Source organism: Anastrepha obliqua, chromosome 3 (assembly GCF_027943255.1).
Source record: "Anastrepha obliqua isolate idAnaObli1 chromosome 3, idAnaObli1_1.0, whole genome shotgun sequence".
Taxonomy (NCBI): Eukaryota; Metazoa; Arthropoda; class Insecta; order Diptera; family Tephritidae; genus Anastrepha; species Anastrepha obliqua.
In genome coordinates this window covers 3747190-3808137 of record NC_072894.1, presented here as the reverse complement: position 1 = coordinate 3808137, position 60948 = coordinate 3747190, and the positions used below count along the sequence as shown (strand labels likewise).

Below are 60948 nucleotides of genomic sequence, written 5' to 3'. Positions count from 1 at the left end.
GCCTGGCTAGTGCTGCGTCGTGCAAGTTAACTACCGCCTCATTGTTCATATGCAGCAGTTGCTGCATGAATAATTGGCGTAATCATAGTTATTGTAGCCAGTATATCTCACGAACTGTATGTATGTCTGTATGTATGTTTTCTTTCTTACTACGGTGTATAAATAATTACAATATTCTCATTTCATTTACGCTTTGCTTATACGCTTATACGCTTGCATGTATGCAGTATTTGTTGTTTTTTTTTTTTTTGCCTGATCATGTATACATGATGTATATAGAGTATAATATATATGTATGGTATAATTGTAGTTATTATATATACGATTTTAATTATATTGTAGTATTTACTTGACGTTGCATTACACATTGCCCTGCTTTGCTATGCTTTGCCTACTGCCATATGTTTTGCTAGCTAGCATCGTTTAGTTAGTTCTAGCTTAATAGTTTTCTCTCTCATTTTACTATGAACGTACGTCTGTCTGCATGCCTGCTCTGCTGGTGTATAATTCATTTAATTGTGACTAACTACAAAATATTCACATTTGTTTACAATTAGAATTACATTAATTTAAATTATGCTCCACTTCGTATATACTTTTGCATGTGTGTTTGCTAAATATGTATGTATGTTGGCATATACAAATGTATGTGTATATGCTTGCTCAAAATGCTGACCACATATGTATGTACATATATGTTTGCATGCATTAACTGTATTGCATTAGTATTGTTTTAGTTGTTGTAAAGATAGCATATTCGTAAATATTATGTTTATCTGTTTCTGGTTGAATATATACTATACACTACGTCATTCGATTTACAACTCTTCAACTCCCCCGCTGCATTGCATATACATACATATGTACATTACGTCACGCCTTCACATGTGCACCTCAACTTCTCGCATACTTTTTTACCCATTCACTGCTATGCTTCCTCCTGTTTTCGCATTTGCAACTACATATTTTGGATTTGCACACTTAAACGCTAAATATTGTTTACTAATTTTGCTATACGCATTTTTGCTATGACCTTAATTCTGCCTACTTCTGCGCTATTCTTTCTGCTCTTCTTGTTTTCATGTTTTCATGCTACAATTATGCTTTGCTATTCTGCTATTCGCTACACTTCTGCAGTTGTATACTATACATTAATTTAATTGATATTTTTAGTAATTAATAATTATTTTATGTATTTGATGATTTGAACTAAATTTGTTCTAAACATTTTTTAGATGTGAACACAGCAACTCGCCCGCCACTTGCTGAGTCTGCTCTCTTGTTATTTATCTTATTCCATATTCTTCGGCGCTTATTTGTCCAACAGCTACTGTAGTTGCTGCCTTCGCCTTTCGCTTCGCCCGCTATAGGCATTTGAACGACGTTTTTGGGGTTTTGTAAGATTTTAGTTGCGCCTTCAGTAGATATATGAATTCCGGCTGGCGCTTCATTCAGTTTGACGCCGTTTTCATCGTCCGGCCAGTTGCAGCGGCGATAGCTGCCGTCAACATGTTGCCACTGCTACTGCTGCCACCGGAGGTGCTGCCGTTGGCCAGCGCCGTTGGTGAATTTGTTCGATGGGACGATTTCGGCGAAGTGCCCGTCGCTGTTGACGCAACTGCCACTGTCTCACTGTCTGGGTAGACGAGTTTTCGCATTCTTTCGATGGAATCGACCCATTCGAGCGAATATCCATCAGGATCGTCCAGATAGTATGTTCGGTTGGGCTAAAAAAAGAAAAAGATAAAATTAGTTGCAACGAAACGATGTACCAAACTACACAACAGATGTAATAACTAAAAGTTCACCTAATTACAAATAAGAGAAACAAAAATAAATAAGTAAAAAAAAAAACAATCCATACACGTGCCTTGCAAAAGCTTTCTACATACACACAGATTTCCAACACTCGTAACTTAGTGAACTTTATTGCTCATATACCGCAGATGCAGGCGCTATCCCCACTAGCCCCTCCACCAGCAAGTGGGCGCACGTGTCAACGCCAGCAAAGTTTACGACTGGACAATAGCGCAGCAGCGCTCGTAAAATTGGTGGATGCAGTAAAATTTGCTAAAAACAATTCAGCAGTGCATGCATATGCTTGTATGTGTGCCTATAAAACTGATACACCCATGCCAGAGCACCGAATGTTAACATGCGCATACACATGGATATGCGGGTAATAAACTACAAGCAGCAATGTGTGGCACACACACATCTCCAACCACCCACCCACCTGTGTTGGTCTGTTGGTCGCTGCTTGCATGTAAATAAATTCACGCCCACTTTTAGCGCTATTACTGCACATTCACGTCATCGCTACGTACGAGTACATACCTACATACATTTTCACCGATCGCAATACTTACAAGCAAAGCCCAAACACAATAGTATATACGACTATAAATGAGTGGTGGCTAGGAGGTGGTGCAGGACGCGAGGATCGGTTGAAATTTAATATACTCAAAGCCGCACGCGCTAGCAATCGACCTCATCCTGCCGCAATAGCTTCGCCCATTTGCTGCGTACACGCGCGCCGGCTCTTTATGGCTTAACTGTCAGCGTCGCTGCATCCATTCGGCCAGTGCAGGCACCAAGGCATATGTTGCCCATGAAAAATGCGTCATTGCCACCTTCGGCGAGCGAAGGAGAAATATTTGCGGAAAGCGAAATATTTGTTTGTTTAATTTTTGGCAAATTTTCAAAATGTTTGCAAATTATGTACATGCACGAAAACGAAATTTGAACAATCGCGCGTGAGTGTGCATGAGAACATGCACACATACATTGAAGCGTGTATGAGCGCATCTATACATTCACACATCTCCAAATATGTGCATAGACACAGATAAGTGCTTTCTGGCTGGCAAATGCCCCGCGAAAATGTGGCATATTCTATAAAAAATTCAATCCTTCCGCAAATTATATATGAAATATAGTAAAATTTAAAGATTTCCTGTAAAAATTTTGTAAAAATTGCAGTTTTCGTACAACTATTTTGACAAACTCGTGTACACTGATAAATTACAATCAGCCGGGCAACGCTCACCCTCACTTTTTGTAAACTGTTGCACTTTTGCCCAGTTAAAGCAAAACATTTCGAGAAAATAATACGCTAGCCTATGGCGAGAATTTTACAGTCTCAGGGCCAAATAAATTCAACATAATTACGAAAAACATAAACGCCGTAAGTGGATTTCACTGTCTCATGTTTACTTGTATGCCAGCTGAAGGCATTGACATGCGCCGATATCCAAAAATCATTGTGTAATTTGTAGTTGAGTGAAAGGCAAACCTAAACCAACACAGAAATGAAGAACGCGCAAGTGGAAGGAATTAAGAAACCTGACATTTATTTAGCGCCAATAATTTTCAATTTGCGGCGTCTGCATGAAAGACGATAACTTTATTTTTCCACTCAACACACAAATCTGTTGAAGATAAATATTAATTTTAATTGTGTACGATACTTATTTTTATTGTTATTGTTATTGTTATCGCAAGTATCACCTTCACATTGCTGCGCATTCTCTTATTATGCAACACTCAATGCACTTCCACAAGTAATCCGAGTGGCCCAAATAATCAAATTGATAAACAGCAAGCAAACAAAAAAGCAAAGAAACACTCAGACAAAATATTAAAATAATACGAAAATAAACAAGAATTTCTCGTGGTATTAGTGTTGGCAGACACGCCAGTCGAAAAAAAGAGTTGTGTTTCAATGTCAAACGATCGGACTGAATGCAGAAAAGTGCGCACGAAAGCCATCTTTTGAGGTCTTTCCTAGTGCGGCATGCAGAATATTGAAGGTGTGGCAAATATCGGGCCGTTAACCGGCTCTCAGCGAATTTGACAGAATTAGCTGATAGGCTGACGAAACAGGGGAAGTGCTTATAAAAAAACTGAGATTGTGTGTGTGTGATTGAAAAATAAATAAATCAGCACAGCCAATGCATTTTCATGTTACTTCGTTGCCATCTGAACAACGACTGATTGGAAGAGCGTAAGAATACGTGGAAATGAGCGGGTACAATTCTGCCGACAAAACTCCTGTGACGTAACAGCCATTTTTGCAATTTCACTTGGAACGGTCAATCTTGTATTCTATCCTCCTTGATTTCGCTGTGTGCTCTAGTCTATAGGCTAAATTCCACTTGTTTGCTGGCTAGTGAGATCAACCATAGAACAAAGCAAAGGGAAATGTATGGAGAAATAAAAGAACAGAACACCGGCAACCAATCAGCCAAACCAAAGCATCTAAATATGAAAAATTAGCTGTAAAGTGTAGAAAATCTGCGGCCAAAAATAGTTAGAAACGTTGCGCTGAAGTTGGCTGTATAGGCGCGCAAAAATTTCACTCATTACAACATTACGTTTGCGCACTCTGTGTACAATTGCATAAGCTATTTTTCAATTACTCTGTTTACAGCCATTGCTGTGAGTAATTTCGTCATCTAATGACGTCATACGTGTGTGAGACATACAAATATGTTTGTGGTGTACAAATGGAAATGTTCAGTAGGAGCTTCGGCGAGCAAGCACACCAATGCGATGTGATAAATTGGATTGAACTGCAAAACTATTGAACGGTTGATTGAACGTTTTTTCACTAATCTTTTGAGGGCTTGAGCCGATATTTCCGAAGCTCACAGCCGAGACGAACACAGAGAACAAATATAAGCGAAATAGCTAATAGGCGTACATATAAGGGATGAGTAAAAAAGAAGCATGACAAATTTGAGCGGCCAGCAAATGGTAGCGATGCGTATACAACCGAAGCTCCTTATAGTTGCTTAGTCTAGTAATCGGCCGAATTTACACACACGCAGGCAAATGTCATGCCATGCCATGCCAAAAATACTGAGTACCAAAGTAACAAGTTCAATAAACCGGGTGGAGCGTGCAAAAACTAACTATTTCCGTGTATTCAAGGCCGTTTTCTGAACTCTTACTATTTCTGCTATTCATTTGAGCTTTACGCTCATTACGTTCGCTAAATTTATGGCATTCGTTTATATACATAAATGTGTGTGCATTCACCCAAGTAATGAGTTGATTTGTTGCAAAATTGTAGCAGAACGCTGAAGGTATTTACATATTCTATTTCGTATATGCTTCATATCATTGTGCTGAGTCTCGGTTTGTACTTTTTAACGCAAAAATACAACAGGTGTGCTGTCCGCCCTACCGCCGGTGATGTAATGCCTCTTTAAATGTGGGAATTGAAAAATGTGCAATTGTAGCGGTGCCTAATGTGGCACCATTTTTGGGACCATTTCACAATAATTAGACAGCCATGGCGCCAGTCTCATGTGTATACACCTGCAACCCGGGTAGACTTCAGTTGTGTTCACATACAAATGCGGCCAGACAAAGTGGGGCATATACGCCGGCTATATTTAGTGCACTGAATGCGCGCCAAGTATGCAAAAGCTGGGGAATTTTTTCATAATTCATCGCAAAACGATGCCATTTTACAGCATATAAATAAAGAAAGAAAATGGTTTATATTTGGTATGGAACGCAATGATTTCACATTTTTTACACTTTTGACTTTGTGCTGAACACTTCGCGCTTATAAGTTGCAGTCAATCAGAGGTTAACAAAATGGTCTACAAGCACCCAATACTTGCTGATATGGTTTTGCATCTAAATGCGATTGAGGCAAACATAAAACTGATGCCGTTAAATTTATTACACTCACCGTATGCACAAAGAATATTTTGAAGTTTTTAGGCTCAACACGCAGTTCGGCGCTCCATGGTATTTCACCTTTCTTCACCATCTGTACGGGGTCGATGTAGATCAGGCGCGGGCCCGTCGTGAGCAGCAACATGCGCTTGCGTGCGAACAGGCCTTTGCGTTTATTGATATAGCCCTTCTTCAATATGACCTCGTTGTCAGCAAAGATGTGCCACTTATCAGACTTTTGTTGCTCTAAACGTTTCTGTTTCTCAGCATCCGAAATGTCGTAAATATCTGAATAGAAATAAAAGAATTTCATTATTGAAAAGTTGCATTACAGTAGTTAAGTTTTACTCACTTTTTATTACAGTCTTTTTCTCAATCTCTCTGCCATTCTGTTTGCAATCGCCGCCACCAAGCGATGTGCCTAATTCAATGCCGAGCAAACGGGTAAGTTGCTTGTCGTCCAAGCCCGGTTCGAGATTTTCGGGCATACAGTATTGTGAGCGAAAGTCTTCGTCTTTCGAAACGCCCGGCAAGTATGGGTATATTGGGGGCGGAGTTTGTTGTCGCACAGTGCCAAAGTCAATACCGTTAAAGAACGGATGTGAACGTATGCTCACATAGGAACCACCTCCGTCTTGTGCACCCAAGCGCTCTTCAGGCTTTACCTTCAATAGTTTTCTGACTAGATCCTCAGCATCTTTGTCGAAGCCTTGTGGAAAGTCGAGGTCGCAAGCCAAAATTTCCTTGAATATGACATAGTCATTGCTGCCGCGGAAAGGCGGTAAGCCAGATATCATCTGGTAGACTATACAGCCGAGAGCCCATAGATCAGCAGCGGGTGAAATGGGTCCATTTTGCAAAACCTCTGGCGAAACGTATTGTGCCGTACCTACAAAGCTGCCCTTGCGTCTGCGATTGTAATAACGTCCTGGTCGCCCACTATGTGTGCGATCCTCATCGCTGCCAGTATCATTGGTGTCCTCGGCGTCCTCGTCCTCATCCTCATCACTGCGATTCGGAAAACGGCTACTACGCGTCAACGTAGACGGCACATTTACACAAGTGCTGGCCACAGAGGAACGCTCATCGGGTTTGAAGATTTTCGCCGAACCGAAATCGGCTATCAGTGTGTGCATGTCTTCATCCAATAGGATATTCTCAGGTTTCAGGTCACGATGCACCACATTGCGACGGTGCATTTGCTCGCAAGCTAATACTAATTCGGCCACATAGTGGCGTGTGCAGTCCACATCGAAGGATCCCACCTTATTGATGTACGGCAGCAAATCGCCATTCTTGGCATAGGTCATCACAAAGTACAGAGAACGTCTGTCCTGGAACGTACACGACAGATTCACAAAGCCGGGCACATTGGTCATCATGTGCATGGCTTCGCGCTCACGCCGCACATACTCCTGCTTATCCTCACGCAGAATGTGGCGTTTCTCGCACACCTTAACTGAAATGACAGGAAGTAACAAAGAAAAAAGATGTTAGCTGAGCAAATTTTAAGCAAAAAACAAAAGAGATTTCGATAAAAGTTTCTAAAGCGTGAAAGTCAGCTCCAGCAATGCTTGTACACCTACATATACATACATATGCATATGTATGTGTATGCACGCGCATATGTACATATGTGCATTAATTGCCCACGTTTATGACTATTTTAATTTCGCGCCACTACCGCAAAAGTTGCACTACATAACTGCCAGATGGGATACACATACATATATGTATATGGATATATGCATATCGACGCGTGCATGTATGCATGTATGTATGTGTGTAAGTGCATATGTATGCGCGCATACCTAATTATAATCGCGCGGACTGCAACGTGTTTCAAAATGCTGTTTGGAGAGAACAATAAAAACCCACACAAACACCAACAGGTATTAACTGTAAATTCTTCAAACGTGCTGCTGAAAAAATGGACTTCGAAACGAAATCTGGTGCTGCAGGAATCCCGATTCAGCCACGCGTGCGACAATAAAATTCATGCAAATACGAGATGTCGCTGAGCAAAGCCACACAGGCATGCATATTTAATTATGGTTTTACAAATGTATTGTATGTACATTTATAATATTTTAAAAGCAACAATAATGCTGAACAAATGTTTTCGAGTCGGTCAGCCAGCAGCAGAAAGCAGTTTTTTATTTTTGTATTTCATCGAAGTTATCAATAAAAAATGCTATGCTAATTTCGGTGACAATTCACAAACACAACTTGCGAATTTAAAAAAAGCATGCAAACACTGCCGCAGCAGTTTTAATACAATTACCAATTAATTATTCGACAGTATGCGAGATAACTTGATTTTGCATACGAATTGTACAAATGTACTGCTGCGCGACCTGCTCACCTCCTCCCTCCTTGTCCTCTGCTACAAGTGCATATGCATATGTGTGTAAGTATGCACTCAGCTTTTGGGCAAGCTTTCGTTTCTGAGCCATTTCGGAGCTCTGCGCAAACAAAAATCAGGTGACGTGATTGACAGAGCCGACGATCTGATCTATCGCCCACAACGCGCACAAATAACGGTTGTGACTTTTATTGGTTGTGCCCAGCGAATTCTTGGTCCCCTGTTCAGCTGAGCTACACAGCACCCACCCACTTCTTTGTGATGCATTCAAGTCATTGTCATGTTCGGTTAGCGATAAGGTTTGCTTATAAAATATTGCTTTTATTTATTTATTTTTATATTTACAATTCCTTCCAACATTTCACTTGACAACGCGAACTATTTATACAGCATATTGCGGTTATTTTGCTGTTTGCTGTTTTGCTGTTCTGTTCTGCTGTTGGGAGTTATTTGCCTTTTTTCTTGCCATTTTTAATTGATAACTTAATTATTGTTCGCACCTGTTCACTAAAAATGAAAGCAATTGTGCATATGCCCGAGTATATTATAACAAAGCGAGTAAATGGATATACATACACATATTCATACATACCATATATATATATATGTATTTGTGGTTTCGAACTTACATAGATAAGGATGTTTTTGAAAAGATAATTTGCCGAGAAACCTAAAAAAACACAAAGCAGCAAGCTGTTCTCAACCGCAGCTTTGCGGATGCTAGGCGATAAAAATGTTCATATGTATGTGTGTGAAGCTTAAGGGACTATTTTTGGGTCTGGCGGTTCATTAGAACCAGCCCACTGTGCGCCCATTTGTGTTCCTCAATAACATTATTTTTTTGTTGCGATTTTGCTTAATCACAATAAACAACTTTGAGCAAATCCTCAATTGGCGGCGCTCACAGAAACACATAACCACATAATAAAAATAAAATAAAATCAGAATATTGAATTGAAGCTCACCAATCGCGACGCCATCGTGGCGACAGATAAATACAAATTCTGTTTATTTTTAAACATTCCGAATGTTAGTTTATTTTGGTTTGTTTGTTGTGTCTAGGCCAAGTAGTTGTAGCTGCTGACCGTTTGGCAGGCGAGCGGATGGACTCTCGTTGATTGTGGGTTGGTGGCACGTTGAGGCTGTACAAACAACCGAAGCGCCCGCAACCTGTTCACCTATTTCAGCGAAGCCTTAGAGGTTTTTCAATTTTCATACAGTCACTTAAAAATGTAAAAAATCAGTTTATCATCCATTTATAAACGCAAATTTGCTATATACATCTTCATGTCGTCCCACAAATAAATAAGGAGCTTCCGAACGGCAGACAGTTTTTATGGCAAACAGCCATTCGAAGGTTTACCATTGACTGCCGAAGGGGCGAGCGCAGGAAACGAAGCCATACGTCTGCAGAGGTCTCCGTATCAAATCTGATGAATCTGGCAAAACCCTCTGCCATTTCTGGGTGTAGAAATAAGAATCAACACGCCATCCGTCTAAAATTTTCTAATACATTGTTTGACTTTGCGGAGCGATTAACGGAACATGATACAACAATGAGCACCAAAAATATCAACAAATTCCACCATTCGCTATAATATATCTAGAATGCCACCCATAAAACACATACCGATGTATATATGTTGAAAAAAATACAAAACAAAAATTCCGATTGTTAATTTTTCTGCGAAATTGTTATTAGTTTTAGTTTGATTGTTGGTGCTTTTCTTGTTATACTCGTATCATTGCTCATTGCTGTTCGGTATGAACACATCGTTGTTGCTGCTGTGAAACATCTCATCGCTCAAGAATGCGTTCAGCGGAAATGTCACTCAATTGTTGGGGAGCAGCAGCAGCAGTAGCAGCAGCACTAACAGTCGCCGTCATAAACGCAATGTAAGAATAACAAATAACGAATGACATAGACACAAGGAAGTGGGGTAGGTGGTGATCACTGCGTTTTCATGGCTAAAATCAGTTGTGAATTATCAGGTCACCGGTCACCAGGTCTGCGAATATGCGACAGTAAAATACAAGAAGATGAGAGCAAAGCGCTTGTCCCATAAACAGTACAACATACAAAATGTCACTAACGGAACAAACTAGTCACACAAATTTTTATTCCTGATTAAGCACCACACTCACAGATATTGTATTAAAATCTGACAAAAAATATTGGATTTTATTTTATATTTCTTTGTATAGAATCAATATCGCAATGCAGCTCCGCAAAGAAGTGAAACTTCAAAAAACTTTGAAGCAAGCTTCAATATCAGTCAATAAAAAAAATATATTTTTTAACTAAAAAAAATTTCAAATTAAATATGTAGTTCAATACAATTTCATATTTAATTGCACTAGTGACGAAAACCATCAAAACGACCTGTGAAATCAGCACTTGCATGAATTTACAGCTGATGCGTATTGCTAAAATCATGACTGAGCGCCTCATTACCAAAATAAGGCGTGTGGTAAGTATTGGTGCTGAACGAGAAACCAATGATTTCATCTGTACTCAAAGGTATGTATGTATGGATTCGCAAAAAAAATATTATAAATGCCTAGCATCGACAAAGTACACTAACACAACTGACAAAGAACAGGAGCGAAAGGGCACAGATCAATCTAAAATATTCATTCATTATTTCAGCAAAAGCTTCCAACATTTTTCTTATCAGTGCAAGCATGAGATGGCGTGTTCTTGTTGTTAACATCAATGACCTTTGTTGGCCACTCACGGCTTATTACTAAAATTAATCGCACCATTCAAATGTACATATGTTTAATAATTTTTCATTTTTTTTGGACGACAATATTTTGCTGTTTTAAAAATCGATTGTTTGAATAACTAAACTTAGCAGATAACCATTGGATTCTTTCTTTAATTAACATCAAACTCTAATGCTACTCCTCCAAAATAATTCATTCCACACGATTCAAGATATTTCATTTCGGCCCTTTTTATGTGCCAGCACTGCATTCTCCCTATAAGTGCAACTTTTGTTACTTTGTTACGAAACTGGATCCAAAAAGTCAACAACATCGTCAGCAAGACCTCTTGAAAAACACACCGACCGTTTAGCACGCAAAGGCAAAGCTCACCAACAACATTGTCGTTCGTTACCCCCTTGTGCCGAGATGTGCCGGTGCTGACTGACTGCCCCACAGTTTGGTTGTATGGAAAGGTTCAAACTCTTCGTCATTTCGCTCTTATGGAATTTTATTTTGCTGTTTACTTTACGGGAGCATCAGACAGTTGTTTTATTATTGCCGCTTTGTTGTTGTTGTGTTTATTTTTATATGTCTTTTAGGGGTCTATTTTTATTTTTATTTCGTTTATTGTTTTCCTCCCTCCCCACAAATTTCATGTATGAAACTTTTTTTACTCTGCTTTTGTTTTCAAAAAAGGTAGCAGCGGCTTTACTGGCTAATTCCGCCGAACTACGAATATCGTCTGCCCATGGTTTTTTCTGTGTGATCGCAATGTTTTAATATTCTCAATGTATACTAGGCGAGACGGTCGCCGCGGCGCGACGGTTTATTCTTTTAAGGCCGGCCAACCTGCCAGCTACTTTATGTTCTGCTCTCGCTCGCAATCGCTCGTACATACATAAGTCGCAACGATAACTTGCAGAAGCGAGCAGTCAACAAACAGTCAGGCTGTCATGCGGTTAATGAACGACCAACCAGATTATACTAAGTAACCTTGAACTCCTATGTTGGCTGGTTCTGTGCTGTTTTAAGAACACAAAAAGTGCGCACGAATGCGACAAAACACCAATTAGAAGGCGGGGAGTGAAGAAGGTTGTAAGCAAATATACTCCATGTTAGGCAGTTAGGCAGCTGAGCGAACGGGCAATTGAGGTATTGTCAAATTGTATATTGCAAGGAATTCTCCAGTGCATGGCTCTCTTACCTTGCAAATTACCAGCGACCTCAGCAGCGCAGCGTCGCCCACGTGTTGGAATGTAGGCCTCGCTGGCGCGTGGAATGCCAATTCAGCAACATTCTCCGGCAATTTTTGGGTAATGTTTTATATTATTACAACAAAAACAATCATTTTTGCATTTCAGCATATCACTTGACACGTCAAGTCATCAGATATCAGTGTTAAAAATAACTTGTTGAGTGTAAATATCAGATTGCGCTCCCAAACGAAACAAACTAAGGCGTAGGAAAGTAATAAAAAACATGCTTACCGCCGGGCAGTAGAATAGTGAGAAACCAATAATGCAGCAGCTTTCGCATACAAAACAAAATCAGTAAATATTGGAGGGGCACTACCGTTCGCCAAACAGACAGGAAAAAAAAAATAAAATAGAACAAAAGCAGAAATGCAGAGTCGACCGTCCTAGTGGATCACCGCCTACCTGTGCATTGCAGTTGCCTTGCGCCCTGCGATACCAGTCAAGCAAACAACTGCTGGCGGTCGATCACTCACTTGTTTTTTGTCATTTATTGTTGCATTGACAGCTGTTTTCGGCTGCTCTCAGCTGTTACAATAAAAGCAAAGAGAACGTCATTATTGAGGTCATTTGCATTTGGCGATTGGCATACGTGAAAAAAAAATGCTACAAACTACAAAAACCAAGAGTGAGCTTGTTTAGCAAGCAAAAAAAAAAAAATATGCACTTGTTCGGGTCAAAAATCGTTTAAAAATATTTTGCAAAAGCGATTTATTATCCACGCTGATCAGGCATTATGGAACCATTTCTCACACGACCTGTCTTGGGCAAATCTAATTAAACAAACGAAAAATTTAAAATTATTGCTGAGCGCCATTTCGGTGCAGCCACAAGCAGTGCCATCAGTAATCTGTAAAGAGGGGAGAATGCCCTCAATAGAATTCGCGCCAAGCGAATTGCATCTTTGGCTTGCATATCGATACACACAAATATAAAATATATGTATATGCATGAACATATATGTATACTTACATATGTATGTGTATACAAAACGATGAGAGGTATGGAAAAACGAGAATGAGAAGTAAACAAATCAAACAAAAAAACGGCTAACCAGGTGAGGTTGCAAGTAATCAACGGGCGTGCAAGAGACGTACGCTCTGTCCAAGTTCCAAGCTCCAACAGCAGCATCCCGCTGCCACAACATCGGCATCAGCATCAGCAGCAAGCAAGAGCAAGAACAGCGAAGCGACAAAAACAACGAGAACGGCAAGCGCAAGAGCAATAAAAACCGAGTTGCTGTCATTCGCAATGGAATGCAATCCGACAACTTTTGGTTGCGCACGCGCGTCGCTTTTTGTGGAGACGTTAAGTAAGCAGCTACTTCTGCTAGAAATAATGCCATTAAACTTGCAACAGCCACCAAGCCAGTAAACATAAGCAACACTCGAGCGTAGCTCTGCGCCATATAAATCGCAAACTGTTCACCGGTAATGCCAGCTACAGGCCTGTGTGTGTGTATGCATCCGCCGCCATTACACTCAATAAATAATCACCAACACAATGCAAGGAACAGCATGGATGGCATGGATGATGATCGTATGCGCACGGTGAAAATGCATATAAGACTCAATCGGTTCCAAGAGCCAAAAGACATATCAAGACTAAGACGGGCAGGTTATTAGAAAATACTCGTACAAGAATGCGGAAATTGTTTTAAAAGCTCTCATAAAATTGCAGAAAAATTTAAAATGTTGCTATTTTTACAGAATTTTACAACAAATACAACCAACCAACTTTTTCAAATAATTCAACATCAACCAAATAATTCATCACCCCCAGCTAAGGGGAAAAAAGCGATTTATTAATGGCGTTTTATTCAAATTCGGCGCATTTGGGCCACACACATACATATGCATTCTACCAAGAGTTACAGGAAAAAATGTTTTTTTTTTTGTTGTTGTTTGAAACTCTGCGGGGAGTCGTAAGCTTCCGCTAATTAACAATAGGAACTGGAGCAGGTAATCACCGAGGAATATGCAAGTGGGTGGTCCATCCATCACATTTATATGTATGTGCACCTATGCGCATAAGTACGGAAACAGTAGCGGTAGTAATAATTTGAAATATATCTGTGAGTTAAATTTAGCTGCCTGCAAGAGTCCACGCCATAAATAGTCGGCGCGTAGCGGAAAGCGTCGAACAGTAATGCCAATGTCACACTCATCACTAAGCAGGCACTTGCCCTCTACATACATATACATGTACGTATGTATGCTTAATGCAAAAAAGATACGCGTAAAAAGTGTATACGAGTACGGAAAAAGGGGAAAATTATATATATATTTGTGCTTGCGTAAGGACCACCAACAGTGTTCGGGTGCAAGTTTCATACGTATGGCTTATTTTTCACTTTAGTGTGAGCTCCGGACACCCGACACAACTACGGAGGTGAACAACTGATTTCCAACCATTTTAACAACCCAGTTCTCACTCTCAGACAATTATAAACGGGAAGTTAAGTAAGAAAAATATTAACTGTACAATAGCTGTCATGTCATATTACCCCTAAATAATAGTTCAGATAATAAAAATGAGTCCTAAGCGTAAGCGAATGTGGCAAAGGGCCGTGAAAAATATTACGTTTCCGTCGCCGATGCTAATTCAGGCCAATACAACTATTAGTCAACGTTTTAGCCTGTTGTTAGGGCTGACGAAATAAATCTATTTATTGTATTGCAATCACACATTACACTATTTTTAGTTACTAAACACAGCTAATTTTGTTCTTGTTTTTCCCCCCTACTGCTGGCAGTACCATGAACAAATTTCCCAAAGCTTTAGTTTTTAAGTTCGTTAGTATGCACTATATGTGGGATGAGGTCGAGTTTCTATGAGGAGGCGTAAGACTACAATTTACTCTCAATGGAATTGCTAAGAATAAACATATGTACGTATATAACGGCTATGGAGGTAGATAATTCGGAATAGGGAAGGTGTAATAAAAAATTTGGAAAATAGCTTCTCATTTGAGATATAAAATTGAGATGGGTGTCAAGAAGCAGGCTGTGTTGTGAAGCACAAAATTAGCCATGTGCCATCTAGTGAAATGTGGAAACTGTGTATGCGTGGGCTGAAAAAATATTGTGCGCTGCAGTCTTGCATTTATGTATCTGTCATTGGAGCGCAGCGTGTACTAAACATTATCAAGAGACAAAGCGGCGTTTTCAGCTTTCGACCAAAAGGCGCCATACAAACCAAAAACACATGATCAATGCGCCATACACAATAAGCAACCAATTTTTCACTTCAACGTATTTTTTCTAGCGGCCATACCATGTGGGCTGTCAGACATTAACAAAAAGTCTCAAAGTAAAGGCTGACAACATGGCGAAAATTATTTCAAATCAAATAAACAAACTTATTGGCAGCACCAGAAAAATAATGCCAATTACTTTGGCAACTGAGCACTCCCTATATTCCCCCCGTGTCCTTAGTTATGGCAGCGATAGTCGTATGTACGTCAACGGCACCCCAAATTTACCGCCAATACGCATGCACACGCACGAACGCACGCACACACGTTTACTTTTGTTGCTTTCCCGCGTTGCTGAACGCGTTTCCTCTTTCTTTTCGTCTACCGAAAATGTTACTAAAACCGTGACTCATAATTTTTTCGTTTTTTTCATTTGTTAATTTCCCTTTCGTTTCTTCTCTATCTAGTTGTCTTGGTGTTGGTGTTGTTCGAACACGTTGCTGAGTTTATTGCCCTTTGGGCGTCATATTGACTGCACGCAAAGGATTTTTAATGCCTAAACATCACTTCGTTGTTGTTGCAGTTGGTGTTGGTGTTGGTGCTGCTGTTGCTTCCGTTCTACTGTTCTCCCGCTCTGCTTCTTATCCATCGAGTGCGAATGAGACACGAATTTAAGTAAACTCAAAATCGAAGGTTATTTCATTTCACTGATATCAAAGTGTACAAAAGCAACAAACTTTATTGCTGTGTGTGTACATAATTTTTTTGTTGCTGTTGTCATCAAACAAATGAGAAATGAAGGGCATACCGATGAACCAATGAATAGACGAAGCAAGGAGCCGGAAAGTGACGACTTGGACAATTTTCACCGTAGCGACTTAAAACAGCTGTCGTTCTTTGCATTGGTAAACGCAGCTGTTGGCAATGCCCGCCAATCCTAAGGTTAAGTGAAACATATTGATAGCCAGTATTGCGCGCACTCCAGACGAGCCACCGAACATCGAAGCAGAGACATTGTGTTGTTGTGGGAGAGGCAAATATGATGATGAACAGCCAGGTATGCTCTTGACCGCTGGACAAAGGCAAAAAACCTCTTTCTTTGTCCTTAAAACGCATGACATGTACGTCTAGGTGTGTACACACTTACTACTACATGCGAGCATGAAATATGATTATGAAAAATTGAGAGCATAAAACAGACACGCAGTCACGGCCTTTCGAGTGCTTGATGGGAAAAAAAAGTCACAACTAATGAAAACGTCAAAAGGATAATAAACAGAAGTAATACAGCCGAGCAGCAGTAAAACAAAACAACGCAACCAGTAGCGCTGGAGAAGTTTTAAACGACATCGAAAGGTTAATGACACAAATTTCAATTCGTTGGTGAGGAACAAAGTTCGAGCAACGTCTGTATTAAATTTCACAAACAAGCTGAATCGCACTGCGAGTCGAAATTGGGGGCATAAAAGCGCACACGCGTGCATACAGGCACAAAAAAATACAAAAATATTATTTTAACTCATGCAACACATCACTTCGAGTGGAAATTCCCACCGCAAAGTAGATTTAAGTGATTTTTCTGTCATTTGTAAGGCAGCAAGACACTTCATTTGTACAAACATAGGGCTGATACAGAATCGCAGATTGGAGATATAAGGGAAAAGCAAAGAAGCGCGTAAAATCGCTTTACCGTGATCACCCCTTCACGATGCTTTTGCCAATTCATCACAAGCCAGGAGCAATGAGCAATTACAGCCGTTTTGTCTGCTGCATCATGTAACAACTATGAATGTAAAATGCGTACAGTTGCCACAAATAAAAAAGCAGACAAGCAACCAACTGCTGTCGGAATATCACTGCCCGGAGTACGCACCAGTGACATGATTTATACGAATCGTTTTTCAATTTTTCGAATTGAAAACATAAAACACACACGACGCTGATGGAAGAAAATCGGTGAGAATAATGCAAACTCATCTGGAATTTCTCTGAAATAACTTGCAGCTGCGCGGGGGGCACTACTTAGGACAGTGGGCGGTCCAACGGCTTATAAACACAAAATGAGCAGACGGATACATAGTTACCAAGTCAACCGTAAGAATGAGGTAAAACGCAGTAGACAGAAAGCAAAAAAGAAGACTCTGGTAGATAAACCAGTGAGCGCAGTGCCAACGGACCAGTGTCCACAAACTGGTTGGAATTCAAATGCGCAAGAAAAGAAAATTAAGTGGCAAAGAGAAGAGGCGAAATAGAAGAAATTAAAGCATTACAACATTCTTGTACACACACACATCCTTGCGTGTGTAGTGGTTGAGGATTCATAAAATCATGCAGCTGAAATGGCGGGAAAATCATTGCAGTCGTGTGCAAGAGGAGATGCAGGCAGCAACACGTGTTGCAACCAGCGATAAGGGCGTTCTAAGAATTAAGATATTCACAATTACGAATATACAAACAGACACTACGGAACATATGAGAGTTGAGGAACGCATGATTAGCAAGCCACATACATACGCATGCAACTAAAGAAGTTAATAAAATATGTGCCGTAATACATACATACACATATGTATGTATGTATATTTATGCGCCTCCATATACGATCCACCATATGTTTGCCTACTCTATATTCCCCCTCACGATGGAATATGTACATACATGCGAAATATGCACATACATACATGCACATATGTAAACAACGGTTTGCGGATATTCCAATCGAATATTTTTCTTGATTTTTCTGCAACCAGGCAGTCAGAAGCACGCACCCAACTACGCCCAGCCAACAAACAATTTATCTACTTGCGTTGACTGAACAAAGCTCAACGCTTATCATGTGACAAAACAAGTGTACGCTACGTACTTAAATACTATGTAGGTATGTACGTCAGAAGAACACACAACGACGTCAAAGTGCACGTCATCTTCTGATCCATAGGACGTCCCATACACTTAGGTATCAGCAAATTGAAACCGGCTGCTCACCGCGTGTACGCTCGAAACAACTTAGCTCCGTCGCTGCCGACGTTGTCGTCGACGTAGTTATTGTCATCGGTGTACGTCAGTCACTGGGCCGAGGGGGGTTTTTTGGTGGTGTATATGTTTGTTTTCTCACAATATAAGCTCAAAATTCATGAACTGCAGATAAGTTTGTGTTTTCAGAAAAATAGTCGAGTAAATTTACATACAACATTTTGCTGCTGTGGAGGAACTTAAAATAAGTTAATAAAATACTGATAAAGAAGCTATTAACAGCTCAAAGCGCCTTTTTATTATTAAAGGGCAGCGCTTCGAGCCGCAATATATTTATTTTAAATCGGCAAAAATATCCGATGTAACAACGCAGCCGCGAATGACGAAAGCTACAAAGAGGCAAATAAATAAGTTAACGATAGAAACGTTTTGCGAGTTCATTTTAACCAAAGCAACAATTTCGCTCTGAACATCGTGCTAGACTTGCAATAAGTGTACTAAGAATTTCGAAATTTTCTGAACCAATAAAAAGAAATGTAAAATGGAATTGCATGCATGGAGTTTTACGAGAAATTATATATTTTTTAACCATATATAAAAGTAAGTGGTCGTAAAATTTACGAGGTTTTCCTGTAATATCACATCAAACGGGTTTACTTTTCTGGGGTTGAAACAGTTATACCAAGTACAACCTGCGTCGATTGAATTTAGAGTTAAGTTTAGATCAAGTTTGTAAATTTCAAAATTGCTGCTACACTCTGAGCATTAAACAAGCAAATCAGTGACAATCTAAAAGAGCTTAAGAGAGAGAGAGAATGCAAAGGGAACGAATTAACGTACCGCGTTTTAACAAAACAAAAACAAATAAGTTTATGTGTTTGTGCAATGTAAGTATGTATAGCTTACATACATATGTATGTACATGCTTCAATTCACACCATGCGTACTTGCATGACGACACGTAAGTCAGCAAAACAGAGTCAAATCCAGCGCGTCCCACCGAAATATCCAGCAACTTCTCAAGCCGAAAATTTGAATTCACGATTTGACGAAAAAACTAAACAGCTGGCCATTATACCAGTGAAAGAGACACAATTTGAACCACAGCGGCACAACTCTTATTCTTACATACAGTGACTCGCAGCTATTTCGTGTGGTGATTTATTTCAAAGAAAATGTAACGATATTTTTTTACAAGTTAAAAATGTTTGAAAAAACAAAAAACTGAAATGTGCATTCAAAAACACATTTATTTGAATTATGAACACCAACAAATAAATTCAAAGTAACTTTCATTTAAGAACATTTACAACAGAGACAATTAAAGCCGAAACGATTTCACAGCTTATTTTGATGTGGAGATTTTTATTAATTAATATTTTGTAGGGTAGCCTTAGTGTTTTGAAACTGATCTTAGCCGAGACTGAAAGTTTTTTGGTATATTCCGGTATTATTTTCTCTCACTCCTCTTGCAAAGCCTTTTCTAAGCCCTATCGGTTGCTTATGTATGTTTTCTTATATTTCGCTGAAAAACACTGCATAAATTCTCAACGATATTGAGATCGGCTAATTGTGCTGGAGTTTTAATCACATGGGTACAATTCTAATCGATTCTAAATCTTTTTACATATGAATAAGTAGGCACAAATCTATACTATAAAGGTGAATGTCTGTACGTTGTCCGCGCATCACTACGAAACGACAACACCAAATGACGTAAACATTTTTATACATTCATATTTTCACCCAATGAAGGTTATAGGCATGTTTTTATGATGGAACTCCCTCCCTACAGCCCCCAGGCCGCGCCACCACTCTCATTCGTCACTAATAATCGAATATTTGCTTAAATTTAATTTAAAAAATCTTAGTTTTTCCTATTTCCCACTATTTATAGCACATTCTAGACTTCATAATCCGCATAAGCTGTTCAACTATGACCCAAATGCAAAGTTCAAAAACGGTTTGAGATAGAAAATTTATAAAAATAATTTTGCTTGATATTTTTCTGATTGGTTCTTTTGATTTTATTCAACGAGGCATATCAACGGATGCCGGGTATTGTAATATTATGGTTATTAATAAAAAATTATTTTCTATGAAATTATTGTTTGTAATTCTTTTATATACATATCCTAAATCCCTCAAAACTACTCCTATGAGAGCGGGGCCGCGGGTTAAAGCTAGTATATCTATATAAAGGAATCTGTCGAAGTCAGAGTTTTGCGACCAAAGGTATGAGGGAAATAAAAATCACACATTTATATAGTCCCACGAAAACTTTCGAGTTAATAAAATATTTAATACTTCTGGAAGTGCCGTTGACTAAATGACATTATTATTTTATTTATTATAAAAATCAAATGTCGGAGTAAATCAAAGAGCCTAAATGTGTTAAGTGCCAAAATAAGTGACTATCAAAGAAAAAAATGTTAACCACAATAAAAAGTAGGCAAACACTGGCATGTATTACATACATACCTATGATATGTATATATGTATGTATATATGAAGAATGAGCAGCACATGAATTGGGGATAATAAGTAAAAAACAAAATATCACTAAAATTGTTGACGATGCAGACCGTTAGGAAAAAAAATCCGGAGCAACGACCAGTTTAAAATATTGTGGAGTAGAATACAAAACACGGCATTGAAGATTCACGAAAGAGAATAGGAGAGAGAATGAGAGGCAACACAATCAGAGGAACAGCGGAGTGTAAAAACAAAAATTTTACGGCTTACACGTGTCGACATTTCAACAATTATCATTGTAAGCAGCAATATTTCAAGTGAATAGCTAAGAGGAGCGCCGGGAGCGTAAGAGTAGAGTAACGCATGGAAAACAGCAATGACTTGTAACTTATTGTAGGTATTTATGCATGCATATATGTACGTATTGTAGTATGTTTACACACATATGCATATGTGTGCACATGGCTGTCATTGATATGAGGAAACCATGCAGTGAAGTGAAATAAGTTGGAGGGAGTCGAGCAAACACAAAAGTATTCAATGAAATTATTTACACATAAAAATAAAGATGAATTAAAAACAATAAACACATATGAGAAAATTATAAGTATATGTAAGGGCAAGCAAACAAAATGAAATTATAAACAAAAATACTATGTGTACATACATATGTGTTGTACGTGTGTTTGTATATGCATGTATGTGCGTCAGCTAGAGATAATTACAAACTGCCTACGATTTGATAACAGATCCGTACTTTGACATTGTTATTGTGTTTACAACTTTAAAAAAACAGACCTGCATAAATATATACATAGGTATATCTACGTACATATTGATATAACGAATGTGTTTTTAGAGGTATAGAATTGTTGTATCAGATACAACACAAACACACCGACTGGCCAATACCTTGGCGGTATTAGCTTGCAAATTTTCTCGTATTTATGATCGCTATTGCTGGCAATGTTGATTCAGTTCGATTCTGAACGAGTATGCACCAACGATGAAACCTGATTGGAAATTATAACAACCAGAGGTTCAAAAAAATCGTTGGATACAAGTGAGCCGAGCCTTTGCAGTGAACAGAATATGACAAATAAAAAATAGAACAATTTTTGAACGTTGTCCGGCTACAAGTAGAAATAAGAAATGTCAAAAACAAGTTAAATGAAAACATTTTGCAAGTTTAACACCTCTGAAAAATCACCCGTTAAATAAACTACATAAATCGTATCATTTTCGTCGCCGATACTTTCTTCGCACTTCAACGAATGACTGACTGCCACTTGTCGACGACTGTTGACTGCCTATTATTGCCGCGTAAGCCCCTACCATTAGCCGCATCACCCGTTTGCGGGGATGGCTAATTTTTCTCGTGCCGTGTGTTAATTGAAGTAAACAATTTTATTTGTGAATAACAGCAGCAACACCAACAAAGCAATTCATATTCCACGTATTGCTCGGCGCTCGTATGCACATACTTACATATGTATACATATACATATGCATGAATGGACTTGACGTGAAGGGAGAGGAAGGAGGCAGGAGTGAAATGTGATGAAACAATAACAACACGCTGCTTTATCAAATTTCGCAAGTATAAAATCAAATAGCTATCAAAGCTGTGAGCTTGTTTAATATGTATTAGCGAATATGCAAAAGCCCCTACTAAGTTGAGGGAAACAACTCGCGAGCATTTAGTACTTTCTAATGTCACAAACGTAACTTTCGATTGACTCCCGGCTGTTTACTGCTCACAAGCCAAATGCTAAATCAGACGTCAGCACAAATTCCAACACAAGCGGGAAAATACGAGCCAGCATTAAAATCACAGCAGCAAAGCGACAGCGAGAGAAATAGATAAAAAAGCGCGTGCGGTAGTTATAAAATCATAAAAAGTTATAAATAACATAGCCCAATGTCTGTCTTTAGTATGCATGTATTTAATTTCGCGAATTTTAGTCAATGTGTCATGATCGCTCAGCTGCTTGACAGAGTGCGAGTCGTTTTAAACGTCAATGGGGAAAACCCACAGTGAAAACAAAGGGTAAACAACACATGGAGTGGTTCACACACAGCACAAAGAGCAGCGAAGACCTTCTGTAGATTAACGAAATTCAGATAAGATTCCGTTAGAATTAAAATAGAGCCAAATTATATGATGAAGTAAAACTGCTGACGACTTGAAAAACTAAATGAATAATAACATAAGGCCACGCAGATTTAGCGAGTTATTAGTTGTGCAGCGATCTTTAGTGGCAGGCATTCCTTGTCCATAGCAAGAATGTTAATGCCACCATGGCATTTAGCGCATACGAATATGCATATGCAAATATACTATACATACATTCATAACCAGTAGATGACGTTGATGGTTGGTTAGCGCCAAAAAAACACACAATTAGCACTTGGTCAGGTGTTTGCTGCCACTGCCGCTGCTGCTAACAACAGCCCAACTGCCCACATTCCTCACTAATTGGCCCCACTAGCGCTCATATTAGATATTAGTCGGCAGCAAAAGCCAATGCTGAATTCAGACTAGCGCATGTTTCTCTCTAATTGCACTAAAGGCAAGTGGATATTATATTACAATTTCATATGTCGGCGGTGCATATGTACTTGCCGCTGCTGTCAGTTCTTTGTTTGCTTATTTTTGTCAATTTTGGCATTTTACCTCCGTTAAACGCTGTAGCGTTGAATTTGTTTATGTTCTTGTACAGCACCGCTTTGCTGGCGCCATGCGCAAACAAACAAGCTAACAAGCGTTGTAGAGATGGAAAAATCCCATTCAGAATATTTTCGCTCCGTGTTTGTCAACGAGTCGCTGCTTAAAATGGTTTATTTTGGAATTTTTTGTACCTCGCGTTGTTTTATTATTTGCTTCTGCTGACAATCACGTTGAATACGCCCTGTGCTGAGTGATGTCACATGCAAATGTGCTCACATACATACATACATAGGTTATAATATGTTGCGCGTTAGCGTGTTTATACATCTTCTGGCTCAAAAAAATAGGGCATATAATTATTTGTTCACACTTACTTGCAAATTCACGCTTCGTGTGCACATCCACTGCGAGGTACACATTGCTGAAGCTGCCCTCGCCAATGTACTTGCCAAAGATGTAGTCGTTTGGCGATTTCTTTGGCGGAGTTACAGCCACGTTATTTGTGGGGGACGTTGAGGCACAGGCTGGGGACGTTGCAGAGAGTGTGGAAGCCGAGGCGATATTGATGGCGGTGGTGGGTGCAGCTGCACCACCACCTGCAAGTCCATTGTTTGTGCGTAGTGACTGTTGTTCACCAATGTAACCATTATGTGGCTGCTGTTGTTGATATCGACAACATGTCGGTGTGTGTTGCGGTGATGTGGCACCATTTTGCTGTGCAGCAGCAACAGCGGCGGCCAAAGGTGATGAATGTCCTGCAGTTGGCAAACAAATTCAAAATTCAATAAAACCAATAGAACCCAGACTTTCCATAGCACTCAAACTTACCATTGGTTAAATATTTACTGCTGCTGCCATGATTTATGCTGCCCACTGTCTCCGGTATGGTCGAGGCAATGCCACAGCCACAAACACTGTTGCGGGACTGTGGCTGCTGCTGTTGTTGTGTTTGGCGTTGTGACCGATGCTGTTGGGGCATTGTCTGTTGTTGTACCGCTGGAGGCAGCGATGTTGGAGTCTGTACTGTAGCGGGAAGATGGTGCGTGGGGGTGTTTGACGTATGCTGTTGCATGCGACTTGCCGCTGTTGTGGCCATGGCGGTGGCAGCAACGGTAGCGCTAGTAGCCAACTCTTTCAATTTCAATTCACTAAAATTATTCTCATTCAACGATACTGCGGTAGCCTTTTCTTTTGGCATCGCTGGCATCGTGCTGCACGGCGACAGAATTTGTTGTTGCTGTTGACCGTTTATCTGTTAAATATGGAAGGAGGAAAAATTGTATTAAATATTGAATTTTTTCGCTTTATATCAAACACAAAAAAATAACAATAGTAAATTGATCAATATTCCTAATCAACTAAAAGTGCTGATTGTTCAAAAATCGGACTGAGGAGAAACTGAGTAGATTTACTGATATTTTTTTAAATATAGAGCGTACATATACATGCATATGTACCTTTGTGCATGTAATTGTTACGAATAAGATGCTGGAAAAGAGAATGTAGTAAAGGAATAAAGCGCATAAAGCGAATGACGTGAATATGGCGAAGATCATGAAAAAAAAAAAAAAAAAAAAAAAAACAAAGTGGGAACAGAAACCGGACGGGTATATCATAAATCATACTCGGGTTCAAAGATCCGTTTACAAGAGTTCATTCACCACAACTGGCTTTTTGATTCTAAGATCTAAACGAGTACATTCGGAACAAACAACAATGCACAACACCTGAACAAGCGCGTAGTGGTGCGGCAAATTGTATTTTTTATTGAGAGAAAGGGTGGTCAGATGTTTTGTTTGAATATAATTTCAACTTGTGCTGTCGGTAAAGGTGGTGGCGTTGTGCTGGTATAAATAGAAGTAAGATTTGAGCACATTTACGCATTTAATGGGTTTCATATGGTTTCCCTTCGAATACAGACTTAATATAACTAAATCGCGCGCAATAATGGACCGTTCCGCCTTACTTTTATAGCCGCTTCACAATGGAAAGTCGGTTAAAGATAAATTCACAAATGCTAAATATTAGCAACGCCCAACATATTCGAGACTATACGCTCCAGTTATGATCGCTGGTTCATTTTCTTTACAGTGAGCGTCGTTTAAGCCAATTAGTGCGAACTACATATGTACGTATGTACGTTTGTTTGTGTTTATGTCCACATATACATTCATATGGAGGTATGTGTGTGTGTATAACATGAGAAAAAATCAAGCCACGAAAAAAAAACCAAGTTTGAGAAAAGAAAAAATACATTTTCCAGTTGACCGCACGATGTGGAATTGAACACAAAACGATTTTCTAAATGAAATAATACACAACTAGGCGTTGCTTACTCTCGCGTTTTTAACTTCAATTACACCGGAGTCTGCTCTTAGCGCATATCCCTTAGACGATCATTACATGGTGGGTTTTGTTGGAATACAGTTTTTTCAGATCGAGAATTTAAAGATTACTTACATACATATGTACATGCACTCTTATTCACTACACACGCACATACAGCATACATGTATAGGTGAGAGGTGAGCGGTGAGCACGGCCCCATTGCGGACTTAACGTGACATCGTATCTAGCGCAGATATTTGGAACAAATTATTAGTTCGTTAACAAATACAGACACTTCTTCAACGCACTCTACTCTCTGAATTCTCTCTGAAGTCGAGGTAATCTTATGAGTTGCACACCTACACACGCATTCATACATATGAGCGCAGCCATGCCCTAATCATTTTCAGATTATAAGGGGTAAATCTTCATTCGTGCGCTGCTATAACTGCATTTAACTGGCTTAGTTGTGGCCATTGATAAGCGATCACTTCAGCTGCGGTGTTAGTGAAACGAACCATCAACCGTAATAAAATACACTAAATATTTGGTCACACGAGATTACAGTTTTTGTTTTTGCACATTACTTCTTACTTATAATTTTTCGTATTATACTCTCATTGCCCACTACCAGTTTTACGATTTTCACACTTAGCAATTACTCACAATTCTTTGTGTATTATTCAAAATCTAAAATTTTGTGCTTAAATACTATACACCTCCTAATTTGTTGTTCGCCGATCTCCGCTGGGTGCTCGTGCTCAAATTTCACTTTTCATTGTGAGCATGTGCATACAGCGATTATTTAATTTCCTTTTCTGCTGATATATTTAGCAGCATTTATATTTAACGGGAAAATATTTGAAAAATGCATAAATGCCGCAGACAAATGGAAATGGCAGACTCGCAGCAACAACGTCAATGACTGGCGGCCGGGTACATACCATATTTCAAAGGTATTTTACACATGCAAAGCGAGAATCATTGCCGATCAGAATAAACGTATACATACATATGTATGTACGTACATGTGGTGCATATGTATGTACAGTATACCGAAATAGTGATATTTTTTTGAAGTACTTACACTAAAAATCAATTTTTCAAAATTCAAACTACATTTTCGAATTTATTTTAAACACAAATTAAATAAGAGAATGTCTCTCTTGGACCATTCATCGGATAACCTTTCAATCACACATTCACACATGCTTACCATGAACGCGAAAAATGTATGCGTTAACTTTTGTAATTTCACTTATTTATTTTTCGTTTTTTGTTCCTGTGTGGCGTAGTGGATTATGGCGAGCAGAATTTTGTGCAACAGTTTTGAAAATTGTTTCCACGCCAACACCTTCACAACAAGCGAAAGTCTTAACGCCCACACAGAACCATAACAACAACAGCAAACTCAATCGCGTACGACAGATACTTATTTAATAAATAAGCCAATGCAAACATTCAATTATTATTTTTCACTTGGATATGTATGTATATGTACGATAATGTGCATTAGGGTGCTCCATTTTTTGTTTCTTTGCCAAAGAAGACCAGAATAAATCTGCGAACCGAAAATGCGCATGCGGAACTATAGATCTGCAGAAAAGTCTAAAATACGAAATGGTAATGTAGATTTAGATTTTTTCAATGTAAAACTGACAGACTCAGACTAGAAATTGACTACTGATTGAGCGCGATAATTTATGCTAAGAACGATCTGTATAACTGGATATCAGACATGCATTTAAATCACATATAATACTTCAATTGTTCCACCTTAATGCAAGTACATATGTACGCTTTTGTTTTTACCGTTGTACTATATACTACATATATACATACATACATTTATTTTATTGGCACCAAAATTGTGTTTGTTGGTGATGCTGTCGTTAATGTCTAGACAAAAGTGACATTTAAATAAAATTAAAATTAATCTGCTTTATGGTTGTCGTGTGCGTTGCCGAAGTGTTAAACGAGTGGCGCGTCTAATGTCACAAACCAAACCGTCGGTACGCCAATTGACTATTTAAAAAAAAAAAAAACAGAAAGTCCAATTTCAAAACAAACCCCAATTGGCGAAATGGGGCAGGCAGGAATGTGTGTAGCAATCGGGTATTTGTGTTGAAACGGGGGCGCAATTTCAAATGTGTGTGTGTTAGTGTTTTCATCACTGCCTACGCTCGGCATGTTTACATGCACGAGCACTAGCGAAGGGCAAGGAATATACACATATTGATTACTATCACAAATTTTGCAAATTTTGTAAGAGACATCTTTGGTGAAGATTTAGCTGCTTGCAACAACCTCAAACACCATTGCTGAGGTGAGGAGGAGCGCACCAATTTTTGGACAAATGTCATCATAAACACCAGAAAAAATATTTCATAGCAAGTTATACTAACTTATCAAATGTAATAAAAAAATGTAACTTTTTAATTGGAACACTTCTAGTTGGCAGTTTTATGGTCCATTCAATTTTAGTAAAATAAGGTGCGTTGATTTTTGACAATTTTTTCTTTTTTTTTTATACCATGTTAAGCATTTTCCTCCATATACTCGTACATAAAATACTTCCGAACATCTGCTATGTGCGATTTGCACCCACCAAACACAGGCATCTTAGAAAAAAAAACTGAATCAAACATGAAGTTACAGCGTTTCCATTTACGCCAACCGACACCGACCGATTTTTGCTTGCAGTGGAACGTTGTTTGCTTGTTTTTGACTTTTGCAGTTGGCGCTTTGCTTTGATTACTGATGCAACACGCAAAATAGGAATTTTTATTAAAAGAAAGCCGAAGAGGAATTAATCAGCATGTGAAGCACAAAGCGAATGGAACACAAAGAAAATAAAGCGGGCTCTTTGCGGGAAGAGTTCGGCAAAAAATCAAATTAAAATGTAAATTAATGAAATATTTTAACTTTTTCATTTTCTTCACTTTCACAAACCAACACAGGTGAACAAAATTACTACAAGAAACTTTGTGGCACATACCAGATAAGAGACCAATTTTTTTTTTTTCAATATTTACACTCTTCGCTTTAAGTATCAACTGCTGCACTTTTTTAATTTTTGTTATTGTAAATAAAAACACTTATTTATTTTCGTTAGACAGTTGTTTGAGTTTATTTTCTATTTTATATGGCACTATCGATGTTTTTGCATTTTTGTTAAACGCCGCAGGTTGACCATTTTCGGCAGCACATACATTTTTCAAAGCATAAAAAACATTTGATCTCTTGTTTAGTATGTATGTGTGTTTACGTTAATCTCAATGAATAAAAATTTTATGTTTTCTAAATTTAATCAGGAATAACGTTATCTGTTTGCTTTATTTCATTTGCAAAAACATACATTAACGAAACATTTTTTTGTTTTTCAGATCAATCGATATTATAAACATTGGAGGCAGCAAACATCGATGTTTCTCTGCCTCTACCTTAAAAAGCAAATAAACAGTAGAATTCATACATTCCATCAGTTTGTGAATTCCATGTCGAGTTCAATTTGCAATTTTCGCTCTACAGAGTTTGTTTTGTTGGTATAATTGCACGCATATTCTCTCACACACACGCTCTCTGCTCTCCAGTTTTATTAGTGTTATTGTCTGCGTAGAATTTAACGATTTATTTTTCGCACACCACCCCCTCAATTCATCTCTTCTTCTTTCAACCAATACAACGCTTTTTGTTCGCTCCGAGTAATTGACAACTCTACGCACTGCCTACCATAAACACTAACCCGCATACTGCCCAAAATATTAGCTAAGAGAGCATTGTGCTTACGTTCGAACACAAGCACTAGAGCCACGATTGTAAAGCCAAGAACTTTGTACAGACTATTTCCCATTCCCCCACCGGTTGGGTTTTAGATGTTTTGTTGACGAGGAGTGACGGCACGCATTAGGAGAATTGTTAGGCATGATTTGGGAAGGGGGAGAATGACTCGTACGCACAATGAAATTCGTTGAGAGCGCTGTAGCCAGTGACGGGCACAGGGGCAGTGGGTGAGTTAGGCAGACAGTCACTGCCGTTGGACGCTTTGCGCACGAATTCCAAAACAAAGTGTCGTATTAGGGCGGAAGGTAGGGTAATAAAGCGAGGAAAGCCGTGAGGTATTCGCGGCAGTTTTGATTAGTGGTAATATCCAGAGGTATGCATAGAAGAACAAAGAGTAGTTTAGCGATAGTAAACGCGTAGTGTATTTCAGGCGGATATGTATGCATATCAAATGTGTTTATGTACAGACATAAGTTTGTGTTTGGTAAGCAAAGCCATAAGGTAATGTATTATAATGTAGAAAACCAATGTTTTGATACAACTATGAGTACAACTGGCTTCTCTGCTGACGACACCGCTTCTTTTTTTCACCTCAACTACTATTCGTTATTTTGGCGTTTATCTACTCTACGTTTTTCCAAGTGCGTCAAATAAAAATGCTTAATCTTTATACAACAGCGTATAGGCATTTTTGATTTGCGTATTGTGATTGGATGGCCGCCGTAACCGAACGGACAAGAAACACTAAATGGTAGAAATACCTTTTTCAACCTCCGAGTGCATATCTGCCATGAAATAGCTCCTATCTTCCGTTCGGAGGCGGCATAAGGCTGTAGGACCCTCTATTTATGCGAAAACATCAAGACGCACATCACAAAGAAGAGGTGGAGTTCGGCCAAACACCCAGCAAAGGGTGTATAAGCGACAATTCCAATTTGTAGTATTAAATGCCAAAAAATCTACGAATGAGCGCAAATGATGTTTACTGCAAAGAAAGAAGGGACGAGACGCCGACCAGAGCTACGAAATCCCTGTGAAAAATTTGTGAAGATACAAATTAAAAATAGTTTTTTTTTTTTAAATATTTGAAAGGAATCACTCGATGGTTTTTCGCAATTTGTAATACTAAATAAATCAGTAAGTCATTTTTCGAGAACTTTCTGCCTCTTGTATTTTTCGTTTTCGTTCGATTAGCTAACGGAACGTTCTGCCCCCGAGAATATACGTTTTCAAGTTTGCCGCAGTCGCCCAAGGTAGCGCCACCAACAAAAAGAGAAAAAATCAATAGCAAGAATTGCGAAAAATCACCTTTTCTTTTTTTCGTTTATCCGCAACCAAAAAATTAGAAGCACACTTTTTTATCGCACTGCAGCCCTTTTCTCATTAAAAATCTCTTTTATTCGTTGTTTTTAATTATTCTATTTTTTAACTCGATAAACTTGTTGCTGAATTTTTGCAAATTACAATTTTTTATATTATTTACTTATATATATAGAAACTTTAGCTAAAATATATTATACACAATTTCTTGGTTTCTTTTCTCTCTTTTAACACTGTACAATATTTGTCCGCGCACCTTTATATTAATTCAGAAACATATTTGTCTCGACAAAAACGCCACACAAACTAATCAAGAATCAAAAAATAGAAGCATTCGTAACCGCATAAGCAGTACGACGTGGGCACGACATACGATTTGCTGAAGCTGTGCGAGACCCGATCTCTCTACTGCTAAAGCTATCCCATTACGAACATACACATACATACAGCGGCGCACGCTCTTCCGCTCCACATTCGTCGTACATTCATACTTCGGCTGTTCTCAATCTTGTGGCGCCCCATGCACATATTTTCACACACCAACATACTATGTTACGACAAAAACTGCCAAAGGCGAAAAATGTGTAATAGGTGTACAAGGCGAGCAACTATTAGCCTCGGGAGACGGTCCAGCATGCTTGACTGAGCTTTGTGTGTGTTAGTGCAGTCGGGTGTCGTCGTGTCACACATACTTGTTGTCGGCTTTTGAATGATGAAAATCAAAAATTTTAGATATTAGCGTCAATCAGCCGACACGCACACATATAAAGTTCTTGTCAAACAATGCTTGACCGTTACCCGAGGCCATATCGAGCGGACATGCAATGACGTCCAAAACGAGGAAATCTTCGAATTCTCCCAACGCTAGCAAGTGAGCCTCATAATTGGAGAGCGTAGCGCCAGCACGGTGGGCCTATTGAGCAGATAGCTTTTGGGAGAGCATATCGTCGTCAATACGGCATAAAAAAAATTAGTTATTTTTGTATTGGCCTGCAAGTTTGCTCTACGAGAGAGAGAGTGAGAGAGAGAGATCAAAAGCTAGAGAGCTTAAGTAATGTTGACGAACTTAATGGATTGCGCCATCAACAAACATTCAATGGCAGCTAGCTACACTTGTTTTCAAGTCGTCTAGTTTGGAATGTTAACTTTATACGAGTATGTATGTACATACATACTACTATATGAATGTATGCATTAGTGTGCGCGTAGATGGCAAGAGGGCAGGTTGGGTGGGTTGGGTTACACGCAACTGTTGGAGGCACTCATGTATTTATATATATATATATGTATATGTACATACATATGTATGTGTATACATACGTGTACGTGTACTGACTTTCAAATGAAATGCCTCTGATACTTTTTTTTATTCATTTTTGCTTTCGATTTTTTATTTGTGTTCCTTTTGTTGCTCTCAATTAACCTTCTCAAAATTGCAACAAGCCAATAAAAATTTTTGCCAACGAAAACATGACGTTGCAGCCAAACAACCTCAAAGCTGTTTACGGAAACAGAAAATCACCCAAGTTAGCTGCGGAAAGCTTGCTAACGAAAATGGAGCACTACATTCTCTGATTAATTTTTATACGCGTACTTATGCATATGTGTATGGGTATTTATTTGACTTGTATTTTCAAAATGAGAGAAAATGTTTACGTTGCATCGTTGGATGCACCGTTACCCCTTAAGCTGGCATAATACAACTGGATCATGCTCTGCTCTAACTTCTCCGCTCAAACAAGAAGAAAAATTTAAGCAAAACAAAAACACAACCCACTTGCAATGGTTGTGGGAACAAAATAATGAACTGGCGGTAATCAGACATCTGCAATGCCATGTATACAAACATCTAGACATCAGACACTTTAAAATGCAAAATAACAATTCTTGCATATGTATGTAAATACCCGCCAGTGGCAGAAGTGTCAATTGTCACTGTATAGCTAACGACGAAACTAGCGAATACAGCAACTAACTACATTTCTAGCGAAAGGTAACGCAAAGCGGGGACAGTTGAACTGATTTTTTTCAATTATCGCAGCTATATGGAGATTAATGAGAATGTAAGCAAGCAAACAAGACAACAACAAAGATGCAGGGCACTTTGACGTTCGTTCATATAAATTACATGAGATCCATTTTCAATACTAATTGTTATGATTTATTTTACGTTATGTTTTAACTTGATAAATATTGATTTTATTATAAAATAAAAATTTGCTAAATTTAAATTAAGGTATTATTTGAATTAGCGAAGTGTTTGGTATGTAGCCATTTTTGAGGTAGTTGATTTATTACATACTCGTAGAGTAAAGTGCATTGAGCAATGGCACTAGAGAGTTTGATAGTACAGTACAATCGTGATAGTCCGACATTTCTTAATCCGACACGTTCGGTAATCCGACAACCTCATAACGTCTATGGATGCAATTGGCATTATTTTATTTTAATCAGTCGTAGCAGAGCAGCAGAGGGGATTGTGTTTTGTTTCCCGGTCACAACGTATTTGTCATTAAATTTGAACGACGCCAGTTCTCTCGCGATTTCTGACGGTGTTGATGTGATTTTTTTCTGTCTTTTCGTGTCATTAAATGGAACCTTCGGTAGTCCGGAATATTTGATAATCCGACAACGAGTCGGTCCCGTATGTGTCGGACTATCACGATTGGACTGTATATCAGCATTAGCAATGTAGTAGAGGCGGGCAATTGCCTTCTTTCAAGGACATCTTAACGTTAAATTCGCCAGTTGATTACAAGAAAAGTGGGTTGGCGCAAAACCAGTGACCAACACCGAAGTTTAGTGAAATCGTTTGTTCTGAACTAGCCACGTTTACTGCGGGGTATGCATTCATTGATGTGCATACATATGTATATATATGAGTACATACAGAGAAATATTAAGGCCATCCAACCTGACTTGAAAGAGGATCCTACTGGGCCTTTATTCCATTTGCACTTAGATACAGGCACATCTAAATTTCTATGCGTATTTGTTTATTTGTAAACTTGTAAATTTCTATGCCGTCTGCGCTCGAAATACTCGCGGTAGTTTGAGTTGACGATTGCTGAGACCACCAATGAGGAAGTATAAATTATAAACGAAATCGAAAATGGTGAAAAGACTAAATAAAGCGAATGCGAACCGAACAATGAATGACGTTGGCATTCAAATTGAATTCATTGAAAGAATAGGCAATCTGAACGATGATTTGAGATTTTTAAAAGCAAAACCTCACTCGACACTACACCCACTCGGACTGGCCCCCCTCAACCAACTACTCTATCTAACGCAAGAAGCACGAGGAAAATTAGACAAAAATAAAAAGACGAAGATGAACTAAATTGAGCAAAATCTTTCATACACACATATGTAGATACATGCATTGTAGGACAAGACTTCTTGAACTAGGTATCTGCACTCAACTAATATGAAAAGACTTGAAGAATTACACAAAAATGATGGATAGAAATCATAGATTATCACAGAAAGATATGAAAACTGCAGTTATTTGTTGTCAGTTGTATACACACAGAACATTTTCAATTTTGTGTGCTTTGTTTTTTGCAGAAATTTGGAATTTTCCACCAAACCGTAATATTGTGCTCAAAACGACCAAATAAGAATATCCAATCATTTGTTTGAATATTTCAAACTTTCAATAAAAACACAATAAAATCAAAAGCTTAACGCAAATCATTAATAAGTTTGATTAGTTTTTCTTTTCCATCTTTTCTCAAACGGCGAGGCAAAAATAGTTTCCCAATAATTTTGAACAAAAAACTTGATTTTTTTCCAAAACACTTGGATCAAATGGCTCGGAGTCGCTCAAGTTCAAAAAGATACGGACTGATCCAAATTATGACTACGTAGCAGTTCAATGCGTTCTGTCCGACACTGTATTGGAATATGGCATAAACAGCAATGAATTACAACCCCATTTTGTCAGATATAACCAGCCAGCGGAAAAGACGAATTGGCGGCGGGATAAAAAACTGGAGTAAATGGTGTAAAAAAGTTCCATCAAAACAAAAAGGCATTGGAAGCGATTTCGATATAGAGAAACAGAAACTGAAATTAAATCAACTGAAACCGAAACTTAGTTGTAGCAGCAATGGCAATCAACAAAAACAAAATGCTAACAGATATTGAATAACAACAAAAGCCGAGCACAGCAGAATAGCGCAGACAGACAAAAAGTTACAGCAAAAAATATTGAAAGGCAAGCGGTGCGCGGTGCGGGGCGCGCAGCAACCGTCATAGAATAAAGCGAAACGTTTTTGAAGCTACTCTGAAGTTACAGAGGCGTGGTGGGAGCGAAGGGACTGTTTACATTAGCTGCACCAGCTGCCAGTGTTGTAATAGCTGCCTGCACCGCCCTGCTGCAGCTGCTATTTCTTTTTCCCCCGGACACCTTCTTGTTGCTTACAGTCTAGGGGGACGCGTCGTCGTCGTCATTGATGGGCGCCACGAGTGAACGGGGCGAGGAGACAAACGAGGACAAACAAAACGAAATGGGATCATGAAGACATGTGTGAGTGTGTGTGTGTATATATTTTTCTTTGCCACAGCAAGAATGAGAAGGCATCGGATGCGAAGTACAGAACAAAACAGAGAAACAAGAACAAGTTTACACTGCAGAGAGTGCGCAGCATTAAGGCTGAAAGGGAGCATCGGAAGGAGGAAATCGAAAAGGGAGAAGTGTAAATACAAAACGAAATTGTAAAAGGGCAACCATAAATAATGTACTTGCGGCGCAGACGCCATTAAAATAATAAAAGTGTATGCATATATACAGCTACAGGGGTGTGTATGTGAGCTGAGCTTACAATGCCACCAGTGAGTGTACTAGTTACAACAAAAACAAATTAAATAGCCTGTAAAGGGCGCAAGCAGAAGAGTATAGATAGAGAATAGGTAATAATATATATACATATTTTTCGGGTTATTTATGTATCCCCGCACTATGGCAATAACAGCATCAGCGAACGCTAGAAACACAACAGAAAATGCCATAAAAAGGGCACGGGGAAGTTAAGGTGTCTACCGTCAACGTCAAGTTGCACCTACTAGCGAATTGGGGGTAAATAAAATAAATATTAGCTGCGAAAATATAACAGTAAATAAATAAGTTGGTTAAAAATTTAAATATATGTATGCATGTATGTTTATGAAACATTTGCAATTATTTATAATGATAATATAAGCACTTATTTGATACACAGCTGTCTTTCAAGGTGCGTACTTATGTTTGTATGTGTTTGTAAATATCAAACTTAATAAGACGTAAATAGAGAATTGAGATGTATGCGTGTGTATGAATATTTACTTTGGCTTTCATCGAAACGATAACAAATGACGTACGTAGATATGAATTTGTGCAAATAAACAGAATAATACTACAAAATCGAAACGAAATGACGGGTACATAACATGGATGCGTGCATATTAGGGGTGGGATTATTTTCGAATAATATTCGAATAAACATTATTCGAATAAAACGAATAATACTATTCGTTTCAAATAATTCGAATAGTTCATTATTCGAATACCTTACTATTCGAATACCTCACTATTCGAATAGTTTACTATTCGAATACCTTACTATTCGAATAGTTTACTATTCTCTCACTATTCGAATACCTTACTATTCGAATACCTCACTATATATTCATTTACATCAGGGAGAAAATGCTTTTAAAAATATAAAAATTACATTGGCCCTTCTCATGGTGCATGCACTTGTACATAAACCGATTAGTAGTCCGCTAATCTAAATAAATATTTACCAAAAATATTCGAATAGTGAAGTTTTCGAATAGTGATGTATTCGAATAGTGAAGTATTCGAATAGTGATGTATTCGAATAGTAAAATATTCGAATAGTAAGGTATTCGAATAGTAAACTATTCGAATAGTGAGGTATTCGAATAGTGAGGTATTCGAATAGCATTATTCGAATAAACGAATAAAAAATTCGAATAAATATTATTCGAATTACGAATACCTCTCGAATAAAAGATTTTATTATTCGAATAATTTTTATTCGAATAGTCCCACCCCTAGTGCATATATTCAAGAAGGAAGTTTTTATTAAAATTTGCGTTTGCACATAGATAAATAAATGTTTGTTTAGTAGGTATGCCCACATAGAAATGTTAAACAACAATAAAATTTAAAATAAAAAACAGAAATTAAATCGAGACAAGTGAAAGGCGGAAAGAGCAAAAAGTGAAAGAGGAACTCCGTGGCAGAGTAAAAATAAACAGTGTGGCAGGCAGAGCGACAAACGTCAATAATAAAAACTGGTACCTACTGCAATTCAAGCTGGAACAAAACAACTGAAACACAAGCTGGCGGCCTGTGCAAAAGGCAATAAAGCAAAATTTCACAACAATAAACAACAAACAACAACAAATCGGCACATTCGAATATTCCACGAAAACACGCAAGCATGAAAATTATTCGTTTTTTAACTTCATTTACGATTAGCGGATTTTGGTATTTCTTTAAGAAAAATCGTTATTTCAATTGGCTAGTTAGTTAGGCTGCTTTTACGATACGAGTGGTTGGCTATGTGGATATATGTACATATGTGTGTATGTCAGCTTTTATTTACTTTTTTATAAAATGATTTTTCTTCAATTCGGTTTTAAGTATTTCTCGCATTTTGTTTTGACGGCGACTCTCCCTTACTTTTGCTCTTCTCTCTCTCTCCATCCAATCTCAAATGGTGCAAATAAAAAAAACATAAATTACTAAACGTCCAAACGACCGACGGGTCCGGCCGATCGTCTGTCCAAAAGTCGATGACGACGACAATGACCTGAATTTGTATGTTGGAATTGTTGTTGTCGCCATTGTGTTTGTTCGTATTGTTTTTACTGTTAATGTTGCTCATTTTGGTGGCAATGCAGTGCACAGCATTCGTGGAATTTCGTATCGACGTTGCGTTGCGTTGCTGCCTTCATTTTGTTATTTTTGTGGCCTTTGCCATTATGTTTTGCAGTTTAGTTATCTGCTTGCAATTTGCCCCCTTCTCTTCCTCTGCTAAAATCAACATTCATTTCTGTTTACGTTTTTCCTCTTATTACTATTGGCCAGTATTGGCTTTTCCAGAACTTCAGAAGCAACATTCAACAAATAAAAATAAAAATTGTTCCTGCTTGTAGTTTGGGGAGTATCCAAGTAACTTCTACAACACGCAGCAAGTGGATAAAAGTCTACCGAATTATAGGGGTTCGGTTTAGCAAGCCATAATTACTAAGTTGTGGCGGCTTTATTGAAAAAGAAATAAATAGTAGGCAGGTACTTATTTTTGAAGATTAACAAAAAGGTATTTCTGCACAAAAAACAAAGCATTATAAGGCATTTTAATTTTAAAAAAATTCTATATTTAATGCTTTGAAAGTAGCAAAGTCAAAGCGTAGTTTTATACAGCATTCATTGTGCAATTAATTACTATCTGGCTTCAAAAATTGAATAGTTAAGCGTAAGCAATTACTGCGCACAACAGCTGAGTAAACATCCAAATAAGGCATATAAAATGTGTTCAAAAAAAGTTATGCGATATGCCTGGTATGCAAACTTATCTACAAGAACTGTTCGTAACAATTAATTTGTTATCGCATTTAGAAATATTGTTTTCGATTTTTGGTAGATAATGGTACAGTTTCTTTATTTTTATTTTTTGTTAAGATGACGTTTTTTGGGATAATGAATTTGTAAGGATTTAACTCAGTCTGAGTATTCCCAAAAACATCGACTTATAATTTATTATTGCACATTTTTTTTTAACTTCCACATTTTTTAATTGACAACTCCGAGGAATTGCGTGGTTTATGCCAAATGATTTACAATATTTTGAGACCATTTATCTGTACTTAAATTTGGATAGTTTTTGTATTTTCCACATTTTCATGACAGCAACGAATTTTTTCGCGAAAAAATGGAAGTAGTTGTTTCAACTTTTCCAAGCTAAACCTTTTCCAATGGGCTCCAGTAAAGCTGCTTGAAATATAGCAGCCCCCTAATTTACTCTATTCGTTTTAAATAAATGCAGTGCATTCTCAATAATCACGATTGCTGCTGGTTTTGTAAGCTAAAACTATAAACGTTTAAGCACATACCTACATACAAATATCTCTTAAATTTTTATTTGTTAATATCCACCCACTTCTAATGAGTAGGAAATTCTAGGAAAATCGCGATAAAAAATTTAGTTTCCGCGGAAATTGAGTTCTGGCAATAAGCAAGACTCGCGATTGCTGGCAATGAATGCACCTCGTTTAGATAAAAGTCCAAATTCCACTCACACACACTTTTCCACTATCGCACATACGAACATACTGCTTTTTCGGACTCACTCCTGGAATTTCACGCTTGATTACTAAAGTTTTCCTTTCGTTTAAGTTTTGTAAAAAATAGAAATTGCATTTGGAAACTTTAATTTTATTTACCTTAATTGACTTCAGGCGACGCACAACAAAATTGTTGATTTTATTCGACCAGCTTTTACATTTCATTGGGGAGGCTGTTTTATTAAAAACCCAAATGTAACAAAAAAAATTAAAATCCAATTTAAAGAACTTCCCCTGGTTGAATATGCACTGCCATTTGAAGAATTTTGTTTCTCAACTCTCTATATTTCGTTTTCAAGCTTTAACTTTAAAACTAGAATTTGCGGGATTATTGAATATTCTTTATTTTTCAAATTCAAATAATTAGGTTTCTGTGTCCGAATTCCGTTTTAATTTATTATTCTTATTTATCACACATCAAGAATTTTCTTAACTTTTGCATCAAATTTCTTTTATTGTTTAACATTAGAAATTTACTATACACCAAAACTTTTTTCAGATCTTTTCAGTCGAACTTTTTAGTACTTTTTTACACCACTTCACTGAACTTTGTGAATTGTGCAATTATTTTATTAATACTGCTTGATAATTTTCCTTTTAACATTTCACTTTAATATTGTTTGGTTTATTTATTTAGAAAAGCAAGTGATCATTTTATGAAGTTGTCTTGTTTCACTTTTTCAAATAACTGTTTGGCGCCTCAACTCTATATTCGCGTTAAATATGCGATTTATTAATTTTCAATACAACCAAACCGATCAAAGTTTCAAAATAAACTGTCGCCACAGTCGTTACAATAGCAGACAATAGCACAAGCAAAGTCGCTGGAGCTACTTCTCTGCTTCGCTACCGCTGTGTATGTTCCTCACATTTCACTCGTTCTCAATTTTTCGCTACCAGTGAACAAAGTGGAATGAAAACAAATAGTTTCCCCTTGCTCAGAGCACGCAGCAATAAGCATTCAAAAATGCACTTTTTCTCATATACCAATAGCAAACGTACTCCGAATCGTACTTCACTACACGATGAACGTTCTATGCACAATGCCTGCTCTCGTGCAGCTTATAAAGTTGACTCTTTGTATTGCCTGTTTAGTTCGTCGTGTGATGCCACTCAAATTATTATTTTTTCTAAATAAAGTTTATTGGACCCGCTTTAAAACAAATTAAAATATTGAATAAAAATTCTCTGTTAGCATAGGGCTGGGTTAAATAATATAAGACTATTTCTCAATAATGAATACATTTAATAGATTTCTATTCGGATGCGAAGTTCTGCAGTACAAAAATCTATTGAGTGGCAGCGCTAATTGTAATTTCAAAGGAATTTCAGTAATGCTGCCAAAGCTGCAAAGGAAATGAGGTCGTTGGGACAGAGAATGTTATCTGATGATATTCTCTGTTTGGGGTTCACGTCAGCGCGTTCCTATCTCGCTTTCTGCTGCATCGTTCTCATCATCTCTCTTTCTCTCCCACAAACGCTCGCTGACACATGCAATCCACAGTTTATTCTTTATTCCTCCGTTATTTACACATCGAGCTACCAAAATCCGAAAACAAATCGTTAGCGTTCGTTCAACTCGCTTTGTTGTTTTGCTGGTTTTGCTGTGTAAAAATGCTTCATGTATACTTCTTGCTCTGCCACTATTTCACTGTTTTGTTTTGATGGTCTGTTTTTGTTTTTCGATCTGGTTTCTTTTCTGCTGTTTGATTACAAGCGGAAGTTGAGCGTAATGATTGGTGTGGCCGTGGCGCTCTGGTTTCTTATTTCATGCAGTGCACCGTGCTACAATAACAACACAAACATTTATAAAGCGAAATAAAAACGTACCAGAGAGTTTCCTAAACCACCACCAAAAGACCAACTCCATGTGCAACAACACAGCAAAACAACAATGCACACGCATACATACTGCGTTTGTAAGTGATGGAAGTGAATTGGACGTTGTGGGGTGCGGGGGAGAAAGCAGCAAAACAAAACATTAAAACGAAAACGCTTAATTTAGTGCGTCAGATAGTTGGCTTTACTATGGTCACGGTTGCCAAAGGTGTTGCTTATTTATCAAAATTTATATACATATGTTACATTTGTAATAGTTTCAGCTGGGAACATTGGCGTGCATTCTAACATACATACATATGTATATTTTCATTTTCGGCTATATATGTATGTATGTGCGTTTTGGATAAAAAGCCATGTTTCCACCTTCCAACTAACTTTACAAGATTCTATAAACTTTGTACAATGAAAAAATAGTTTTGTAAGATTTGTAAGAATTTTAAAAGAAATCAATCTTAATGAGACAACAACAGTAGATTTATCAGTTGAATAAAGCGAACTTTTTTTAAGGTTAATAACTTTACGCATATGGCACTATTAATCTAAATTTATAAACAGCGAAACCTCCCTTGGGCGGACCCTCGCTGTCAACCAACTTTTGTTCGCTCAAAAGAGATCTCCGCTCAAGAGTGGGTAATTTGTTTCAATACCTAAGACATGGTGTAGGGGAAAGCGCCCGTTAGAAGAGGCTACACTGTACGAGTAAATACATACGTACATATATAGAAGTAATCGGAATCACTCTCAGTAAAGCTCTTGCTGCAGACAAGGCTTGAATTCTGCCTTTACGAAACGAATTTTGTTTTTTCATATCAGGGGCCTCTATTTCATTAACTCCACTCACAGGACTACACTTCGAAAATTGTAAAAATACACACATACATACATATGTACCTATGTATGTAAGAATACTGTAAAAATGTGTGGCGATTAAGAATTGTGCTTTAGAGGAGTAACTGAAGTTGCAAACGCTTTAATGCCCACGCAGCATAGCTCAGCAGCTGCCGTGAGAGTTTTTCGATATCGGTCTTATTAACCCTTTGCGGTCATATTAAATTTGGACATGGGTGCTTTGCTGGTCGGAATTAATCTCCCCTGAAAGAGCTGTGACATGCAAGATTATGAAGGGTAAAATAGATTTATTAATTATATAAATAAATACAGTGTAAAACGAGTATGGTTCCTTAATGTGGCTGCTGAGAGTAGACATACGACCGGAATGTTAAAAAGGCGTTGGTGGTTGAGACCGCAAAGGGTTAAAACATACCTCTAAATGTGCGCTTAAATTGAAATTGATTAAGCGGACGCTAATAAGGAACAGCTGGCTTCGATCACCGGTCTTGCAAGCCTTGAAAGTGGTTAAAAAAGGGCGATTTTTACTCCGGCCTTGCGTTATATGTTCACTTGTGCTTACATAATTAAGTTACTTTATCATTTTACAAGATTCGTAAGGTTTTTCATGCAAAATGTTTTCGTAAATATTAATAAAAATCAAAGTTACAAACCGTGCACGAAATTCGTAAACTTCGAAACTCGTAAGATCGACACAACAATTTCAACTTTTTACTCAGTATTTCTGAGAAAACTTCTGGGCGTGCAGGTTTATATTATATATAGTCCATTCAATGAAGTGCAAGTTTGAAGTCACTCAAAAATCTTTGCGTGTGATGTTGATAATTTTCTCCCATATAAAGCACATTTTCTCAAGCCTCTTCCGTGCTGAGAGGACTCTGCTACTCAGTTGAAAATAGCAGCATCATTCCCCAACACCAACTTAAAACAAGCAGAAGATGGGGAATCATTCTGTCTGAAAGCACGCCGCAGATATACATACATACATATGTACATACAAATACGTGATAGCCCGCATCGGTTTCAAATCAGTCGCTTCAGCACATACGTATGTACATACATTCATATCTACATATACATTGTACACACACACATACATGCATACATATGTATATCATTTGCCTAGCTATCCTATGATATGGTGAAATTCTAAACTTGTTTTACAAGACGCTTTTGAAATTGTTGCTGCTTTATTGTTTCGAGTGATATTGTTGTTTCACATATTAATAAGTAAGTTTCAAGGCTTTGCTAATATAATTTACATGTTTATTAATCTGGCCACTAAATGTTAACACAGTCACAACACAAATATTGTAGGTGCGACAGATCAAGCTCGTGCGGGTTAGTAGTGAGTTTTCTAAAGCTAGACACAATGTCGCCTAAATTAAAATCGTGTTTCGATAACGCACGCTTATAGATCTACACACATACAAATACATATATGCATGCACACTCGAAAGATTCGCGGAGACTTAAGGTCTACGAAGGAAAAGTGGCGAGCGCTCATTGGATTTGGGAATTTGAAAGTAGTTTTGTTAAAACAAACGGCTTAACAAATTGGCACACCAAATATCCTCTCAGTAGGAACGATGAAGAGATGTAAAAAATAAAAAAATGAATTCATGGAGTTTTACCAACAACATTTTCAAGAATTAAATAAGCTTAGCCAAGTCAAAGAAACATTACGGTACGAATTGGTAATCAAAACCCTTCCACCCGCAGTAGATGCGAATGCGAAACGTTCGATGATATTTTGACTTGCTGCCTATTAATTAATACGTAAGTATACTTAGGTATACATATGTACATATTTATATATTTACAACTAAATTTGTATAGGGTGGGCCATATAGTGTACATTAATAAATGATATTAAGGTACATGCAGGCACACCTTTGTTTTCACTGGAAGAAATCCGACGGTGCCAAATCACACGGTCGATGTTGATGACCAATCAACACCGCCTCGGCGCGAGATAACGACATTTTCCAGCTATAACTTTTCAAAGAGCAACACTGTACGTTCGTCAGTGGAGTTTTTGGGAGCCTTCGAGTGGTTTGAGACGAAGGTATCTAAGGGAAGTGATAAATGTTTGTGGCCTAGTGAGTTCATGTATGTAATGTAGATACATACTTAGTCCTGCCATAAGTTCTGTTACAAGTTAAGTTCCTTATAGATATGAAATTATAATACTTTTTTCAATGAAGTTAGTTTTATTAAGTCATGTAAATATTAAAAAAATAAAGAGTTTTAATTTTCATTTGAAATGGTCACCATTTAAGCCTTCAAACGATTATCGCTGCTTGAACCAAAGATTGTATGAGACTCTTCAAATTTCTGTGAGGACTTCCAATTTTGACCACAAACTGTAGTCCACTGGTTCCAGATCTGGGCTTCTGCGTCTATGAACCCAGGAATATGGTTTTGCCATTGCTGGATGGTTTTTGCCTTATAGGCTAAAGCGGGGTCTTGCTCGAAGGTCCGACGCTCTCCATTGAAGGGGGTACTGCTCAATTGCTTCACCACGCCTTCTAAGACATCCTTCTGGCATACTTTTGCCCCGGTCTTAACCTCCTTTTCGCAGAAATGAAGAGATGTAATGCCTTTACAAGAGGAGCCAAACTATTACGGAGGCTGAATGGTGGCCACGCTGAACAACATTTTTTACGTCTTTAAAAGTTTTAGCATAGATTTTGTCGTTTTGCTTATTAAAAACTGCTCATCTGTGAAAACAATGTTTCCATGGGCGTTGACCGCGTGCCACCAAAGAAGCTGCTGCATCTGTCGCGTCTAATTTTCTTCAAGAACGTTATCAAAAGATTACCAGTTGAACAACGGAAGGCTTTCATGTGGAGATCATCTCAAATTAGTCTTGACATGAATCTGGTCGATAAATTCATTTCCCTGGGCATGATTTTCTGCTTTCTAAGGGGATTTCTGCGAATTCTTTCTTCAACAGCTGAACTGGTTCGAACCACAGGAGTACGTTCACTTCCTCTTCCGTCTGTCCCTTCAGACGTTTCAAATTTCACTTGCACTTTTACCACACTTCTGCAATCCAATAACTGCAATGCGATTATCCTTAGCTCCCCACTCCAACGCTAACAAGCGAAATTTGCCACGAAACTGAGTTTAATTTGTGAGTAGACAACGCATACGAAGGGAACTTTTTTGTTACAAAAGTTATGGCAAGACTAAGTGTAATTGGCGCTTACACATTTTTTGGATGTTTAGCTGAGCTCTTCCTCCTATTTGTGCCGAGGGGCGACCACTATTCGAACAAAGTTTTTATTAATTTCGGTGTTTCGTGCAATGCGATTCGACCCTACGTACTTCGAATGGTAGTCACGCACCAATCATTCGGCTACAGCGGCCGGGGCAAATTCATGGTGTGAGAAAATGATTTTCAATTCTGAAATTTTCACAAGAAATAATGGATCAACTAGCGGTAGAACCGATATTTCTCAGATTTTCTTTTATTTTGGTTTTAGCGCTAGCAACGGAGGCTTTCAGCTGTTCCATGCGTTTACGTATGCTCCTATTCGTCATGTAGGTACTAGGCCCACTAGTTCAAATAACAAAAGCTTGAAATTTAGATAAAAATTCCAAATAAAGTAATGAATTTTAACATTTTTTTCGTCAAATCTTTTCGACTATCAACTACCGCTTATTTATTTTTTTCAGTAATTAAATTTTTTTTATTTGTGTTTATTTTTCTTTTTTCGCAATATTTCCAAGAAATTCGCAAGTGCAAAAAACCTTCCGCTGCTCGAAAGCTTCACATTATAATTAGCCGAATTCCACGGAGAAAACATACATACATACATATATATATAAGGGTGTGTTTATACGCAAAATCGAATGATGTAATTCCTCGGCTTGTAAGTTATCAAGTTTAATTGATACCTTCATTCGTTGCAGTGTGTGATCTTACCCAAGAATGATAGAATACAAGAATGCACCATCCGGCCTTGACTCCAGCACAGCAACAAAACAAACGAATAGAAAAGGAAGAACAAGCGAATACAAATGAAAAGCAAGGAAAAACTGCCTTTGGATACTTCATTATTTTATTTGATTGAAAAAGCGCAATAGTCACTGAATATCCATAAGCAAGTGTTTGTTTATTTTCTGTGTTGACGACGCTGATTCTGTGAATGGCACCACTTTTACATTCTCTACATGGATCAAAATGTGGATTCAAATTAAGTATAGATATATGTACTGTATGTACACACATATATACATATATATATATACACACACATATGTATATATTATATTTTTCTCACCCATCTTTCGCCTCGCTTTTTGTTTGTTTCGCATTGATTTTTGTATTTATATTTAACTTTGCAATTTGTTTTAGTTTCGTAGCCGATTTAGATAAATAATCAATAAAAACTAAGAAAGCCAGTAAATTCATTGTGTCTTCGGTGAGTTAATTCAAGCTACAAATTGTAAACTAAGAAGTAGAACTGAATGAAGTGATTCGAGGTGAGGTGAAAACATTCTATAATCTAACCGCATCGAACCGTTTTAAGTGCGCCTCTTTTCATCTTCACCGCGAAATTACTGAACAGGTACTATTGTCGCAGAGACTCAATTTCAGTTTTAAGTTTGAGTGAATGCACAGGTGTCCCCATGACACGCAGATACATGAGCACACATACATACATACTTATCTACACATGTCCATATGTATGTGTAACGAGGTGCTTCAGCGACGCCAAATGGATCAATGTACGCAACACGCGCGTAGCTTTTAGCCTAATGGCAATGTTTGTATGTACGCATGTATGTAGATATGTATGCGCAAGTGCTTGAAGCGATAGAGGAGTCAATAAGCGCGTTATTCATTAATGAATTTTTAGTTTGTCTTAATTGTTTTATTTGTTATTTTATAGCGTTCATTTTGCTTTCTGAAATTTCTTTCATAATTTGCCACTTAAGCTAAAATTGTGCTGTTGATGGTTTCTTTTGAAATATGCAAATATGTATGTATGTAGCTTTTAATGAAAGATACTAAAAAAATAAATCTGGTGTCGATCAAACTCGAGTAGAGCTACAGTCACTCACAGCTTATCTTATACAGGCAGGATTTTTTTGTTAATTGTATTAGGATTCGCGAGGGCGGCCGCCGTAGCCGAATGGGTTGGTGCGTGACTACCATTCGGAATTCAGAGAGAGAACATAGGTTCGAATCTTGCTGAAAAGAAGAAATAGTTTTTTCAAATAGCGGTCGCCCCTCGGCAGGTAATGACAAACCTCCGAGTGTATTTTTGCTATGAAAAAGCTCCTCATAAAAATATAGGAGTCGGCTTGAAACTGTCCTCCATTTGCGGAACAACATCAAGACGCACATCACAAATAGGAGGAGGAGCTTGGCCAAACATCCAAAAAGGGTGTACGCGCCAATTATATGTACATACATATATATACTATATATTAGGATTTGTGAGGGGAAATAGTTCCAAATTCATTCACCCTTATACTATTAAGTTATTACATACGTCTTACGTTCGTGCCAATTCGAATGCGCTACAGTCATTTGGAGACCAATTTACCAGACACCGAGATGTGTTCTATATTTGCATTTGAAGCACGTGAGTCACCAAAGGAACACTCTTCAATTAACCGTAAAACGGACTCTCCCATCTCTCCATTATTCATCCCTGCCACGCCTGTAATGCTTTTGAAACAATGGAATTAATTTGAAAATTCCGAAAATTATAAATTTTTTAACTTTAATTTGGTTGCTCGTAGCAGATTCTATATACAAAAAATTGTCTATACTACAGCACAACTAATTACATACACAGGATTTATTTTACTAATCTGCTGGTAAACCTATAAATTTCAAAGTCAAACACTTGATGTGGACAGACGGGCATCCAGCAGTTGGCCTCCATCTATAGAGGGTCCGGACATTCCCGACTCATATCCGTAACTCATTGTCTTTACTCCTGTTACTCGCGTCGTCAGAATTCGATGCTTCTTGGTTTTTTATTCTTAATGGTTTTCATGTGGCGGCCCCTAAATCCACCGCACAATCTAGGGTTTTAGTTGAGGCTTGATCCGACGCTCGCATAAAGGGGGTTTACCTAATTTCGCCTTCTTATATTGGCTTGTTTACACACTTGACGGAAAAATTTTCAAAATTATCATATTTGGTCTTTTAAAATCGAGGTCGACTGTAAAATCGATCTGACTGAAGCATGGAGGCATATTAATAGAATTTTCTCTCGTGTTCTTATGGGTTACAGATTGCCAATTAGGATTTCCATAAAAAAAAAATAAAGTAAAAAAACTAAAGTTTGTTATATTTAAAAAATTATAGTTTGTTTTTACTAATAGCGTCAGTCTTTCGGTCTTATTTTTCAGTCAATCATAAATTGAAATGCAGATGTACATACATATGTATGCATGTACATATTTATGTCCTTTTTCCGTTCCTCTTAATTAATAAAATAAATTTGATGTACTCGATAGATATCTTACACAATTAACAGATAATTTCCGTAGACACAAACAAAATTTTCCCACCGAAGTACCAAATTCTGTTTGCTTTCATTCCGAATCGGTGCATTTGCAAAGAGCTCACGTACAAACTAGTTCCGTATCGCAAAAAATACAACAAACAGTTGTTTAATACCTCACTTCCCACACACAAATCCAATAAACAAGATTGAACGGTAAATTAAGTTGTTTGTTTATTTGTTAGTTTGCCTCTCGCATGCAAAAGACGAACAAAGTGAAGATATGTATATGTAAATAATACAAAATGTTGTTATTGCAGCAAGAACTCGTGTCAAATGGCATAAATTCGCCGCACTGATTAGATAAACACGCATTCATACACATATGCACGTATGTATGTATGTTTGTGTGCGTGTTGATTAAATACAAGAACATGTGTATGTATGTCTGTGAATAGTGCTACCTACAATTATTTGGACTATCGAGCAGCGTATTTTTATGATCTTGACCTCTGTTTACGACACCCAGTTTATAAGTTGAGTTGAGTTATTTTATTTTACTTTCACTGCAAATTATGTCGAGTTCTGTTTTTTCAAATTGACATTTGCAAAGCTAATTTTGAAAGTTATGGTTTAAAGCAAATGAGATAACAGTTAAATTTCTCAAAACATATGTATAACAAACCAAAATAAAAGGAACACAAGAAATCATACCTACATATATAAACAAAAAATCATATTTACGGATAGACATACATAAAATTTTCTTAATATTTGTTCTATATTCACTTTTGCCTAAAAACATGAAAGAAAAAAATCAGAAACTTATGGTTTATTATTAATAAAATGTATTACTAATATTTAAGGGGACCCAGTGGTCTAGAAATTTCAAAAAATCGATTTTTTTTTTCACTATTTCGAAAGTGTAGTATTTTATGAATATACTGTGAGATTTTCATGCGGAAATTCCCAATATTATAGCTTCTACAAGCCCATTAACTAGGTAGAGAGCGGTCCGCGCGCTCCTGTATCTCAAACTTAAAACTCATTTATCTCGAAACGACTTTTTTCGGCCTGATTTGTCAAAAAAAACTGTTCAACCGAATCATCTAAAATTTTAATATGCTGTTCACAACATCATTGGCTATCGCTCGAACTAGAATCATATTATTACTTCATTTATTTCGTATTTTTTTGGTTAAAAAACTGGAAAACCCCGATTTTAGAGTGTCAAATTCAAAGCCGTGCCATTTTGTAAAATTTTTTTTATTTTTTATTCTAGTAGCGAAACATAGCTACAGTTATACTGATTAATACAATAATTTTTTTGGTTTTTGTGTTTCAGATAAATAGAAGAGCCAAAATGGACAACACCGTCTGGGTCCAATTTTTCAGGAGGGTCGAATTCTGCGCCATTTTTGAAATTATTAAAATAAAAAAAAATTGCTTTTCCGTTTTGTTTGTGAAAGAACTTAAATAAAAAGCCTAAAAAATGTAAATATCGTTTTCTTTTTTTACTGTAAAAAAAAATTCCTGAAAATACCCTAAATTTTCGAGCTATAGACCACTGGTGCCACTTAAAAATCATTCATCTAATTCTGTAACCCGATTTGAAAGTTGATAGCCAAGACAGACGGCGGCGCTAATCGGGATTGCCGTCGCAGTTAATTCCGATTAAAATTGTGAACTCCTGAATTAGTGAACACCTGATTTGCTTATTTGATAGTTTTGTCAATAAAAGATGGATCGCAGGCAACAAATACCTAATACCCGCATTTGTTGCCTGGCGATCCATGCCCTGATACTAAGAAATAATTATTTATTTAAAAAAATCTTAAACTGCTATTTCTCAAACTACGCCGAAATATCCAAATAGTTAATGTAATTTCGAACGTATTAGCGCAAACTAGCATTGCATCCAATCTTTCTTATTATTCTCTTTAAAAGTTTAATTAGTTTTCACTCACAATAGGTATTAACTGCCATTTTTCGGCAATGTTACCATCGAAAATTCCCCGAATCCGCTTAAATTATGAGAATTAAGAGACCTATAAAACCATGAATTGACTTCCCTAGTTCCAATATCCACAATTTGGAATATAAAATTTCGTAACACTCTCGAGTAATAATCGCGCATTATTGATAAAAAAAAAATGTATATGTAATATTTTTCAAATATCCGCTTTCACACTTTTATGAGTTTGGAAATTTTTGCTCATCAGCTAAATAAGTTTTTGCAGTGAGCTTTAAAACTGTGTAGAAAATTTGAAATTTCGTTCTTTTTTGGATAAGAAATGTGTTAATCATCTCAGTTTACACTCGTGTTTACTTTGAAATTCATAAAAAAAAATCAAAATTAATGTAATTTTAAAAATTATTGCTACTCACCTTCTTTGCAACACGGCCAAGCTTTTTGCCCATAAAGTAATCTCGTAAAATTGCAAACATAGACACACTGTTTAAATTTTTTCTTGGATAAAGACTTTTTCCCACACACAAACTTTTCTCAATACAATTGGCTTCTTTTGTTTCGAATTCACTCCAAAGTTTTAAAGTTCTTCTGTCTCAAGCGCTAATTAACGCACTTAATGCGCTTTACCACTAAAATACGTAAAAGACATTTCTCAAATTGTAACGAAAATGCTGGTTCGTTGGAAAAATGTACGAGAAATTTCATAGAAACATTAAATGCGACGCAGAAAAAATCTAACGTGAAGCAATAAATGAAAAAATAAAATGAGTGCAGCGACACATCGACCAAGAGGCCCCGCTGAGAGAGTGTGGTGCACTGCGAAGAGAGCAAGTGGATTTTACAAAGCCTCATGACAGAGGTGGACTCTGCTTAGCTGCTTGAACCAGCTTCTTCAGAGCAATACATTTTGAAGGTGCCATTAAAACGAGTTAAAAACCAGGCTGTGCTTTGCAAATCGAATAGTTTGGAACTGTAGTATTTGCTTCAAAATCCGAAATTGACTTTTAGAACAATAATTCAGACAGTGATCATATTCCTGAACTGACTAAAGGGCCACTGAGCTGCTCTCAATTAGAAAATTCTCAGTTAAGTAATTTAAAATGACACTTTGAAATCTTTAAACTTTGAACCAATTTAAACGAAATTCTCCAAGTGTTTTAGATTCACATGAGGCTGAGCTTATTAAGAGGTTATTAAAGATTTAAGAAGCAACGAATGAAACAGATTTGAGCTTCCACTTTTCGTTGCACTGACGGACGACGAACTGTTTATCGCACAATTGAAGCCATCAAATTCATCACTTCCGAAGCACTTTCCAAATGCTGGATTCGCCGATTCGTTTAACCTTTGGCACGCGCGCAAAATATTTTCCTATACCCGTAAGCGTAATAAGTAAACACATACACACATGCACAAATGATTGCTTTTAATGCTTAATGCGCTTTAATGGCTAAGAAAGAATACGGTTCACTTCCGCTTCACACAAAAAAAAAAGATAAAAAAGTGGCTATTATCAATCGAAAATAAAGAGCTCTGGACGCGCACAAATACCGATTAAGTAGGAAATGTATTTTTTGTTAAACACTGTGACGATTTGAACGGCTTATGATGAGCTGACAATTCAATTTCCGCAAACTATGACGAGCCGCGATTTTCAAGTTCAAGAGCTTCGGCAAACAACTGGTGACCGACTGAGCCAACGCTGGCGCTGAGCGTATAATTTAAATATCAACAAAAAGCAGAACGTAGAAGACTGACTACTGAAAACTGAAAACTGAAGGTGCTCGAAGTCGGTGTGCGACCTGCCGTGCCCCCTCGATGTGCATATGAGTGAGTGCAGCGCTGCATTTCGAGCAGATTGTCGGAATTGATGGCACTGAGCTTGTGGGTGGCAGGTGGGTCGCAATGCGCCAAATAACTACTCTATTACACTTTTACTTCTTCACGTAAAGGTACAATAGTAGTACTACAGCGAATCGCATACCACTGCCCAACCTCCCGACCTAAGCCAAGTGATGGAAGAGCACTTTAGGAGGCGTTGATATGCCCACGTCTTCACGTTTATTGAGTTCATGGGAGCGGAGGTGTGCAAAACTATGACGACTGCATTTTGTGTTGTGCAGATTCGTTTTGCAGTGAACGGGTCTGCAATATTCGTACGTACACTGCAATGCAGCCAGAGACCCCCGTAGGCAATGCAACGCATTGACACAGTTCCTGTAATTTCTTTAATTAGTCGAATGCAATGATAGGTATGTATATATGCATATTCTATAAAAAAATACCGGTAGTCGAACGATAAAGCGCAAAATATTTATTGTTCATTTAAATTTATTATATCGTCTTCAAATACGCTCACCCAGGCCAGCGATTCATGAAAACATTTTTCAAAGACATTTCCCGGAATCGATTTCTGTTCTCGTTGCTAATTCTCTTTCATGCCTTCTATTGACCGAAAATGCATGCCCTGAAATAGTAATTTGAATTTTCAAGAGAGAAAAAGGTCCATCGCAGCCATCTTAGGTGGATACGGAGGATATTCAATACCGATTCGTATGACGCAAGATGTGTCTTGATAAATTTGAAGTCTCCACAAAATAGAAGAAGTATCCCCACAGCCTTTTTTATAGTATCTTTATATCATCAGTGACGTGATTGACTGTTATCTTCTTATAGAGAGCATTTATTTTCAGATTCCACAAAAACCTCTGGATTAATAACTTAAAATTTCTGGAGCGGGTTAGAGCAATTTATGCCATTCCAATGCATGCTGCTCCAATGCATAGATTGGCTTTAGATTTGTCGTCACACAGCAAACTTTTAAATTGCCACTGAATGAATCATTTAGGTAAATATAATATTCGTAATTCGGAGAACATAGACTCGAATCTACGTGAAACACCAAAATTAAGAAAATTTTTCTCCGAGTGTATTTCTGCCATGAAAAGCTCCCCATAAAAAAATATCTGCCGTTCGAAATGGGCTTAAAAGTCACGGAACGCAAACCCCAAGTAGGAGAAGGAGCTTGGAGCTTCATTGTGCTCTTGGCCAAAAATTGTTTTACATTGGTTGCCTTGTGAGATGTTGCTTTTTGAAGAACTACTCAACTTCATTGATGGTAACCGAATTGAAGGACAATATTGCCAAGCACAACTTTGGTTCAGTTGCGGTCTGAATATTATAGCAGGTTAAACTCCTACTTATCCAGAATCGACTCCGACATATTCAATATACGTTTAGCATGTGAAGGTATCCCGCACGACACTAACCACCTATTCACATACCTTCTCAAATCCACTCACCTAACAATCCCTCTGAAGCCAACCTGTCGAAAGCGCACGCTTGCTGAGCCTAATATTAGATCAGTTAGACACAGAAGATCGGTAACTATACCGTGTTTGGAAATCCTAGTGAACTGCTACAACAACACAACAATGGCTGACTATTGTCACAGACACATAGATAAGAGTACGTTGGTCACTTGATAGAAGTAGGCACTAACGTGAATGTCTCTGTTCGGAAAGCGTGTTAGGATTAAATATTGCTGCTGTAACCTCGTATCGCTCCATGAATTGAGCTTCAAGCCACAAAGGTGTTAAATACTTATTCTGCAAATAGTCTGCTAGTTTTATTCAGTAAATACCGACTCCAACTTAAAAAGAAATCTCGTATTAGAATCCTTGTCCGTTTCTGGCGTTTTGCAAATTGTGAATCCAAATTGAATTTTATTTCTTAAAGAGCGCCTGGGATCCAATGCGCACTGGGGAAATGAAACATTGAAATATTTTTTGTTGTTTTTGTGGTAGTTGTTGTTGTAGCAGTATAAACATTCCCCATACATATACAGGGAGCTCTGCTGAAGTGACAGTCCTCGGCCGGATATAAATCCGGGTCGTTCCGGTTACGTAGAATCGACTGTCGTGAGAAGGAAAATATTTCTTGTAACTATCGTCGCTGCATGCCAAGCCACTGAATGTATTTCTGCTAAGAAAGTCAGTTCACGCATATACATAGAATTAGAAGTGCAGCTCGGCCTGAACGCCGAGCTGCAGCGTATCAGGTTTAGCATCTGTTTCGATTTCGACGTATTTATAACGGATGTAAGAGTCATATCAACATACGTATGTATGTATGTGCTATACCCAATGTTTTCCTACACTACTTTTCCATGTAAGGCATTGTTGTGTTTGCAGAACCAGTCCTATAGACTTGTGTAGTTTTTCTCGCTTTTATGCCTGCAAAGGTCGGTCTGAGGTTGCCTCGAGGCCAGAGTATTGCATATTAGCGAATGCATATCCGAGGGCAACACACAAATGACACAATTCAATTGCCCATCTGTAATGCCAGCAAATTATTAAATACCAGAAAGTGATATGGAGATAGACGATAAAGACGTATTTGCTAAAAAATCTCATACTATTACTCATTGTTTTTGGCTTTATTGCTGACAATTACGTGCATATGTATTTGTTTTTCACCTGAAAACGTACGTGCATACGTCACTATACGTCTCAGTGGCTGACGGTGCAATGTTTCCTCAGTGACCTAACGGCCTATTTACCGCCCGTTCTGCCCTGATTCCGCACCAACAGCTCGCCACCAAAACCCAAAATAAAGGTTTTTTCACTTTTCTAGCTGCTTCGATGTGGTACCTCAGCCGGGCTTTACGCTTCTGTGTCGTCATCGTTTACGTCGTTGTCGTTGTTGTCATTATCGTTGCAGTATGGCGAATGCGATGGGGTCGACCTTATTGTGACGTCATTGTTTGCAGCCAACATCACTGCGTAGAATTTGCAGATAAAAAAACGAGTTTACTCGTACACTCGACGCGACTCAATGCGCCAAAAAATCAATATTCTTTGCATCGCCGACGATGTTGTTGTGGCTGTCATTTGTTGTTTTTCCTGTTGCTGTTGGTGGAACTGTTGATGTTGCCTCTACGGTGACCCACCATTAGAGTTGTAGTCGCTTTGGTTTTACTGCTGTTGTTCCTCTACTTATAGTTGTTTGTTTTTGTTTTCTGCGCGCGGTTAGCTGCTGTGTCTGGGCGTCTGCGAAACGAATTCGTTGACACCAGCGGTGTTTGCGCGGTGTGGCTGGCACGGCACGTGGCACGTTGGTGTAGCATCGTAAATAGGTTACTACGTTTTTCCCGAAAACCTACTCACTATACGAAACACCGATTGCCAGCCGACCGAATACAACCGAGTGTACGAATGTGTAAACGAAGAACGAACAAGCAACTCCCCCAATACCCAGGCCGGTTTGGTGGCACGGATGATGGGAACCGCTTTAAGAGACACCAGTCGTAGGTGTGAGATGCTTGGTGGGAGTTCAGGATTGACGAACGATTATACAATCGACAACCTTTGTTCGTCAGTGGTTGCGTCACTGCCATCGAATATGCGCCAAAAAGACCAGAAAGCAAGAAAAAGATACGCAAAAAAAGTTTGAGCACGATTGCGTTGGGTGGGATGCAACTACACACCTCTCGCATGGCTCTGCAATGGAAAGTTACACACACGCAGACACATATCTAGAGTGTGTGTGTGTGATGATAAGCATTTCGGCGCACTAACGAACATTCGAGTGTATTTGAAGCGTGGTTGCATGGAAAAATACCCGATACATCCCTGCAAAAGTTACTGCGCCAACAACTTCACACGAGTTCGCAGAAAGAAGACCAGGAAGGCGGTGAAGGACATAGGACGTGGCAAGGATGCCAGAAAGTATCACAATATTCCACTGCTTCCGGCAATGAACAGCAAACCAAACGAAACAAGACCATTCGGCGGGTGGGTCTTCTTTTTGACGGAGAGGAAGACTTGGATTTGGTTGGGGACTGTGGCAGGGAAATTGGGTTAAATTGTGCGCGGCAGCTGAAGTGATATCTAGTAGTTAGTTTAAACATTTTTGATGTCGCTTTTAACGGTTTCATAAAGGCGTTGGAATTGAAAAGGTGATAGAGAATGTTTTTGAGTTCTGAAGGGTTGCAAACTGAAAATCATACACTAACGCTAATGTGACATAACTACACTAAATAAATAAATAAAAAAACTTTCTGTTACGAGATATGCGGATTTATATGGAAGAACCTCGAGCAAATTTAACAAACTCGGACATCTTTTCTAAATAAGCCCATACGTTTATAAGAACTTTTTCAATGGCAACGCAATTTAGATATATCATTCAATAGAATAAAAATAAATAAATAAATAAATAATTGGCGCGTACACTTCTGTTAGGTGTTTGGCCGAGCTGCTCCTCCTATTTGTGGTGTGCGTCTTGATGTTGTTCCACAAATGGAAGGACCTACAGTTTTAAGCCGACTCCGAACGGCAGATATTTTTATGAGGAGCTTTTTCATGGCAGAAATACACTCGGAGGTTTGCCATTGCCTGCCGAGGGGCGACCGCTATTAGAAAAATGTTTTTATTAATTTTGCTTTCACCGAGATTCGAACCAACGACCTCTCTGTGAATTCCGAATGGTAATGACGCACCAACCCATTCGGCTACAGTGGCCGCCACATAGAATAGCCCACAAAAAATATGGAATGCCTTTAAAGAAAGAAGTTAATGCAAAGGAAATTAAAAAACTAACAAATTACAATCGTTTCTAGGAATTTGAAGATTATCAAACCTGTAAAAACTACTGAGCAATAAAAGTTTTATTTATAGCGATAATATGTATGTATGCATGTATGCATGTGTGTGATAAAAAAGGCATTAGTTCGCAGCTCGAATGCAGTTATAATGAAAATTGAAAACAAATCTAATAATAACCAATGCGACTGGTGTTATAACTAAATAAGCCATTTAAATGTTATCATTGAGCGGAAGACGATTTGGAGCCTGATTGGATTCTGATAATTACCCAGCTAATGGATTAACTTGAAGATGCAAAAAATAAGCGACCTCAAAAGTGCAATAGGAGTTTCTAGTGTTGCTTATTTACTTATTTCTGCGACTAAATTAATTCCATGCATCAATTAAGTGTTTTTCGCTGAAAAGCCAAACGGAAATTAAGTCACGATGTTGCGGCATGCAAGCAGAGGCAATTAATGCAGTGATCACTTTGGCAAAAAGCACTCGCTGCTGTTATGTAGTTCGTGAAATCTATGAAAATATTAATTACTTTATTAGGAAAGCCCCACTACAGTTCCAATGCATAGAATTGTTGTGTCCATTATCAAGTCTATTCAATTTCTTACGCTTTTTTTTTGCGATGCACTCCCCGCTTTCTATTTATGTTATTAGCAGGAACTCACTTGTAATATGATAATTGAAGAAATATGTACGAGAATTATGTAAATGTAGTAGTGCACACCCATTAACGAACGCCGGCCTACGGCACACACAAAAAAACATCTTGTAGGAATGAGCTGATATGCCACCTATTCCGTTAGGCCACGGGCATACAATTTTGCTTTAGATAGACAAACAGATAGAAGTTGATTTTCATGAATTATATAACTTACAAAACTAAATTGCAAAAAAATATATATTAAATCATTTGCTGGAAAAAATATGAATATTATTCACCTAAAATAAATTGCCTATATCGTAAGGAACCAATAGTAAAGCTTGTAAGATTTCTCCAACTTGGATCATCGATACTGTTCAGAACTGGTGCAATTTCAGATTGGACTAGAAAAAACTTCCCAACAGCTGCGTATTGACAAAATTTTAGTATGGGGCTTTTTCCTAAAAAATGCTGTATTGTTTCAATCAAAATCAACGAAATTTTGCACCTATTCTAATCGTCTCTAAACTAGTTGTGTCCTATATTATTGTCTAAAAGCGTATATATTCTGTCAGTAGTGTCCATTGCACATTGCCACATTTTTCATTTGTTATCTGTTTTAATGCTATTCAACATTGTTTCGCATTTCTCGTTCCAATTTCTTGTCACGTCATCCCATTTTAGGTCATAAGCATTTCCTGTTTCGTTGAGTTCTCAAACCCAGAAGAAGCAGAAGAACCGAATTTGAATATGAGGCAGCCTTTCATTCTTGCATTCGAATAGTCTCTTATGAATGAGTATACGAGGTGTGTTCAAAAAGTATCGAGAATTTTAAGGTTACGCATATTCGAATTTCAATTTTTTTGTGGTGATATGTTGGTACTCATGCCGGCGAGTTCGGCCATTTTGAATGTTCAGTTAATTGTTGATAGTTGCTTTGCTTAGACGTGTTTCGGCTCGTCTTCGATTTTTGAAAAACGAAATTAAGTGCGCGGATGTATTTCGAATGTTGACTCAGTGCGGTGTCATACGGAGAAGCTACTTTGGACCAAAGCAACGTTTATCGGTGGTACAAAATGTTATCAGAAGGCCGAGAAGATGTGAACGACGAAAAACGTACCGGACGCCCGACCACTACAACAACAGACGAAAAAATTGATGAAGTGAAGTAAAAGCTATTTGCCAATCGTCGAATCACCGTTAGAGAAGTTGCTGAGGATCTAGTCCTATCGATTGGCTCGTGCCATTCTATTTTTTGTCAATGAGCCATTTCGACCAAAAGCAACATCGCATGAACATTGCTAATGAGATGTTGGACTCTGTTCGCGACGACCCAAATTTACTCCAGAGCGTCATAACTGGTGACGAATCGTGGGTTTATGCTTATGATGTGGAAACCAAAGCTCAATCATCTCATAGGAAGATGCCGCACGAACCAAGACCGAAAAAAGCGCGCCAAGTTCAGTCGAATGGAAAAATGTTGCTTACCGTTGCTTACCGTTTTCTCCGATTGCAGGGGCGTTGTGCATCATGAGTTCCTGCCCAGGGTAAAACGGTCAATAAGGAATATTACCTGCAAGTTATGCGCAATTAGCGCGAAGCAATCCTACAGCAACGCCCGGACTTGTGGAAGAACAAGAATTGACTCTTGCGTCACGATGACGCCCCTGCTCACATATCGTTGCTTATGCGCGACTTTTTGGCCAAAAACACTAAAGATGCCACAGCCACAGTATTCCCCAGATCTGGCCCCTTGTGACTTTTTCTTGTTCCCGAAACTGAAGAGGCCCATGAAAGGACGACGCTACGATTGATGAGATAAAGGCGACATCGAAGGAGTAGCTGAACAAAATAAAACAAAATGATTTTTTGAAGCGCTTCGAAGATTGGAAAAAACGTTGGCACAAGTGCCTAATATCTCATGGCGATTACTTTGAAGGGAACAAAATAGATATTAATGAATAAATAAATAATTTTTGAAAAAACACAAAATTCGCGATACATTTTGAACACACCGCGTATATTTCACGTGTAGTGCTCGAGCACAAATATGTTCTTGTTCTAATCTTGTGTCAATATAGAGAGCTTAAGAGGGTGCACAGTCGGGTAATTTAATAATTTCTTTATAAATGCAAATGTAATTTATTCACATCTTCAAATAATCCATGCGCCCACATCTCAGCAGCATAACTTTGAATGGCTCGACAAACAGCCTGGAACATCTTCCACTTAGATCTAGATCTACATAGAAAGCAACTATTCCATAAGCTTTTTATTCTTGCTATCGCAGCGTTGTTTTTATTTTCGAAATATTTTTAAAGGACATTTTTGGTATAAATACCCCTTAATATCAATACCAATTTCCCTCTCTCTCTCTTAGCTTCACAGTCTGTGATGGACCATAGCTTCATCAACAATCCTCTTCCAATTCAGTCTCTCTTTTGCTTCTTTAATCCAATTACGAACGTTCATCGCATTTAAGTCTGCTTCTACGTCGTCAAGCCATCTCTTTCTTGGTCGGCCTCTCTTTCTTCCTCCAATTGGACGCAAAGTAAACACCCTCTTTTGGATTCTTTCGTTGGGCATTCTTATGATGTGGCCAATCCATCTAATCCGCTGCGCTTTAAAGAGGTTTCAATTTCATTGTTATAACGGATGCGATACGTGCCATTTTCAAGCCGCATAGGACCGTAGATTTTTCTCATTATGGATCAATACTCATTTACGATTATTATTTATTTTCCTATTAACTGCCATTTTTCTTCTTTTCCTAACTTTCCTCCTTGTCTGAAAACTATTATCGCCGATTTCGCAAGATTCCCACATTCCATTTTTCGCAATGCCTTTCTAAATTTTTCATAATTTCTCGTTATATGTATACATACCAATATATCGTCCGAAAGAAGCACTGTATCATCCTTCTTCTTCTTAATTGGCGCGATAACCGCTTACGCGATTTTGGCCGAGATTAACAAAGCGCGCCAGTCGTTTCTCTCTCTTTCCAACGCAGAGGAGGCCTTCCTCTTCCTCTGCTACCACCAGCTGGTACCGCATCGAATACTTTCAAAGCCGGAGCGTTTGTATCCATTCGGACGACATGACCCAGCCAACGAAGCCGCTGGATCTTTATTCGCTGCGCTATGCCTATGTCGTCGTAAAGCTCATACAGCTCATCGTTCCATCGTCTGCGATATTCGCCGTTGCCAACGTGCAAAGGTCCAAAAATCTTACGCAAAATCTTTCTCTCGAACAATCCAAGCGTCGCTTCATCGGATGTTGTCATCGTCCAAGCTTCTGCGCCATACGTTAGGACGGGCATGATGAGAGTCTTGTAGAGTGTTAGTTTTGTTCGACGAGAGAGGACTTTACTGCTCAATTGCCTACTTAGTCCAAAGTAGCACTTGTTGGCAAGAGAGATTCTACGTTGGATTTC

The 60948-nt window shown here is 38.1% G+C and overlaps 1 protein-coding gene across 4 annotated transcripts; it reads right to left on the bottom strand.

Annotated features, from left to right (window-relative positions):
* Positions 1-217: 217 nt before the first annotated feature.
* LOC129242940 (3-phosphoinositide-dependent protein kinase 1) lies at positions 218-51910 on the bottom strand. 4 transcript variants are annotated; one of them, XM_054879892.1, is made up of 7 exons: positions 51822-51910; positions 50687-50899; positions 24168-24591; positions 23714-24094; positions 6047-7153; positions 5708-5982; positions 218-1727 (listed from the first exon to the last, which is right to left on the bottom strand). In XM_054879892.1, the coding sequence occupies exons 2-7, from the start codon at positions 50744-50746 to the stop codon at positions 1452-1454; spliced, it is 2523 nt and encodes an 840-aa protein (XP_054735867.1). In that variant the 5' UTR covers positions 50747-50899; positions 51822-51910; the 3' UTR covers positions 218-1451. The 4 variants fall into 4 exon arrangements, with proteins under 4 accessions (XP_054735867.1, XP_054735866.1, XP_054735868.1 ...); XM_054879891.1 differs by lacking the exons at positions 50687-50899; positions 51822-51910 and adding an exon at positions 39231-39905; XM_054879893.1 differs by lacking the exons at positions 50687-50899; positions 51822-51910 and adding an exon at positions 30759-31053.
* Between the last annotated feature and the right edge of the window lie 9038 nt (positions 51911-60948).

Bases quoted from the DNA above. Each gene is read 5' to 3' on its own strand.
- LOC129242940 (XM_054879891.1), bottom strand. From the start codon at position 39,296: ATGAAATGTAAAAGCTGGTCGAATAAAATCAACAATTTTGTTGTGCGT. The intron at 24,592-39,230 runs GTAAATAAAATT...CATATTTAACAG, and splicing joins GTCGCCTGAAGTCAATTAAG to ATAAACGGTCAACAGCAACA. The intron at 7,154-23,713 runs GTAAGTGTGAAC...CTGTCATTTCAG, and splicing joins CACGAAGCGTGAATTTGCAA to TTAAGGTGTGCGAGAAACGC.